Source organism: Cryptomeria japonica, chromosome 6, assembly GCF_030272615.1.
Source record: "Cryptomeria japonica chromosome 6, Sugi_1.0, whole genome shotgun sequence".
In the NCBI taxonomy this organism is placed as follows: Eukaryota; Viridiplantae; Streptophyta; class Pinopsida; order Cupressales; family Cupressaceae; genus Cryptomeria; species Cryptomeria japonica.
Window position 1 is genome coordinate 17,433,967 of NC_081410.1, and position 72,089 is coordinate 17,506,055.

General features: G+C 38.3%; 1 protein-coding gene across 5 annotated transcripts; it reads left to right on the forward strand.

The window, feature by feature from the left end:
* Positions 1-14,025: 14,025 nt before the first annotated feature.
* Positions 14,026-57,358, forward strand: LOC131048038 (DNA replication complex GINS protein PSF2). Of its 5 annotated transcripts, none has more exons than XM_057981870.2 (10): positions 14,026-14,182; positions 14,609-14,871; positions 47,417-47,493; positions 47,630-47,704; positions 47,859-47,973; positions 55,850-55,949; positions 56,100-56,130; positions 56,247-56,339; positions 56,448-56,591; positions 56,774-57,358. In XM_057981870.2, exons 3-10 carry the CDS (start codon positions 47,446-47,448, stop codon positions 56,792-56,794), a joined length of 627 nt encoding a protein of 208 aa, XP_057837853.1. In that variant the 5' UTR covers positions 14,026-14,182; positions 14,609-14,871; positions 47,417-47,445; the 3' UTR covers positions 56,795-57,358. The 5 variants fall into 5 exon arrangements, with proteins under 5 accessions (XP_057837853.1, XP_057837854.1, XP_057837856.1 ...); XM_057981871.2 differs by having other exon boundaries at positions 14,031-14,182; positions 14,639-14,871; XM_057981872.2 differs by having other exon boundaries at positions 14,032-14,182; positions 14,624-14,871.
* Positions 57,359-72,089: the final 14,731 nt, after the last annotated feature.

The following is a 72,089-nucleotide window of genomic DNA, read 5'->3' on the forward strand; positions in this document are numbered from 1 at the left end:
CCTCACCAAAATATGCCACGCTATTGAGTTATATAGTGTATCCCATTTTATGGTCCCCAGGGGGAAGATCATCTCATATGCCAAGATAGTCAATAAAAGCTTCATCATTTTGGAATGTGTCAAACCGTGCAGGTCCTTCATGATCCCAGTCAATGAGTTGGTGGTGGACAAGGGGAAGGCCTTTAATGTCTTCGAAGTTAGCGGGGCTAAGAGTGAAGATGCAGTTACATTCAGGTATGTCGAGGTATTTATCGAGGTCATCGTTGGCACTCTCCTCATTAGTCTCGATCGTGAACGAATCCAAATTATCATCACTAGTAGCGCATTCTGAGATAGTTGTTCTCATTCTATGTGATTTCGACCTAGAACCTAGAGACAAGGACTGTGTGGAATCCTCAAGGGTTGTTCCTTGACCAACTTGGAATTTTTCATAAAATTCCTCTTCTTCTGTGGGTTCATCTGGCTCTCTGAATGTCTCGGTGAGCTCATAGTCACTGGAGGATTTGTCTGAACCCCATTCCCATTCATTGGAGTTTGTGGAATAACGATTCTCTTATTGAATTTTGGCAGCTTTGATTTGTAAGGCTTCTTCTGTCCTTTGAGTGTGGACCTTGGAAGTCAGGAAACCAAGTCCCTTCGAGCGTTCCTTTTTGAAAGTCAATTCGGGTTGTAAAGGTTCAATGATGCCTTCCTTTCGTAACCCAAGAGGGCTTTTTCCATCATTTCCGAATTTTTGTAGGATCTTGAAACCTTTGCCATATTTCTCACATGGTAGACTGATGTGATCTTGTGTATCATCTTCAAGGTCTTTGTAAAGCATTTTGTATAAGTCTTCCTCTTCTAGTTTGCCTCATCTTTGAAAGGTAGTAGGGTCCCATTTGAGTACAATGATGGATACTTGCTTGTTAGGATGTGGTCGTCCATATTCTTTTGATGAATTCATGACTTGTTGTAGGTACGTGTCTGATTTAAAGTGTATTCCCCCATGCCCTTGTCTTGAAATTTGCCTTTAAGCTCACCTTGTTTTGATGTCGAAGGTTTTATTGACTCAGGATCAATGTATACCGAAGAAGGAATAGCTTCGCGATTACTAGGAATGATGGTCTCAGTTTTTGATCTTAGGTTATTGCAGTATATGAATGGATTAGGATCATCGTTAACTATTACCTCCACTCCATTGTGAGGAAACTTAATGCATTGGTGATATGTAGATGGAACTGCCCTCATTTCATGAATCTAAGGATGCCCTAGCAATACGTTGTAAGTGAGATCTAGATCTAGGACTTGACAAACCACATCCTTTGTAACTGGCCCAACTCTGAGAGGTAAGGTGACTGTGCCCTTGGATGAACGCTCTTCATCATCATATGCCTTGATGGTGATTTTGTTTGTAGAATTCATAGCTTTATCAGAATATCCCAATTGTTTAATTGTGCTCAATGTACAAATGTTTAGACCAGCTCCTCCATCTATTAGGACTCGTTTTATTCAATGTTTGTGTATGAAGGCTTCAATGTGTAGCGGTGCATTATGTGGTTGGCTCACGGAGGCGTCATTGGCTTCTGTGAAAGTAAGGGAGTGTGGAATGGAAAGGTATCCCACCATGGCTTGAAACTGGTCCACATTTAGATCAGTAGGAATGACAGTATCTCTCAAGATTTTGTCAACAATAGCTTTATGTGAGGGGGATATGCGTAAGAGCTCAAGGATGGAGATGAGCGCGGGTGTCTTCCCTAACTGTTCTACAAGGTTGTACTCAGGCTTGGTTGATGAAGAAGGGGTGTTTTTAGCTGGAGCACCTTGCAAAGTGAATTTACCTCGACGAGTTGTAACATGACATTCAAAGGTAGGTTCGGAAGAAGATCCAACACCTTTTAGGACAATCTTGGGTCTCCGGGTAGAATTCTCAGGGTTTTTGTCCTTGATGATAATGGTAGAGATGTAATTGTCCATCGAAATGTGATTGATAGTTGAATCATAGTTATAGGTTGCTCTGGTATGGTTGGTTTGGTCATCTATGGCTTTAGCTTTTCCCTTGTCATGTTTTGGGAATGGTTCCTTAAACATCTCATGTTCTTTATTGGATGAGTGTCCCTTAATCTCAATGTCACCTCTATCAATGAGATCTTGTATGATGTTCTTCAGTCGATGACAATTTCCTGTCTTATGACCCTTGCTCTTATGAAATTCACAATATTCATTATCATTCCACCAATTTGGTTTAACCTTTGGTTCATATGGAGGAAAATCTGGAATAGTGATTACCTTGTTTGCCACTAGCTTTTTGAAAACTAACTCAAGTGGTTCTCCCAATGGGGTGTACTTCCTTAGTTGATCTAGAAGTTATTTGAGTATTCACTTGATTGTTTGTAGAACTTGATCCTGAAAAAATGAATTTGCGTCGCACTATGTTGGCATCAACAACACCATCATTGACTGTGTTCTTGTTTTTATTCCAAAATCTTGGCTTGTCCTTTCCTTTAAAGTCATCTTTGTTTTCCTTGAATATCTTGATGACTCCTTGTTCAATTAGGACCTTCTCTGTTGCTAAGCCTTTTTCAATGACGTCCTTGAAGGTAGACAAACAAGCTTTTCTTAGATCATAGCCAATGTCTTTGTTAACATTTTGGGTGAACATTTCTACCATTTGTTTTTGTGGAATTTCACAAGACCATCTGCTAGCTAAATTCCTCCATCTTTGTAAAAATGACGCAAAAGACTCTCCCTCTTTTTGCTTAGTGTTGCACAAAGTAGTGATTGATATGTTCGTCTCTATGTTGTAGGAGAAATGTTGAATAAATGCCTCTACTAAGTCACCCCATGACTTAATACCAGGTGGAAGTTGGGAGAACCATTCCATAGCTTGATCACCTAAGCTTTGTGGGAATAATCTCATCAAATATGTCTCTTTTGCTGCTACCTCAATGCAAGCTGTGCAAAACTGTCTTATGTGTGCCTTAGGATCCCCTTTGCCTCTGTACTTATCAAACTTAGGCGTCACAAAGTGTGTAGGAAATGGAGGCATCGGAATGCTCTTGTCAAATGGATAAGGACATATGTCTCTCATTGTGTAAGTTGGCTTCGGTGTATTTATGTCCTCCATTTTCTTTGGTAAATCCTTGATTTGTTGCTCCAAAATGCTCTTAGGTGGAGATCGACTTCTTGGACCATACCCTATGCTTGAGGCACCAATTGGAGGAGGAGCATGTTGCATATATGGATGATATTGATCATACACATGTTCATATGGAGGAGGTCTATAGTGATGCTGCATATATGGACCACTTGGTATAGATTCATGTTGAGGAATGCCATATCTATTTTGTCCATGTATACCATATTCTACAGGCATGTCATGTTCTAATGTGTTACCCCCAAATTTGACACGCGGTTTCCTTGTGTCCAAATTTTGAGCATGCCTTTGAATATCCAATTGCTTTGGTGGTTGATCCTTAGCATTGGTATGTAATTGAGCATATCTTTTTGCATAAGACTTCCATAATGGTCTGCGAATGTGAGTATCATATGCTTGACCATGTGTATGTGGGACCTCTGGTTTTTGAAACAAAGATGATGGTGATTCAGGCACCATATGTGGTCCTGTGTTGCCTCCACTATTAGGTCTCCTTTGATCCATGTTGGAGTGAGTTTGTTGCAAAGGTCGATTTTCCATTATTTGAGACATGTCAAAATCTTGAGGTATCTTGGCTCCACTTTGTGCCATCATTTGTAAGAAGTATTATCTATCCCTCCTCATTATTTCCTCAATCAATCAATTGAAGCGGGGGTCCATAATGGATTCTTCCACATCTGCTGAATGTACAGAAAAGTTGTCCATATTGTCATTGTGTGTATCATTGTTGTTTGTAGTGTCCATGTTCTCAACATTTAGAATGTTTCTACAGGCATCCATGTCAGGTAATGTGTTATGATCAGTATTGAAAAAGACATCATTGTCATACTCATAGACACTCATGTTTGCGGACTCTTGAGCCTCTTTAGTTTCTCTCCTAGATTTTTGAAGACGAGTTTCAACCATGAACTAGGTATTGACCGAGATATGTGAGACTAGATGAAAATGGAAAAAGTATGGAAGACCAAGAGTTGGATGGAATGTAAATGAATCTGAGATGTACTTGCAATGTCCAAAGTGTAAGACCAAGTATGTATGTAGCAGAGTAGGTGTGACTTCCAAAGAGAGGATAGTTTCTCTTGATGAGGTAAGTTGACCTTGACTCTAAGTAAGACCAAATGAGACCCAAAGGTGATAGACCTTGACGAGGGACCACTTAGCAAAGTGTTGTTGTATGTAGTGTGTTGACAAAGTATGATGAGGACAAGCAAGTGACCTTTTGACTCAAGTTTAGACAAATGTGAATGTAATGTAAGGTGTAGAGCAATGATGGACTGTGTGAGACCCAAAGACAGGTTGAATGCTAAATGAAACCCTGGAGAAATGACCTAGGAAGCTCAAGAATTTCGAAACTGACTGTGTTTGTTTGCTGGATTGTAAAAGTTTTTCAATTCTGAACAAAGACACGCCTGTATACTGCACAGATGCAATTTCCTGACACAGACGTGGTTCTGTTTAACATAGACGCGTTTCTGAGATTTTTTTATAAATTGCAATGTTGATTCTAGAAACACAGACACGTTTCTGCCCTTCACAGACGCGGTTATACAACACAGACACTATTATGTCCAACACAGACGCGTTTCTGAGATTTTTTTGTAAATTGCAATGTTGGTTCTGGAAACACAGACGCGTTTTTGCCCTTCACAGATGCGGTTATACAACACAGACGCTATTATGTCCGACACAAATGCGTTTCTGCAAAATTTTGTGCAATTTTTCCAATCTGTGAAGTTGTTTTGTTGGGACCAAATCTGACTGTTTGACTGTTTTTCGTGACAAGAGGACATAGTGTTGATGAGGACTCAATGTTTGCAAGTGCCTAGACAAAATGACTCAAAGAAAGTGTGTTGTTTGATGTAAAAATTGTTTTGCATGCACTTGAAGACACAAAAGACATAATGTTTTGCTGTTTGGTCTTGAATGTTTTGAATGTTTAAAATAAGTCAAGCACAATTCTTTATGGCTGGCCAAGACAATAGTTGTTGATTCCACATGGGGTTTTACCTCCGAGGCTACGCTATTCAGAGCGGATAATTAGATGCTTGACCTCACTGGCTCCACCCTCGGCACTCACTTCTCGGGTCAGCCAAGCATCAGTCCCCACGAAAACTTCCCATGGTGAACTTTGTATCTCTACTAAGAACCGTATGTGTGTGGGCCGCTACCAGAGGTCCGACCTCCTGCCCCAACAACTAGAAGGATTTGGGCTTCTAAAACAAAAAAGGTGCTAGTAAGGGCATCCGCTTGTGTGGCCATACATGCAACACTTTCAGCTCTGTAAATACAGAAGGCTCCAAGCTGGTAGGGGTTATGCCCTACAACTGATCAAATAAATTTGATCAAACGGGTTTATGGGGAGACATAGTGTCGGTATGAACTAATCAGCACACGTTATTCATAGTTTTCACCATGAATACAATTATTTATAGTGGTTTGGAAGAAGATGGCTTTTCTTTTGCTACCACTTGGGTCATTCTCTTCTCACTAGTAGTCCTAATGACCACACGGGAAGACAGACCCTCTAAAGATTAAAAAAAAGAGCCTATTTCTCAAGACACAAAAGACAATGATTCAATTTTAGTGCACCAATTGAAGTGTTTGCTAGTCTATTGAAAACAAAGCACACAATAAAAATCCAAAAACCCTTGCCAAGGACGTGCACTAAAGAGTTGTTAGTAGTTTGGATTGTTTCAAATAATCACCCCTTCCTGCAAGCACACAAGTTAGGTAAATTTTAAATCAAAAGACTTTGTGAAAATAGGGGCCTTCAACCAAATGATTTTGCTTTCAAGACAAGCTGCACCAATTTCGTTAGCTAGATCTGAAAATGTTAGCTCAAAATAAACCGGATCTGAAACATTAAATGCAAGACCAAAAACTAAATCAATAAACTCCAAAAATGAAATCAATGTACACAGACGTGGTTACCCCAGACACAGACATGACTCTCTAACTCAGACGTGCTTATGTGAGACACAGACGCGGCTCCAGAACCCAGATGCGACTTCTGGACACAGACGCGTCTAAAAACACCTTAGACACGACTAAGGAACACATACACGGTTTTTGAAACCTACAAAATAAAATACTATCGAGGACATAGACGCGATTCCAGATGTCACAGATGTGACAGAAAATAAAAAACACGATCCGAAAGTACGCAAACGTGAAAATATCAAAATGCTATTGAAAATGTCAGATCTGCAACTTCAAAACACAAAATCTGCAACAAGGATGTTAAATGCAAAAGGGACAAGAGTCCCACCGGGCGTGCCAAAATGTATATGGTGAAAATGGATAACAATAATAACGATATTGAAAGGTTAAATGAATTCAACAACAAAACCCTTGCCTAACAACAACAAAGATCCACTGTAACATATGAAGATTACCTAAGACAATGCAAATCAAATGAAACCACAAAGATTATACCATCACATGTCCAATAGGGTTTGGATCTCCATTCTTCCTATCTCCATTGATCTTGCTTGATATATTTGCTCTCAGATTTTATGTGCACAAAAGCTCAACAAAGAACGAAATGTGGTTGCAAGTAGGATCGCCTATGTTCAAAAGTGTAGTGTAGTCAAGTAGTCAATGGGGGGGGGTTTTGACAATGAAGGAAGCATCTCCTTATATAGAAGACACTATATGAAATGGAGGGATAAGATTGAGAGGTGTAAAAGGAGGTCGGCTATGATTAGAGGGTAGGTAAAAGAAATAATAAAATAATGAAAGGGGTAGGTAGTGTATGAATTAAGAGATGAATGACATGTGTCATGGGTAGAAAAGGTTAATGAATTAATTAAATAAAGATTTATTTAATTAATAGTAGAAGTGGGATTAATTAAATAAATAAGATATATATTTAATTTAAGAAAATGATAATTTAAATAAATAAATGTATTTTTTAAATGAGAAATAAGGCTAGAAGAGGATAAATGAATTAATTAAATAAATAAAGATTTATTTAATTAATAGAAGAATTAAGCTTAGATAATTAAATAAATAAAATATTTATTTAATTAGACTGGACAATTTTGGGTGTCTACAGTAATATTGTGATTGTACCTCATTTTGTGGTTCCAATATGTAGTTTTTTGCAAAATCAACCATTGATATAATAGTGCTAATTGAGAAGGAGTCCTTACACATCCTGAATTGCTTATAACCCCTGAATGGAGTTATCAACAAAGTATTCTTAGGCGATCTTTCACACCTGCAAATATTGTCCTTCTCAAGGGATTTTATCCTAAAAAAGCCATAGAAATATGCCAACCAACAAAACTTCTCAATTTGTCTCAAAAATATCAAAACATGAATGCGAAATGAGCCCTTTTATAAATCTCCAAAGAAGCTTTTAGCAACTCATTTTAATTTTCCTCTCTTTTAAAACTATAATAATTACTTGCAATCGGGGAAATATAACAAAGTGACCATTTTAATTCTTTATCAACTTAAATTCACTTTAATAATCTTATAACTCCCTAAGTTGGTGCCCCCTTTATTGCTTTTAATAAATGACTTTATAATCATTAAAATAACTTATACAACTAATACTCCTTATATCCCCTTAATATAAAGTCATTGATTTAATTAATATTAATCATTAACTCCAATAAATACCAACATCGAAACATTTAATTAATTTTGTCAACTTCTCAGGTATAACCGTGGTGCCCTCTAGCAATCCAGCTGAATTTCTATAAATAGAAAGTATGAAACCTAGACGTCTAATTGAATTACTAAAAATAGCAAGTATGTACAAATTGAGCCCGAAGGACTTCTAGAAGGCAAACCACAAATATATTGATATTTTGAGATGGAGAGTATTGCGACAATCATCCAAAGGGTCCATTGAATAACCCTGAATCACCTCAAAGGGTCCCCTAACCATTGCATTAGCCTACGAGCATCAAAGTTATAAGCTAATCCACGATAGTGATACCAAAGAAGGCACAAAAATGGGGACACTATAATTAATATATTTGATTATATCATATTATATACATATTAGTAATATATATAAATATTTATATATTAAATAAAAATATATAGTGAATATTAATATTATATATTATATATATAAGAGATTATAATATTATACATTATAGACTAAGAAATTAGTTATCAAAATATATAGTTCAAATGTCAATATTTTTATAATAAATTACAAGCTAATAAAAATGAGTCAATAAGGGATCTGTTATTATCGGAAATCCAATATTAATGGATATCCATTTTTTTTGACAAAAACTTGCACCCATGCAATTTGCTTTAGGATTGCTTTGGGATTTGGCTTGGACGTGCCAAACCAGGAAAGTCAACACAAAAAACATGTTTAGAAGTTTTCCTTGGTTTTGTAGACTTTGCTTATGTGGCAGACGACTTTTTTTTTAACCCAAAATTGATGAAATGAAAAAGGGTTTTTTAAGGGAATTATCAACTTTTCACCAATTTAAATTTTGTCTTATTTTAAATTTATAAATAATTATTATTGATTTTTTGTATACATTATATCTAAGGTCCTGATTAATAGGTTGATTGAAAAACATCTATAACTTTCAAACGGTTAAACATTTTTTGAATCCAAAAAATGCACCACATTCGATGCTTCACATACTATATGATTAAAAAAATAAATTGAATTTTATTAAGTTTTGACCAAGATATGGTGGTTAGACATACAAGTTTTTATATTTTTTAAAATTCATAACTAATTATTTACTTAGCAAAAAATTACAAAAAACATGCATCATATTTGGGCATGCATCCCCTACTTATATTTAAAGTGACATATAAAACATTATGTTTTTCTTGTACTCAGGTTGGTCAAACATACACTTGCTTTTTATATTTTTCCTGAAAAATATAGTACTACTGCATTGAAATTTGAAAATTTCACCAAATACATTTAATTTTTTTCAAAAACAACTAGTAGTTTAGAAACTATAATCAAATTGCTACAAATTCTATTCTTACATATTTTTCAAATTATGTTCATAACCTATTCAAATTTTCTTGTCAAGTTGCCTAACTCTGGTTTTGTGAATTTTTATTGCCACTCAAGGGCCTAGTTTGACCTACCATGATCCTGCACATACCCTAAGGAGTTAGAGACATGGTTGATACTTCGTCATCATGACTTGGTATGGTGTTAAATAAGCTAGCAAACCTAACTTTAGTAGAACTACAGAAGAATGAGATACCTCCTACTAAGGAAATAAATTCTCTTGTGACAACCCCACCACTTACAACATTAACCCTTGGACTTTATTTGTGTCATGAAATGGTAAATATATATACGCACACACACATATGTGTGTGTATGTATATATATGCGTGTGTGTGTATGTGTATATGTATGTATATGGACACATACATACATACATACCCACACACATGTATTCACACACACACACACATGAGAGAGAGAGAGAGAGAGAGAGAGAGAGAGAGAGAGAGAGAGAGAGAGAGAGAGAGAGAGAGAGAGAGAGAGAGAGAGAGAGAGAGAGAGAGAGAGAGAGAGCATATAGTGCCATGAAATAAGATTTGCAAAATCGTAAATACATTTTTGAAACCAATTGAAATAGATATACAATGGAGGATGATTGTTTTCCCAAGGTTGAAAGACAACCTCACTTAGGGTTTTGAAGTGTTTTGCTTTCCTCCTAAGATGAAAGTATTGATAAAACATTCTAGAATACATAAAAAATCTATCACCACCAGTGGCTTAGAACCTCTCAGCAATCGGTCCTAAAGTGCACCACCACTATCCATTGACCATGGACACTATCATGTTCCTCTCTAAAGAGTGCATCGTCTTGTAGAGAACATTTAGGAACCCCTATTTGATGCAAATAGCACCAAAATGGTTGCAAAAAGGTCGACGATTGATAGTAATGGGGAAGTAAATGTGCATCTACTAGGCTTAAAGTTTGTAGAGAGTGGTGTGGCGGTAAACGTGTACCCAAATACCATGTGTCTAGTTTTGGTCGATGATACGTTTTGCCTCAAATAAAGGTGTTTTTGGAAAATATACGGTTTGACTTGGGAAAAGTGCATGAATTTGGTGCTAATTTAGTTTTTTGTATTGCCAATTGCACCCTCTATGATGTGACATTTTTAGTTTGGGTTGACGTGTCCTTTGCTAAGGTGGATCCCTCTCACAGCATAGACCTAACCACCATTGGGCACTCTCCCTTAGCATAAAAATCCAATTTAACTATTAAAAAGTTTAAAATTAAATTACCTTACTTTCACCAAATGGTACAATTTCTGCTATAAACCATTGCAAACATATGGTGGCCTATAGATGCATAACATGGTAGGAGGACGAGAGGGATGGAAGGCGATGAGATTTATATGGTTGGGTAGCTAGTGTCGTGATTCAAGGAGTTAAATCTTCAAATTGTTTGTTCTGGTACCAATCATCTTATCGTAGCCATTGATCCAAACCAAACCTAACCAAACACCTTCTATATAATTAACCCGACTCCACAAGTTCATTTTATGAAACACATTTGAAAGCAAAGCGGAAGAGATAAAACACAAGTGCTTTGTGTTTTTAATTGTCGATTAATCTTTATTTCAAATCTCATATTGGCACATCTACTATTTACTTTTCAAATTTTTTATTTGGCTATGACAATCTACTATGTAATTTTTACCTTTCTGAAGTTAAAATCTAACAAAGAAACCCTTGTTTCTTATTATACTTTAATTCCCTCAATACATATTAGATTTGAGGGTAAAACCCTAGTTGTTGTTGTGGGTTTATTGCTGCTTGTTGTTGAGATGGAAAAATTTCTAGTAAACTAATATTTCTATGGATATATAGGGTTTCAAATTTGTTAAAACCGTGTTTAAGTAACAAATGACACTCTTAGATTAGATATTATGAAATTTTGTATTTTCAATTCACTAAACGTATTTACTTGCATTTAAACCCCCCCCAAAAAAAATCGTCATGGATTTGGCTTGATAAATCTCTTTAGGCTTATTCTGAATCCTCATTGAGGTAGTCTCTTCTTAAATATACAGTAACATAAATTGATTGAATCAAGTATAACAAGACACTTTACTTTCATAACCATCTTATCGTAGTTCTCTTCGTGATGTAGCTATAGGTTTGCATCAAGAAACCGCAACCCATGGATTTGAGTCTATGAAAACTTCTTACATTGTGAGTTTTCACAACTCAAAATTTGTGCTCGAGCACTTCTCCATCTCTATCCTTTTTGTGCTTTGCATCTTTTCTTACAACACTAGCCTCTTCCTACAAGCTCCCGCTTTAAAAAATATTAGTACAAACATATTCTACTCAACACCTAGAATTTGAGGGGGAAAAGGTAAACAAAAACACTTCCTGAACTCAATTTCTAAGGAGATGTGTAAATTTAAATCTATTAACAATTGTGAATATAAAATATATAATGTACCATAACATAGTTGTACATGGGAAAAACCCTTTTGTGAGAAAAACCCTACACTCTAAAGTAGTATAATGTATTATTTAGTAAATGTCATAGTTACATTATGCTTGCAAAACAAGTTTCACAATAGTATCACCAACAAATATCTAGTGGAATTATGACATCATAACATCTACAAAACTATACACAAAACCTCCATCTCAAGCAACTCACACATAAGAGATATAATATATGAAATCATCAAATGGTAATTAAAAAACAATGTATAATCCCACATAAAAGTTGCACCCAAATATTTAACTTAGAAATCTAACACCTGAATCTCAAGATGAATCAACCAATTAAAAGTAACATATTTTTTCACTTGTTATAACCTTGTTACATTCTACTCACCACTTTAAGTGTTTCATTATCTGTAATATGATATGTCTTATAATGTTTCATAACACTCATCATAAGTTGGTCAACAAGTGTAACCCCCCCTTCTAACCATTTATGTATTTAAAATATTTTTACATTTCTTATGCACACTTTTTTAGATCATAATTTTTAATTCAAGAGGGTGATTTTGTTAGTCACACAAATATACTAAAGGGGGGAGGGGTGAATCAATATATGTCAATATCAACTTCAAATCCAATTTATCATTAAGATCGTTACTAGATCTTACAATAACATCAAAACAACTAAGCAAGAGATAAACACAATCACACATCAACACATGAGAACACCTGGTATGCATGAAAACCGAAAAGAGAAAAACCACAATGAGAATAGCTGCTTGGAGATCTACTACCCAAATCCAACCTCGCAAAGGTAGTAAATAACTTAGAATATTTTGTAGACACCAACACGTAGGAAATGCAACCTTAATGCGAGACATAATAGCTGCTTATCATAATTTTGTTGACTTCAAGAAGGCTTTCAACATGGTTCTCCAGAATAATTTATGACATAGAATGAAGGATTTTGTTATCCTAGAGCAATATAAAATGATTACTCATAGGATTTATGAAGATGTTTAAATAAAAAATAGAACTTAAGTGAGACTTTCAATTTTGCAGGACCAATAGTGGATTTAAGTAAACTTGCCCTTTATTCTCTACTCTTTTTGGCTTATATATCAATGAACTTGAAGAATGGCTAAGTTTGCAAGGTGGGAATTGTGTTCTTTTGTGAGAGAATATTGCGAGGCTTCTTTTGTATGTTGATGCTTTACTTTTTATTGTTAGGTCCACTTGAGAGATATAAGATCACATATATGTTCTAGAGCATGTATGCAAAGAAGTGGGTATGCAGGTCAACAACAACTTGACCAAGGTCATGGCCTTCTCCAATTGAAAGAAAAAAAATACGATGCCATTTATTTTGAAGGAGTATAGCAAGGTACAAATACTCTTGAATTGAATTTAATAAAAAACTCTATTGGGAAAGTTGCTTAAGGAATATAATTTTGGGAGGTTGGAGATCACTTTATGCTTTACAAAATAAAAGCAAAGAGGCATAGTTATGGGATTAGAAAACTATTCGATTCTATTAAGGTTATTGGTAATTGCCATGGTGCTCTATGGGTGCAATTTTAGGACAACAACATCCTACACTTAAAATGGTAGTAAAGAGAGAGAATCCAAAAATGGATCACAAACAAACTTAAACTAAAAGTATTAGTCCTCCATAAGATTCTTCTAGTTGAAACACACATATTTTTTTATTTAAATGATTGGTATGATGCATCTCTTAATATATCTAACTTTTTTTTGAATATATGGCCCAAGGTTGTCATCAATGAAGTATTGATTAAAAGAAAGAAGTCTTTGATGAAACAAATCTTAAATGTATGTTCTACTAATGGCAAATGAATAAGGGCTCTTGTTGCAAATAAATTTCACAAATCTATATGAAAAAAGATATTAATGATCTCAAAATAAGAAATATTACGTTACATAATCAACTCTATTTATGATCATCAACATAAGGCTTATCAAATGGACAAATATCTCTTGAAGAGCAAAGACTTTCACAACAATTCAATTTATTTTAGAGTGTGAAGCTTATAAAAACATGAGAATGAATTACTCAAACACTTTACACCAACTTCCTTAGAACATTTGTTAAAGAAGAAACAATTAAAAATATAAAAAACTCTCTAACAATTAAACAAACTAAAAGTAAACAAATTTTAAATTTTTAGTATCATATAAGAGTCTTTCATTGATTCATTAAACAATTTAATTGTTATTGGTTGTGTTAAATATTTTATTCTTATTGTCTTTTAACAAATGGATTCCTTCTATTGCTATCTCTCAAGCAAAAATATTAGGAATAAAGACAACAAATTTATTAGAAAACACTCATTCAAAATATTATATTTTCAAATGAATGCTAAGAGATTTCTACAATCCATCATATAACAAAAACATATGTGAAAAATATTGAACACAATGGAATCGGAGATGGCATTCGTTCTAAATTTAGATAAATTAAAATGAAAAAAATTGGCGCCAAAAAGGCTCTGTATGTAAGTCGATAAGATTCCAGATAGTTGCCATATCGTTTGTTTTCCCATGAAAGCCTTAAACTGCCTGATCTTCTCCAGACATTCAAGGGCTGGGTAATATTTTATTTCTAATTGTGCTCCGTTCGTTGCTATACTTTTCGTTTTAATTTTGAGTGAGAAGTTTTACGGTGGACTTTCTGCAAATTCACTTTCCATTTTTCTTTTTCGCTACTACTTAATTGAATTCAGAGATGGAAATATATGAGCTGTATTTTACGAATGGTTTTCATTTCGCTTTGCTGAAAAACATTTTGATATCTCTTATACAATTTGTGTGGAAAACGTCTGTAGGGTTTACGGTTTTAAGGTAATAGCGGACACAATTACAAGTGTACTACAAATATAGGGCACCACCTAGAGTGACCTAGGTTTAATGGCGTACATTGAGAATTTATCTTAAAAACGTGACAAAAACTTATTTCATACAAGAAGGTGCTTTAAGCTTACTCTGCATTACTTATTCTGAACTTGACAAAGCAGATCTCTGGCTAACAGTTCCTGACTGAGCAGGCGCCGGGCGCGTTGGAACTTGCTGGTGTTTGGGGCGCTAGTGGCAGAGATTTGGGGTGCTATAGCTGGCACAGTTCACGGACCGGTACAGCAGATTCGTGAGAGCCCAAGTGTTTCTGTTTTTGGCGGCCATGACAATGGAGCCAGACAAAAGATGAGCTCTTTCTAAGCAGGCAGTTGGGTTCGGCTGAAGCAAGCAGGGGGCTCAGAGGTGGGACCTCGGACAGTCACAGGTCAGTGTGTTGAAGAGTTTCATATTTAAAATAGGCGTTCTTTTTTTGTGTTGCAAAATCTCTGCACCTTTGTCACGGTCCCTACAATGGATAACATACAACAGTCATGCATGAAAACTGAAAATGCAACTGGTGGAGCTGGAGAAAGAAACCAATTTGGACAAATGAAAATTGCTCCTTAAGACTAAATTGGAAAATGGGTGTGGGTAAATGCAAAGCAATATAGGGGTATTCTAAAGCGTATAATGTCTCGTGTGAAATTGGAACATTAAAAAAGAAAACAGGTGCGAAAAGGAAAAACTGTAGTTCTCACACAAAGGCCAAAAACTCAGACATCAAAAAATATGACAAAAAAAAATAGATGGGCAAGATGGTAAGGACCTCGGAGAAGAAGAAGATTTATATAGACCCATCTCAGCTCCTCTTACTTGGTCTACACAGTTATATGTGTGAGAATTGTTCAATGTTAAAAGCAGGTTAGAACATTTGGAAATGAAGGAACTGGAAATTAAATGCAAGATCAGCAGGAACGTGGTGGCTAACCAACCTTATTGGATTGCTAAAAGAACAGGTGGCAGTGTTGTAAATGGATATAGAAACAGGGCAGCTTGAATGGCAGGCCATGAACCAAACAAGAAAAGAAAACTTGGACTTGGTAGGCTCAAAAATGGCAAATGATGGTGCTCAGTCCTTGCAGCAAGAAGATGCTTAGGATCTAGAGAAAAAAGAAAGTGGCAGGGAAAAAACTCAAAAGATATCAAATGATGGACTCAAGTAGTTAAAAGCTCAACCGGTGGGTTAGTGGGCGCAATGACTAAAGATAGCAAAGCACAAGCATGAGAGAACAGGGAAAGGAAGGAAAGAGCAAAAAATACATTTATTAAAAGGGTAAGAGATTATGGTATAAATGGGCGTACCTACAATAGTACAAGTGATTTTTTAAGGGACAAGTTGCATGGGAGGGATCAAATCTATCCAGCAAGAAGGGTTGGAAAATTAAGTGAAGAGAGCTTTAGGCCTAGCAAAGTTATCTCGAGGAGTTTAGAAGACAAATACCAGCTTCTAAGCCAAAAGAGGCTTTTGAAGGGCTCCTTCTTTTTAGATGAAGATCTAAACCCTTTGCAAGAGGAAGCTAGAAGAGGGAAATTGACCAAAGTAAGAACAGAAAGGAATGAATGTAAAAGGGTGTGGCTGCAAAATAGAAAAGCAATCATTATCAATTTTTTGTCACAAAACACCACAGTGCAATGAGAGAATAGTAAAGGGAAATAAAATATAACAATGGCACTAACATACGTGGCACAACAAGAATGGGTTAAAAAACTACAAATTCTGATTTGGGCCTTTGATACCAGGGAAAAAAGCAAGGTGAGCAGTTAAAGCAAGTGCGTTGTAATTCAGTAGAGGTTACCCATGGAGAAGGGGACTTGGGTTAGGGCCTATTGCTGTTAGTAGAGACATAATATGTATCATGGGAACTCATGAGCATGATGGGTGCAAGAGACCTACTTTTGAAGGCTATACGAAATTTGCAATTTGGAACGAGGCAGTTGGAAATGGCAAAGGGTATGATGGCACAATGGTTTAATGAAAGAAACAATGGGAATAATGAAAAAGTCCCATAAGCTATTTTTAGCCTTAAGCATATTAAAAACTATTCATTCATTCATTTATCCACAAAGATCTGCACTTGCATTTGAACACTCATGCTGCCTTCACATAGGATGTGATATTGCAGCCATGCCCTACAAATGCTTGCTAAGAAATGGCATTCCACAGATCGACAACTGTGAAGCTTCTTGCCCATGTGGGCTCAATTGACATCTAAGCGCACCACTCGTGACTATCTCTTCATTCACATAAGCTTTCAAATGGGCTTGACAACTCTCATTGCACAACAAATGTAAATCAGTTTTCAAAACATGCTAAAATAGGAAACAAAGCCAACCGATTGCAATCTGAAATTGGAAATCAATCTGTAGACTTTAACATGGTTGAATTTTAATGTCCCCTCCCCTTGTAATGTCCCCACTTTGAAATAAAATTTAATAATAAATAATAATAATAAAATTAAAATATTAAAAATTAAATTATAATATAAAGAATATAATTAAATATAATTAATTAAAATTTAATTAAGTTAATGAATGGTTAAAAGACATGGAAGGAAAAGTTGTGACTCCCTCAACAATAAGATATAAAAGGGAGAAGAGAACCTCATTTGGGAGGAAGATAACTTAGAAATCAGAAGTGCAGATCTGATTCAAATAAGAAGTGCAGGTTTGATTGTGAAAGGTTGTGTCCCTTTCAAAGGGTAGAAATAATGAAGAGTAGCACACTTTCAAAGGGTGTTAATGGTGAAAGGGTGTGTCTCTTGCCAAAGGGCATACATGATGAAGAGCTATGACCTCTCCCTCACATTGAGAGATATAAAGAAAAAGGAATCAAAGCATCCAGTAACATCACCATGGATCAGATCAGATCAGAACTGTTATTAAGTTACAAACAGTAACATCCTTGTTCTTGGTGGTATGCATGGGATGTGTTTAATAAGTATGCTTAATATATGAAGCCCAATAATGTTCTTATGCGGAATTGATAGTAATATTAATATGGACTGCAATATGTACGACAGTCATACGTAATTTCATATATATATTCATAATACATAAGAAATATTTATACTTATAGTCTAAATCATGTTATTACTGTCCGTATTTTAGAAGATGGGAATGAGATGTTCCAAAGAGGGGCAGTCTAAATCCAAGCAATAGGTTAAGTCTCAAGATAGGGTGGGGATCGGTGACCCATAAGCCTTGAGGGTATAGACCCAAGATAACTAAGGGCTTGGATAGGGGCAGTCTAAATCCAAGCAATAGGTTAAGTCCCGAGATAGGGTGGGGATCAGTGACCCACAAGCCTTGAGGGTATAGACCCAAGATAGGTAAGGGCTTGGATCTGTAAACTTTGAGGGAACCTATTCTAGTTGGTCTCTAAGCGCTTTGGTAACGTACGTAAAACCTTCTCCCTTAAAACTGAAGTAGTAGCAAGGTCTGATATCTATATTAAGAACTATGAATAATGAAATTAATCATCTAATGAGGAAAATAGATAAGCACTTGATAATAACTAATTGAAGAATATCAATCAATTTTAATATATTGAAATAGATCAGGTAGGGGACATTACACCCCTTCCTAATCTGCCCTAGAATCACAATTGCAACAAATTAGGGTTAGGGTTATATCCTACCAAATAAATATCTTTTAATAATGTGATCCTTGATCTTTTAAATCCTGCAAACGCAACATGAAAACATATGCACATATACATATAGCTATCTTAAATATTAAGGTTAGGTAATATTGCAAACGACGTTTGTGAATGAATCTATAGTTTAGAATGTGTGTGTGTATCTGTGGGTGTGTATGTCTGTATGTGTGTATGTCTCTATGTGTGTATGTATGTCTTTGTGTCTGTGTGTATGTATGTCTGTGTGTATGTATGTCTGTATGTATGTATGTGTATGTATGTATGTATGTCTGTCTGTGTGTATGTATGTGTGTGTGTATGCATGTATCCATGTATGTATGTATGTATATGTATATATAACATAGCAAATCTGATTTGTATGTGGATTTTAGTCATGGAAGATATATATATATATATAGCAAATCTGATTTGTATGTGTATGTGGATCTTAGTCATGGAAGATATGGAGTAAGAGGCAAGGAAGGGTGCCCTAAATCAGCTGTTCTCTCCCTTCATGCAATCCTCCTCCACACACCCATGGCTGAAGATCCTTAATATTCCATGTAGGGATTTGAAGGGGAATTGGCAAAAGGGTGCCCTTAGCCTTTCTCTCTCTTTCACAGTGCCATAGGGTGTCCTCATAGCCGTTCTCTCCCTACTGGTCACTGCAAGAGGGTGCCCTAAGCTGTTCTTCCTGATTGCTGATTTCTGCCTTCCTTATCCTACGTGAATGGATCATTGTAATCATATTTAAATGCAGAGTTATTTAGATCAGATAACTAGATTTGCATACACTTGATACAATCATACATTATATATTTATGTTCATATCTCTAAATATGGATAAATATTGTATTCAGTTCTGCCTACCACAGTAGATTGAAATATTAACACATTATACTAAGGCAAAGACATAACAAAGATAACAACATATAATATGCATATCGGCAGCAATTATCAGATGCAAGTCTAATGATTGTCATACAATTCGTTACACAACAAACATCATACCATCATACTTCCTCCTTCCCTCCTTCGATGCATTGCTTGGTGTGGCTCTTAATATCCTTTCATCGATGTGTAGGGTGGCAACCTTGCTCTTGGTAGCGACATTTGGGAAGAGAAGTGCCCTTTAATCAATTTACTTGCCTCTTCATGGCTAACTGCCTCCTTAAGATTTTGTTTGTTATCCTAACTAATTCCCAATCGCATGTCTTAAGGGAGATTGTATGTCTTAATTATATCGTGCCTGCAATTCATTCCGAGCCTGATGATAGCATGCCTTAGAATGAATGAAGTGGTAAAATCTTACGCAGATAAGATCATCTTTACCTTCAGATTAGTTGATCCTTCTATGTCAGATCGGGGTCATGACACATGCAAAGAGGCATCTTCACTTAAAATACTTCTTTTGTTTTTTACTAACTCATCGCTGAGTAATAATACTCGTTATTCCTTTTTTCCAAGTCTTTGCTCGATTTGCTCTCTTTAATTGCAGCATTACCCAATGTTTTCCGAATGGTTAGAGAATTGGCGAAGTCTTATGAATAAGACAAATTCTCTGATTGATGCTGGTTAAGGGATTATGGTGGGGGCATGACAGTCCGCCCTTCCTGAGATTGCTTGTCCTCAAGCAAAGTTAGTTTTCATTGAATCTTTTGTTACTACTATGATCCCACCTCAACCCTTGTATGGTGTGATTAGCTTCTGCTGTGCAACTCTGATATTATCTTAGTTGCAAGTGATTGTTGAATATTCAAAACAATATAATGGAGAATGTATTTGAATCTTTTTTATACTTATTTGAATGTCATAATACACTAAATATTGTGCAATCAAAATATTTTTTTGTGCTGCGTAGAGGTTGGAGTCTAGTTGATGAGAAATTTGCATTTAAAATTACATGGCAACAAAAAGATTTACAATTAAACATCTACTTGATAAGCATGAAAGAAAATCACAACACCACTAGCCAAAAAAATACAAAAAAATTTGAACGGGGCCTTTTAAAGAAATCAGCTAAGCAGCTGCATGGAACCCTGCTGTAACGTTGCTGAATAGAAAGAGGGTCATTTATTTCTGCCATTCATCTGTGCACTCAACTTGGCACGGGTCAAATTTTTTCAGAGATTTGCGTATGTTCAGCTCTCTTCTGAGCATTAAACAATTGCAATCTTGCAACAGGTAGCACTAAAACATTTAAAGTTTGTTTGTTGTTGTAATGATTTTTGAAAACTTCTTTTTCTTAATCACTCTTTTCTACGTTAATTCAGATTTCTTGTTACAATAGCTTGTTTACATCATTCCTAGTATATTATGTTCAATTCATTGCTATTGCTTCATGTTATCAGGATTTTCTAACTGTTCTACGAAATTTGAAACAGTTTCTTTTTGAGCTGGTATATACTCCAGTGACAGGTTTACCTTGATCTCATCCTATAATACATTAATGTAATGTCCCCTAATTATACTCTGCCAATTAACCAACAATATCTATGTTACTACCTTAATTAGGCATAATTAACCGCATCTTATAAGAGAACTTCTTAAAAAATTCATCCTCTAATTTCCTACTGTTCCATCCCTATTCCCAAAAGAGGGTTTGGCTGTCTAGGGCGCTTGAAACCAACTCTCAAGTTAGCCCAGATTACTGAACTCAGTCCATTCACCCTAGGGGCATGCAGCCCAGATTTCAGGAGTCTTTCACCCTTGGGGCATCCTATCGGATGGAATTACTCCGCCCCTCCCTAGCAGCCCCCATCTCCCTTGGGGTTGTGGAGAAATACGGAATTAGTTTGAAGATTAGATTAGTTTTAAGAATTTCTATTACAAGACTCCGTGGACTGATTTTTTTAGTCTTATCTCAGAATGTTATAGTTAATTATTGTAGTCACATTTCAGGTATTTAAATCCATTGTATTTATTAGATTGGTGAATCTTTAATTCTGTTTATTTGTTGTGCAGAACAGATCTCTAATTTATTTACATACACATATATTTGCTCAGATTTCCATTGTTCTTCCCAATATTCTTATATATATACATATATATATTATTATTGCTTTGTTTACATTGTTAATATTATTAATAAGAAAATCTTCACAAATAATAGAATCATATTTAATGAAAGTACTGGGTTAAGTTGCTGTTGAATACAGTCAGCAATTGAGGAAGGTATACTTACCAATAAGGTTGCTCCAAACTGTCACCCTTTGTGCCCAGTCCTGCGATCCTCTTCCCTTATTTTCTTCCTACCCTTTGGTTGGAAATTTGCCCATCTTAATATACCTGTCAGTGTTTGAAAAGTCACACCTTCCTTTTTGAATATGGGTGTGACTTCTTTTAGGAAAGAACGCATCTTAAAAATAGATACTAATGTGCCGTTTCGTGTATGACCAATATTAATATTTCTTTCTCTTTTTATTTTTCAATGTTATTTCTTAATATAAGGTTTATATATGTTGAATGATAATATTTTAATAACATTTCTTAGTCCAATGTAGATATGGTAATATTATTAATATTGTTAGTAAACATACATTAATGTTAATATTAAGATTAATAAATATTAATATTAGTATTGATATGAATACCTAATGTTATAATCATTTCATATACAATAATAGCAATAATTCATTTATAATTTATTGAATCATTAATACATATATTAAGTGCAAGGGGAAAGAAATGGTAATAATGGTATTATTAATGTAGGGATATTATAGTCTGCCCTTCCCTAAGATTGCTTGTCCTCAAGCAATTTAAGGTTAGGATGCTAAAAAATTTCTGCTCCTTCCCATGTTGCATCTTCTTCAGGGAGCCCCTTCCATTTGATCAAATATTCTGGAATTATCTTATTCCTCAATCTCTTTTCCCTCATGTTGAGGACCCTTTCTGGTTCTAATATGAGCTTACCCTCATCATCAAGTGGAGGCAATTCTTCACACGGTATAGTATGTTGTCCAAGAACTTTCTTAAGTCGTGAAACATGGAAGACATTGTGAATTCTATTGTTTCTCGGCAATTCCAGTTCATATGCTACTTCACCAATTCTCCTCAATATTTTATAGGGGCCATAGAATCGTGGTTTAAGTTTTTCTGCTCCTCTAGTTTTGATAGATGATTGCTTATATGGTTGCAGTCATAGGAAAACCGAATCTCTAATCTCAAATGTTCGTTCAGTTCGATTCCGGTCCGCATATAGCTTTTGTTGGTTCTGAGCATAATGTAAGTTATCTTTGAGAGCATTCATGATATCAATATTCTCTTGTGCAAAATCCTTAGCCCCTGGTACTCTTCTGTCTGGATGGATTAAACTCCCAAAAGAAGTAGGTTCAAACTATATAGTGCTTTGAAGGGGCTCATTCTAATGGATAGATGGTATGTAGTATTATAGCAATGTTCGCCAAGGTGTAGCCATTTTACCCATGCATTTTGTTGTCCCATAACATAATTCCTCAAATATCCTTGCATCCACTTATTAACAATTTCGGTTTGTCCATCGGTTTGAGGGTGATAACTTGTATTAGGTGTCAATTTGGTGCCCACTAGACGGAAGAGTTCTTGCTAGAACATGCTAAGAAATCTGCTATCCCTGTCACTGACAATGTTCTTAGGCAACCCATGTAGTCTAAACACTTCTTTGAAGAAGACTTCGGCAATTCTATATTCTGTAGATATGGCCATAAAATGTGCATATTTGGTCAGTCGATCCACTACTACGTATATGCAATCTTTCCCTTGAATTTTTGGGAGGCCTACTATGAAGTCCATGGAAATACTTTCCCATTTCTGATCTGGCACCGGCAAAGGCTGAAGTAGTCCTGCTGGATGAGTTTGCTCTGCCTTATTTTGTTGGCAAGTTATGCACTCTTGGACATGTTTCAACACATCCTTCTTAATACCTTTCCAAGAATATTTTTCCCTCACCTGTTTATATGTTTTATGATATCCTGGATGTCCTGCCATAGGGTTGTCATGGTATTCCCTAATAATTATTGCCTTCATTTTCGAACTTGGTGTAAGATATATTCTATTCTTATAGAGGACGAGTTCCTCTACCACTTTATAGCCTTCATGTTGTATGTTGCCTTCGATGATGTCATTTGCATGTGGATCTTTGGCATATTCGGCAATAATGGAGTGCTTCCAATCGGCCGTGATATCCGTTATAGTACATAGATAGGGTCTTCTGGATAATGCATCAGCTACCATGTTGTTTTTTCCCTTAACATATTCTATATCAAAATTGTAGGCTTGTAGTTTGCTTACCCATTTCTGCTGTCGATCATTAAGATCCCTTTGTTGTAGGAAGAACCGTAGGTTGTTATGATTTGTTTTAACCAAGAACTTCCCACAAACAAGGTATTGCCTGAATTTTGCCAAGGTATGCATAATAGCCAACATTTCCTTGTCATATATGGAGTAGAACCTCTCGGTCGTGGTGAGTTTCCTACTTTCAAAAGCAATTGGGTGCGTGTTTTGCATGAGGACTGCACCAATGCCTTCTCCTGATGCATCACATTGTAGTTCAAAAGGTAAGCCAAAGTCGGGGATGGCCAAAACAGGACATGTACTCATTGCTACTTTGAGGCTGTCAAAGGCTTGTTGGGCTTGTTCATTCCATCCAAAAGTTCCCTTTTTGGTTAGGTTCGTGAGAGGAGCTGCAATCTTGGAGAATTCTTTCACAAACCTCTGGTAATAACTACATAGCCCCACAAATGCTCTTAGTTGAGTTAAGGTTTTGTGTCTAGGCCATTCCTTAATAGCCTTGATTTTTTCTCTGTCAACACTTACACCTTGTTCGCTGATCTTGTGGCCTAGGTATAAGATTTCTTTTAATCCAAATTCACATTTTGAAGCTTTGGCATATAGTGATTCTTGCTTCAGTATTCCCAATACTTCATCAATATGCTTAAGATGGTCCTCCCATGTTTTACTATATATCAGGATATCATCAAAGAATATTAACAAAAACTTCCTAAGTTGTTTCCTGAAAGTATGGTTCATACAAGACTGAAATGTGGCTGGGGCATTGGTTAACCCGAAGGGAAGGACTAGGAATTCAAAGTGTCCATAGTGGCATCTGAATGCTGTCTTAGGAATATCTTCCTCCCTCATTCTGATTTGGTGGTATCCTGACCTTAGGTCGATCTTGGAGAAGTATTTGGCCCCATGGAGTTCATCTATAACCTCATCCACCCTTGGAATAGGATACCGATTTTTAATAGTTTTCTTATTCAATGCCCTGTAATCTATACACATTCTCATTGTTCCATCCTCCTTTTTGACAAGTACCACAGATGATGCAAAAGGGCTGGAACTAGGTTGAATGTGTTGTTTGCCCTCTCGGGTGAATACTTAAAGCATAAAGTACGTAATGCAGAATAATGCCATAGATATCAGACAAGTATCAGATATGTTATTCCATTCATAATTCGTTGTGTTGCAAGTTACATTTTGAAGTATATAAGGATACCGAGGGGGTGCGAGCGCCAATCATCGCACCGCAACTACCACCCCTCGGTTGCCAACTAACCAACACAATTACAACTTAATTAACTAGTTTTATTCCCGCGTACAATAATGCAGCTAACATCATCCCCCCCAAAAAGAAAAGTCGTCTCCAGGCGACTTACAACAAAATGGAGAATACATGGAGCTCGCAAAACCCAGAATAAAAAAACTAAGGAAGTGTAGAAGGCGTCCTTGATGAAGAAGGCGCTGTTGGTGGTGTAGCAGTGGACGCCAAGCGCCCACGGAGCTCATATACCTGCTCTGTCCTCCTCTTGAGATCCCGTTCTGCAACCATCTGCCGCTCCATAGCAGTCTTTACCATATAGGCTGCCTTGAGCACCTCCTTATCCTTCTTGTCCACACTTTCCAGTGCATTGACCAACCGAGTCTCCAACAGCACCCTTGAGGCCCTCTCCTCTTCCAACTGTATCAGCAAGGCAGACTTCTCTGCTACCAAAGTGTCCATCGCTGTCTGGTTCTGTGCCATGGTAGCCTCTAGCTCTCGAAACTTGGTAGCCAACTCCTCCCGAGCTGTTACTATTGCCACCCTCAAAGCCTCAATTTTGGTTGTCGTCTGTTGTGACCTCCGAAGCTCCAAATAACCTTCACGGAAGGCTTGCTCTACCTCTCTCACCAACAATTGCATCCGGGTCTCGCCAACCCCCTCAGTGAGGTGCCAAGCCTCCAGCATCACTAGGCTCTCCGTGTCCGGCCACCCGGCTCACTCAAAACACCTCTCAAACTTAGCTCGACATCCGATGCGGGCAAAGGTCAACAACCCCTCCACCCGCTCAACCATGGTCGCATCGGCCTGGAGCGTGGCAGATGACACAAGCCGTTGTGCTCCCAGAGTCATCTCGGTAATGAACTGCTCCAACTCTGCACCCTGTTGACTTCCCACAGGCACCCCCTCTGCTTTGTACGGACTGGTTACTACCACCGCAGGGGGTGAGGCAACCCTCTGAACCGCCCTGCTGCTCGGGGAACTCCCTTCCTCGAGATCAATGATGTCCAAGGAATACATGGTCCGCCCTGGGGATAGAGTGGCCTCTCTCGGTGCCACGGGTGCCATCTGGTAATGACTCAACCAGTTAGTGAGGTCATCATGAAGAGTGCCTGCTGCCGTCATTGCCTCCTGCATATATCCGAGCAGCCCTGGCACATCCTGTCCTGTCACATCTGGCACATCGTGCACCATGGAAGCCTCTGGCACATCGTGGGCCATGGAAGTCTCTGCACTCGCCAAGGTCTCCACTCGTGGTGGTGTCATCACTATCGTCACCCGAGGTTGCTCGAAGCTAGGAACTGGTACCTTGGTGACTACACTCATTGTCTCGAAGGACCGCGACATCGCCAACTGACAAGTCTCCGGTAAGCGGGTTGGTGTAAAGTGGACCTGCACCTGTGATGCTGAAGTAGACCCTACTATACCTGTCGACTGCACTACCCCCTCTTTAGGCAATTGGTCGCCTCTTCTCCCTGTCAGTTGGAAGCTTCCTCTGCTTACCTGGGAGGTGTCTGCGGATTCCTCCCTACCACTTTTTTCATCCTCAGCCTTTGACTCTTCTGTGTTGGACTCCGTATCGAACATGGCGGCCTTTCTTTTTGTGCCCAAACGTGCCTTCATGCCATGTGCCAAGACGTCCAAGTGTGACCAATAGAATATGGGCGGCTGGTCTGGTGCAACACGCCCGTGCGGCTCCAATGGCTATGAGCCCAGTGTGATCTGCGTGCGGACTGTGTCGAGGAATAATCTGATGGCGTGATGTGGCATGTAGAACTTTTTGTATTGCAGTGTCATGAACTTGTCCATCCTATCCGCCAATAGTGACGCCCAATTGTATACCACTCCATTGTGCAGCTCGTTCATCAACACTATCTGTGCAATGGCTATGTTTGACGCGCGACTGGCACCTGTGAGGCGACTCTTCACCACTGACAACAGGCATCACCATACTCCCTTGGCGAAAAATTGTTTCTTCACCCCCCGACTCTTGCTTGCACTCTTGAGGCTATCTCTTTCCCCCTGAGTAAGGTTATCGCGCAACATCAATTGTAGCAGTGTGGCACGATTTTTTGGGGATATTTTTTGTGAAGTGTCTATTTTTTCCCTTTCACCCCCGGTATGCCAAATACCCTAGTGAACTCGCCTGCCGTGAATGACACTGTTATCCTCTGGTGTTGATAATCAAATACCGACTGGTGGCGATGTCTGTCATAGCTGCCAATCATGGCACGCAAAACCACCTCAAAGTCCTTTATCGAAAAAACTGGCATCTGGACGGCCCAGTGTACCTATGCTTGGTGAAGGCTTTTCTTTATCAGATCATCCTGAGGTGTCTTTGCCCACCAGTTCCGACAGTCTATTCCATTCAAACCCTCGAACACAATATTATCTGCTGTTATTTCATCTTTGTCCTTTGTCGCCAAGGGTTTGGGACGATGCTTCTTGCTTTTTTGACTGGTGCTCATACCGAGGCTACATGCAATACACACCCCAGATGGCAAAATCCGTTTTCGTGTCTGCACTGGTTTCTTTTTCCCCTCCTTGCAACTTGTCTTCTAACGGTTGCAACCGTTTCCGCCAATCTGCCTTGTTCCTGTTTATGTCCATTAGTCCTAGATTACTTCTTCAATTTTGCTTTTATAACCTTTTTTAAAAACAAAACCCGTTTGCCGCTTTCCAAATAACCTTCCCCAGCGTACGGTGCTCCCTTGTGCCGCTGCTGCGGAATTGTGCGGGCTGTGCGTGTGTCTGTGCGGGCTTGTGTGGGCTGTGCGTGTGCGGGCTGCGCGTCGGTTTTTTATATTTTTTTTGCTGTGCGGGGGTTTTCTTTTTGTGCGGTGTGCAGTGACCACCGCACGGTGGCATCCACTGTCGGTGGCCCCATCGTCGGTGTGACCACCGCACGATGGTTCCATTGTTGGTGGTCCCATCGTCGGTGGTTCCATCGTACGGTGGCCCCACGTTTTTTTTAAAAATATATCTGTACGGTACGGTCATCGTACGACTCCTTTTTATTTTTTTAGATTTAGTCTATCAAGCATCTTGACTGGATGGTCTAGGCTCCCTTCGTTCGTGGTAAACTTTTAATTTCGACCTGTTGACGGCGTCTGGTATCTCTTCCCTGTCCAGCGTCCACAACTTAATTGCCCTGTTGGTATTGACCTCGTGTACCTTGAAGGGCCCTAGCCAACGCACTTTGAATTTCCTGGGTTTGATTTCGTTCCTTTTGTTGAATTTCAACATCAACTGCCCAGGAGTAAACTTCATTCGCCGGAGATGCTTGTCGTGCCAAACCTTCCGTCTTTGCTGGGCTGTCTCTGTCGCCCACTGAGCCATCATCCTTCGTTCATCCAATTTGTTCAAAGTGTACAGTCTCTCTCTCAGGCTCTCCATGTCGCCAAGTCGATTATTGATGGCGATCCGGAGACTCGGCACCATGAATTCAACTGGCACCACGACTTCTTGTCCATACATTAGTTGGAAGGGAGTCTGTCCAGTAGTTACCTTGTAAGTTGTTCGGTATGCCCAAAGTACTGACGGTAGGCGCTCCTCCCAGTCATCCTTCTCCACTCCGCAAGACTTATAAATCACCGACATGATTATTTTATTGGTCGCCTCGGCCTGCCCGTTCGCCCGCGGATAGTAGGGGCTTGATAAGGAGTGGAAAATTTTGAACTTCGTTGTTAGCAATTGGATTATGTGATTTACAAAATGTCCTCCTTTGTCACTCGTCAGTTGGATTGGAATCCCATACCACGTAATGATGTGTTCATAGATGAATTTTGCTGTATTGACCGCCGAATTGTCTGGTAAGGCTCGTGCCTCCACCGACTTGGTTAAGTATTCTGTTGCCACTACAATGTATTCGCATTGTCGGGCTCTACTTGGTTTTAATGGTCTGATGAAATCCAATCCCCATCTCTCAAACAATTCCTGGGCATTTGATGGGTTGAGGGGCATAAAATCCCTCTTTAATGGTCGTCCGGCCCGTTGGCATGTATCACAGCTCGTCACCCATTCTTTGGTGTCATTATGTAGTGTCGACCACCACAGTCCTGCCAACAGGACTTTCCTCGCTGTGGTGTCGGGCCCCATGTGTCCACCTGCGGGCCCTTCATGTGCTTCCCTTAGGACGCCTTGAATTTCCTCTTCTAGGACGCATCGCCGTAGGATCTGGTCGGGTCCCATTTTATACAAGAGGCCATTAGTGAGTTGGAATGTCCTGCTCCTCAGTACCAGTTTCCTTCTTTCTCCTGGTGGCATCTCCCTCAGAAACCATTATTTCGACAAGTATTCCCCCACGCTTGCGTACCAGGCGGGGAGAACCGCGATGCGAAATAAGTGAGCGTTTGGAAAATCTTCATTCACTCCTTTGGTTGGTTTTCCTGATTGGATTCTCGACAGCTGGTCAGCTATCACATGGCTTTTCCCAGGTCTTACGATAATGTTAAATGTAAATTCCTGCAGCAATAGCAGCCATCGGCTGATTCGTCCTTGGATAATTGGCTTGTCTACCAAGTACATTAATGCCTGGTGGTCCACAGAAAATGTGAATGGGGTGGCTAGCAAGTAATGTCGAAATTTCTGGACGGAGTACACCATCCCGAGGGCTTCCCTTTCTGTGGTGCTATAATTTTTCTCTGCCTTCGATAGGAGTCTGCTTGCAAAGTAGACCAGGTGATCTAGCCTGTGGTCGCCAACCTGCGCCAGTGTGGCCCCTATGGCAAAATTGGATGCCTCAACGTGTACGTGGAACTCTTTGTCCCAATTAGGATATGTTAGGATTGGCGCACCCACCAACCGTGACTTCAGTTCTTGGAAGGCCTCTTCCTGAGCCGTCCCCCATGTATACCGTTCACCTTTCCTTGTCAGCTTGTCCAGAGGGTAGGATACTTGAGCAAATTTTTTGATAAATCGCCTATAATACCCTATGTGTCCTAGGAAGGATTTGACTCCCGTGACATCCGTCGGTGCTTCCATTTCCACTATCACCCGAATCTTGTCTGGGTCAGTCTTGAGTCCAGCCTTACACACTATGTGTCCTAACAGCTTCCCTTGAGGCACCATGAATCTGCATTTTTTGGGGTTGAGTGCTAGGCGAGCTCGCCTGCATCTCTCCATGCTTTCGCCAAGTGCGGCCAGATGTGTATCTTGGTTACTGTAGATGGATCAGTTGTCAAGGAATGCCCTGAAGTTCCCTACTGACATCTTTTCAAATATGTGAAGGATTATCCGTTGAAATGTCGCTGGTGCGTTGCATAATCCGAACGGCATTTGATTATACGCGTACATGCCATCCTCCACTATGAAGGTAGTTTCTAATTTGTCTTCTTCGGCGATGGATATCTGGTTATACCCAGAAAATCCATCCATGAATGAATAAATTTCATGACCGGCCACTTCTTCCAAGATGCTATTCGTAAATGGTATTGGAAACGGGTCTTTTATGGTGACCACGTTAAGGCATCTGAAATCCACGCAGATTTGGATCTGGTTTGCCTCCTTTTTAAGGGATATCACTATGGGCGACACCCACTCGTTGGTCTGCACTTTAAAAATAATCCCGGCTTCGAGCATATGTTCAATTTCATCATTCACTCTCGCTGCATAGTTTTTATTCATTCTGTACGCCCTCTTCCGTACATGTATGGTCGCAGGTACGAGTGAAATTTGGTGTACGCACAGTTCTGGTGGCACCCCTTTGAGGTCCTTGTACGTCCAAGCGAATACATCCTTGTATTCCATGAATATTTTAAACGTGGCGGCTTTCAGGACTGGATTCCAGTCGTTGCCAACCAGGATGTTCCTTGGCTCTGCTTCTCTGTCGAGGTTTGTAGGTTTTACGGACTCTTCGTACCGGATTGGTTTCGTCATGTCAAACCTGTGCGCTGGTACTTCATTGACCTGGGCATCCCCTTCGGTGTATTCCCCGTACGCTGGCGGAAATTCATTCTCGTCCGGTTCCTCGTCAACTTGCAACATGTTGCACCCATACAGCAGCTCGTAGTCCTCCATTTGCCAGTGGAAGAGCCCATTAAGGGAATTGGTCTCGTCCTTGGAACATCCTTGGATTCCCAGGACGCCTTCCTCATTCGGTTCCCTTCCATACTTTCCTCCGTCAACTCCGCCCTCGCCGTCTGATTCTGATTCTGACGCGAGTTCTTCACTCACAAGTTGTGTTTTCAGGTCGATAATAAATTTTCTCTCGGCTTTCTCCATTGACAACATGTTACGCTTCCAGTTGTGATTCACTCTGGCTGCCACCAACCACCCTCTGCCCAGAATGGCGTCGTATCCTTTCTTGGCGAGTGGAATCACTATGAAGTCGAGGACAAATGGTTGTGTCCCGATGGTCACTTTTTGCGCCATGAGCGTTCCAAGGGGTTTGATACCATGTTGATCCGCTCCCAGTAAGTTGAAGGTTGACGGCCATAGTGTCGGCTTGCCAAGCTGCTTCCAGGTTTCTTCCGGAAGCACATTCACTCCCGACCCGCCGTCGATAATAGTGTCAGTCAAAATGGTGTCGAGTATTCCCATTTCTACCACCGCCGAGTGCCGGCCACTATATAGTGTCAGAACCAATGGGTCTGTAGGTGTTCTGCCGGAAACATCCGTATTCCGGGTTGCCTGACTGTGCAGAGTTACTTGGACCGTACGTAGGAGTGCCATACGTAATTGCGGCATCATTTCCAGGAGGTCCTTCATCTTCATAGGTACTTCAATCTGTAGCATTTGCTTCAGGATATTTTCCTCCGCCTCAAAGCGGGAAGTACTTACTGCTTCCTGGGTGCTCCCTTGTGCCAACATTTCCTTCGCCACTTCGGCCTTGGCCAGCGCCCGCTACTTCTTCGTGCGAGGGTCCGGGTATGTGGCCTTCTTTGCCTGTGACCATGTGATTGCCAATACTCGTTCCTTCGTCTTGTCAATGTTGAGCAGGTTCACTCCTGACTTTGGGCAAGTTCCATCATCGTGGTCTCCAGGCCCACACCATTTGCATAGTTTTTGTGGAGTTTCTTTTGAGGTGCATTACCTGGCAAAGTGGCCCCATTGATTGCAGGCTCGGCACTGGATCATTGGCCGTCCCTTTGCATCATATTGGATCCGGCTCCTATTATTATTATTGGTTTTCCCCCCTCTCCGGTTGTTTCGGTATTCGCCAGATGATGCACTATTGTTGGCGGTTTGTGAAGTTCCGACGGTCGGTTGTTCTTGCGTGAAGAGAACTTGTTGGCTCCTGGTTTTCATATTGTAGGGACATTCCTTCGTCAAATGTCCCGCAATCTGACAAATGTCACAGAAAGCCTTCTTGGGGCAGGACCCCTTGGTGTGTTCGTCACTCCTACAGTCGGTACACCACACGTCATTTTCTTTAGTCTTACTCGTACTCCCCTTCATGGCTTTGAATTCTTTCAGCATTCTTTCCATGTCCTTTTGGAGAGCGTGCACCTTTTTACTTGATTCGCTATTGCTGCTGCTTTCCTCGTCAGAATCTTCATCATCGTCAGATGAATATTTATAACTTTTCTTCTTCTTTGATGTTTTGTATTCACTCTCTAGGTCCATCGCCCTATTATAGGCGTCGTCATATGACGTTGGGGGTACAATTTTCATCTTTTTTCGTAGGGAGGATTTCAATCCTTCAACGAACCATCATTTCTTCAATCCCTCTGCTGGTTGGCTTTCCATTTTACCCAGCAATTCCTTCAGCCTCCTGCTGTATGCCCGTACTGTCTCCTTGGTACCTTGTTTGGTACTGTATATCTCCGTTACAATTTCATTGTCATCACGGAGCAATCGAAACTCCTCCATGAATTCCTTCTGTAGATTGGCCCACGTGGCCACTTTTTGCTTGTCCACATCGGAGTACCAGTCTATGGCAACTCCACGTAACGTGGCTGGGAACTGCTGTACCTAGTCATCCTGGTTTGTCACTCCGTTGGCGGACCAAATGGTTTCACATGTACGGCAGTGCCGTAAGGGGTCTTCTTGGGGGTGGTTGTGCCTGTGTTTGTGACCTTGCGCTGCTTCCTCTGGTGGTGCCGGTGGTGTGTCCTGCGTGGGCGACTGGAGGTATGGTGTTTTGCCTGTCGTGTGTGGCTCCTACACCCGTACGGTTGCCCTCCCCTTCGCTCTCACCTGCACCCACTCCTGGTTCTCGTTGGTGATCTTCACTCCGTGGTGTAAGGGATAAGTTTCTAAATTGATCCCGAGTCTCCTCGACTAGATTTCGTCGTAACTTTGTTTCTTCCAGAAACTCTTTGTGGCTGCGCGTCCTACGATGCTCTGGCGACACGTAGAAATTTCCGTTGGCTTTTCCACCCTCCATGACACCTCCTTGGTTCCCCTCGGGCCACCCTTCGGCAGGTCGTCCTTCGGCAAGTTGCCTCAGCCTCCGTCTACGTTCTACTTACTGCTCCAGAATCAAGGCCCTCTGTGTGGCCTCCCATTTGTCCGTTTCTACTTTTTTATTTCTATCTTTATTCAATAGGTTTGGCATTAATTGTCGCACATTTCCATAACTCACAATACATAAATCAAAACACGTCTTTATTAATTCATTTGCTCAAATACAACTCGTGTCAATGACACTTTTATTTGAATATAAAAAGTTTAAGGTTCAATTCCCTCCTGGCCTGGCGCCATCTTGTTCCGTTTCCCGTCGGCTGTTTTCTTCGTAGTGTCGAAGGGTCTGTTGGCGTCGCTCTTCCTAGGCAATCTCCTTCAGGTGGGCCTGTTGTGCCAGCGATGCCTGTGCAAGCAACTTGGGGAGGTGGTTCATCAACCGGTTTACTGCCGGGCTAACCTCCAGAGCTGTCCACACGGCACTTGGTGGGATTTCCGCCTCCGCTGCCTCTTGTCGAACGTAGGTCTGGATGGCTACCTGGAGTAGAATTGAAAATTCTCTCGTTGCCGTGTCTTCTCCTGTGTATAGTTCTGTTCGCGCGTCGTCGGCCTTTGGGTTTATTTCACCAACGGGTAGGCCCATCGTGTCCGTGCGCCATCCGTGTCTTCCGTTCCCGAGTACGTCTAGGCAACGGCGCCAAATGTTTGCCCTCTTGGGTGAATACTTAAAGCATAAAGTACATAATGCAGAATAATGCCATAGATATCAAACAAGTATCAGATATGTTATTCCATTCATAATTCATTGTGTTGCAAGTTACATTCTGAAGTATATAAGGATACGGAGGGGGTGCGAGCGCCAACTGTCGCACCGCAACTACCACCCCTCGGTTGCCAACTAACCAACACAATTACAACTTAATTAACTAGTTTTATTCCCGTGTACAATAATGCGGCTAACATGTGTCCCATCTCAAGTAATTCGTTTATAGCTTTCTCTATTTCCTCTTTAAACTTTTGGGGATGTCTATAAGGAGTGGTGATTACTGGTTGTGCTCCCTTCTCTAGTTCTATTATGTGTTCAAATCCTCTTTTGGGGGGTAATCCTGGAGGGATGTCATCAAAGACCTTTTTGTGCTTCTTGAGAATGGGTTTTATGTCAATGTGCACAGCTCTTCCTTGGGAAGTAGACTTGTCAAGGACCAAACATTGTGCTACCCATTGTCCTTGACCTTTCCTAAATATTTACAACAAAAATAAACTTGTAAGCTTGTTTACCAAGAAACAATAGTTGATTTTATTAATAATATTTGTGCCCCCAAACTTACCCAAAAATTCTTTCCATCTTTTTGCAAGAAACTAGCTTTGAGGTCCTGTTAGGTATATCCTGCAATGTAACTTCCTTTCCTTCATGCTGAAAGCAGATTGTTAGGTTGGGAAGATCCGTCATGTAACATCCCAAGGAGTATATCCATGGTGAACCTAGGATCATATCAGCATCTAAAGGTACGATGTAGAAATCTTCCTTGATGGGATGTTTGCCTAAGAGTACCTCCAGTTGTGGAACTATTTTGTTGCATTGGATCATGTCTCCGGTGGCTGTTGCTGCTGTAAACCCTCTAAAATTTTCAGTTTTGATCTTTCTTCTTGCCACTAATGCTTCACTAATGAAATTGTGGGACGCCCCACTATCCACTAGGACGATAACTCTTTGCCCTCTAAGTGTACTTCTGATGCGAAATAATTGATTTTTGCAAGTATGAGTGATGGTGGCTAAGGTTACGTGTTCATCTTCTTCGGCCCTAGCTCTTTTGTTATCGTTTTCCTCCATTTCATCCTCAAAGGTTGCTTCCATCATTTGGGCTCTACCCCTTTTGGTGCATCTGTGACCTGGTTCCCATTTTTCTTTACAGCTATAACATAGTTTTTCCTTCTTTTGGCAGGAATGTCCTCATTCCCAAGGCTCTTTACATGTGTAACATAAGTTCTTTTTCTTGAGTTCATTATGACCTTCCTTAGATTGGGAGGGTTTGTGTGCTTCATTCTTTTTGAAAAAGGGTTTGCCATGGTTGAAAGAGGGTTTGCTGCTTGCTGTTGTTACTTCTAGTTTTAATGCTTTCTCAATGGCATCTTCTAACGATAGTGGATTGAGTGCGCTCACTAACCCCTTGAGTGAGTCCTTTAAGCCTTCTACGAATAGGTAGGTAAGTCTGTCTTCTTCTATTCCTGAGACCCGGACTGAGATTTTCTGGAATTCTGTTATATGGTCCTCTATTGATCCTTGCTGTTTTAATTGTGTCAACCTTTTAAAATCTTCTTGAGGGTGTCTCCTTTCAAACCTCTTGATGAGTTTTTGTGAGAATTCTTCATACGAGGTTATATTTTGATGCCCTTGGGTGAGGAGTCCATGATGCCACCAATTGTGGGCCAAACCTTCCAAGTGTAGGGCAGCAAATTGGAGTGCATCTTCTTCTGTCATTGGGCTGAGTGTGAGATAGGTGTTTAGTTTTTGTAACCAAGCGTGAGCTGTGATTTTATCTGTCCCATCAAAGCTAGGGAGTGTTACCTTATTCACCTTATGTCTCAATTCCTTATTTGGTTGTTTTTTCCTTTTCCTAGGTACCTCTTGTCTCTTAGCTTCACAAAACTCCCTAAATGTTATGAGTTCCCTAACCTCAGGGTCCAAGTCTCTATATGCTCTAGCATTTTCTTCCGTGCTATTGGAAGGAGGGTCAATTTCATCTTCTTCCCTTGGAGTATCTTCCCTGGGTAGGAACGATGGTTGGGGTACTCTAGGTATAGATGATCCGTTATTATTTCTTGATTGATTTGAACTGACATCTCTCTCATTGGAGGGATTGTTTTTGTAGGTTGTATTCCCTATATTCTGTAGGGCCTGAAGTAGTGCTCGGTTTGTTTTTTCATTTTTTGCAATCTGATCTATGAATGTTTGATTTGTTTTCTCCATAAAGGCTCTTATTTCATTGATCATTTGTTCATTCATGGTGGATGTAGCCCTCCTAGTACGTAACATAAATTATTTTGTTCCTCAGGCTGGCAAGAACTTGGCTCTGATACCAATTGTAATGTCCCCTAATTATACTCTGCCAATTAACCAACAATATCTATGTTACTACCTTAATTAGGCATAATTAACCGCATCTTATAAGAGAACTTCTTAAAAAAATCATCCTCTAATTTCCTACTATTCCGTCCCTATTCCCAAAAGAGGGTTTGGCTGTCTAGGGCGCTTGAAACCAACTCTCAAGTTAGCCCAGATTACTGAACTCAGTCCATTCACCCTAGGGGCATGCAGCCCAGATTTCAGGAGGAGTCTTTCACCCTTGGGGCATCCTATCGGATGGAATTACTCCGCCCCTCCCTATCAGCCCCCATCTCCCTTGGGGTTGTGGAGAAATACGGAATTAGTTTGAAGATTAGATTAGTTTTAAGAATTTCTATTACAAGACTCCGTGGACTGATTTTTTTAGTCTTATCTCAGAATGTTATAGTTAATTATTGTAGTCACATTTCAGGTATTTAAATCCATTGTATTTATTAGATTGGTGAATCTTTAATTCTGTTTATTTGTTGTGCAGAACAGATCTCTAATTTATTTACATACACATATATTTGCTCAGATTTCCATTGTTCTTCCCAATATTCTTATATATATACATATATATATTATTATTGCTTTGTTTACATTGTTAATATTATTAATAAGAAAATCTTCACAAATAATAGAATCATATTTAATGAAAGTACTGGGTTAAGTTGCTGTTGAATACAGTCAGCAATTGAGGAAGGTATACTTACCAATAAGGTTGCTCCAAACTGTCACCCTTTGTGCCCAGTCCTGCGATCCTCTTCCCTTATTTTCTTCCTACCCTTTGGTTGGAAATTTGCCCATCTTAATATACCTGTCAGTGTTTGAAAAGTCACACCTTCCTTTTTGAATATGGGTGTGACTTCTTTTAGGAAAGAACACATCTTAAAAATAGATACTAATGTGCCGTTTCGTGTATGACCATTATTAATATTTCTTTCTCTTTTTATTTTTCTATGTTATTTCTTAATATAAGGTTTATATATGTTGAATGATAATATTTTAATAACATTTCTTAGTCCAATGTAGATATGGTAATATTATTAATATTGTTAGTTCACATACATTAATGTTAATATTAAGATTAATAAATATTAATATTAGTATTGATATGAATACCTAATGTTATAATCATTTCATATACAATAATAGTAATAATTCATTTATAATTTATTGAATCATTAATACATATATTAAGTGCAAGGGGAAAGAAATGGTAATAATGGTATTATTAATGTAGGGATATTACAATTAATTTGAAGTCTGATCACTTAATTATAGAGCTTGAGTCTGTGAATTTCAAGTATACAATGCAGAGTAGCCGGATTCTCCTTTGTCCCTTCCTAGGCATGTATCCGTTTATCTAAAACGAATAGTATTTGATATGGCTTGGATACACATCGGATATTGTACACATGCATGACCAAGAAACCTTGATTTTCCAATCGTGCCAAATACTATGTGATTTGATTTTTTTAAAATTTGATGTAAATCTTCCTAAATATAATTAAAAAGAACTTCATTCATTTATTCTAAAAAAAATTGGTATAAACAAAACCTATACCAAATGAGAAAGATAAATGATAAGTTTTTCAATTTCAGCGACCCATTTTTTTGGGTAATCTTTCAATGCAACTCTACTATTTGTGCATATTGTAAATTGTTAAATCAACTTATAATTATTTATGTAGCAATTATGTGTCATATTGCTTGTGAAGTAATGAAAATCTCCTCTAATAATGTAGAAAATTGTGTTAAATATATGTTTATGTGTTTTTTATGAATGTCATATCCAGCCATATCCATATTGGGGGGGGGGGGTCTTAGAAAATGGCCATATCCGTATTTGTATCTATGCCATATCCCTGCCCAAGTTTAGGGCTTGTCATAAGAGAACAAAACACATTAAGTAAAAGTAGCAGGTTGCAACTTAGATAATAAAACCCTAGGCAAGGATGACCTTTAATAAGTAATAAATATTGGCCATAATTATTTAAGGCAGGCTGACCCAATTAAGAACAGCGATTTCTGTACAGAAGAGCCAACCTATAAGAGATAGCGCCCACCTTGACAAAAATATATAAATCATTTTGATATGGGCCGACCTGTTTGGATAAATCGCAACTGCCAATGAAGGGGCATGTGAAAGGTTTTTAAATTGTTTTCAAAATATTAATTAACATATTGGCTGACCCTACTTGCTTCAAACTTCCATCTTGGGCAAGGAAATTAAGAAATAAAAACGTTTATTGTTGCTGGGCTGACCTCCTTGAAAGGATATGACCTTTGGGGGAAGAGTCATTGTGATGTGCCCTTTTTGTTGACATCAGTTCTTTAGTGAGGATTAGCCTATTACCCTGACCCTCGTAGGCTAATGGGATTGGTTAGAGGGTCTTTTGAGGATTGGTATCATCCCTAGTGTTCAGAGTGCTTCAGTTTGGTCTTCGTTTGGCATCATTCGGACATCATTTGTTCTACTTACTATTTTTAGTAAGTCTTGGGATGTTAGAGATGGACCCTTGCTATTTTTAGTAAAGGGGGCATGGTCATATGTAGTCTCCTCATGTTAGCTCCCAGTTCAAACGACGTTCAAAAATATAGAGTATTCATGGAGATATTAATGTTTAATTGGCTCAATTAAATATTAATCATTTGGAGATTATATTATTAAGTTATAAAATGACTTTATATTATAAAGCACTTAAATGAGGGTCTATTTATCATGAGAAGGGGGCCAAGTTTATTAATAATTTATGAGCACATAACCCAAGGTTTAATTACATTATTGGTGCCAATGAAATATTATAACATTTTAATGTTAATTAAGAGCTTTTTGAAGAAGTTCGAACTTCTTGACGAAATATAAGTGTGCTAAAGGAATCAAACTTCATTATGTGATTGGAGTTTTTGATTGAAGTTTCTCTAGAGCATTGAAGTGTAGAATACCACGGGTTTCTGCAGGATTCAAGGTTCATGGCATTGGAGAGCGTGGCTTCTTCATTGTAACAGTATATAGAGGGTGTGCGATATCATTTGATTATGCTTGTGAGAGTTGGCTTCATTCAAGAGTCAATATTGAGCTGATTGGAATGTTTATTTCAGAGTTTGTTTGCAGATTGAAAGGGATTATATTCAGAGATTTATTTGCTGCCACAGTGCCTGTGAACAGTAAATCGCTACAGTACCCATGAATAGTAAATGCTACAGTACTAATGCATTTTAGAAGAGTTAATCTACATAAATTCAAAGGGGTTTGAAGAGCGATTTCAGATTGTTGGAGGCTACATTAATTGATGTTAGTACCACTCATGGGCACGTGGGAATTACATGTATGTATGACAAGTGTTTGTGTTAATGACAATCTGCTGTAAGTGCATTTTGGTCTCTTAGAATGCATGCCAAATGTTCGTAGAAATGTCTAACAGCTGTAGATGCATATTTCATATGATTTCAGTCACACATTGTCATTGAAAGGTTAGTGGTAGGTGTTACATTGCATTCTCATTTAGTACTTTGATATATGTCCTTTTGAGTTCAATGAATGCATATTATCATCTCTTAAATCAGAATATCAAAAAGAAACCACAATCAGCAAGTACAAAAGTTTCATGACAAGTGTTTGACAATATTCCTTGAGCATTTAAATCAGAAATTTTCAATCAGATTTGGCAAGGGATATTACAGTCATCTATGGTGTATAAATAAGAGTTTTAGGAGGTCATTTGAAAGGATTCATTCATGGAATATCTATCCAACTAATAGCAGAAATAAAGAGCATAGAAAGAGCAGACCTGCATATCAGCAGATTTATGAGGTGAATTTGTTCTCATCTAGAGGGGGGCTATGAAGAAGCAGATCCAGTGCAGAATAAGGTCATAGAATAAATTAAGAAATCTGAGTTTAAATTCAAAGACATCCATAATGGATCAGCAAACAAAAAGGAGCCCTTGGTCTATAACCAGAAAATCAGAGCTGACAAATATATTATTGCAGCAGATATAAATACATCGTTACAGCAGACATGAATATATCCTTACAGCAGACATAGATATATTGTTGTAAACTTGTAACAGACATAATAATCTTATTGAGCAGATCTGAAAGGTAGGATATGTAAATCGAAGGAGAGAAAAAAGGTAATTGATCAAGGAAGAAACAATCAGCTTCAGAATTAATAAGAATAGTCAGCAGGCTTATATATTTTCAAGTATTTGGGTCTAAATCAAGATTTAAAGTTGCTAAAATAAGTTTTGCAAGGCAAACTTAAATATTTTTTTAATGGTGCTGGCTTTTTGATTTTGTTAGAGGCCCTACCTAGCATTTCCTTGTGCCAAAAGTAATGAATCACCATCTACATTCTCACAAAAGCCTAAGCCCTAAGGATTGCCTTTGGGCCCTTGTTTGTATTCAATTTAGCTAAGACATTGTGGGTTTATACGTTAGAAGGGCTTTAAAACCTTGTTTTGGGAATGGAATATTTGAACAAGTTGTTATCACATGGAAAGTAATTAGCATTCTATCTATAGGAAAAGTAGTTGGAAAATGGGTGTTGCATTGGAGCTTTTTAACTTGTCTAGAAGGTTGCTTATGAAGTATTAGGTCGATTTTCAAGTTCTCAATTCAGCTATTATTGAATAATATGCATGATGTGCAAGTTGACCTAAACTTATTTCTAGCACAAAGCACTAACATCCAAGTTGGCTTTCTCAAGGTCAATTCCATTGCTAGGAATTTTCTACATAAATCTCTTTTATAGCATATGTAACTTAAAATTTGTTAAGAGATCTTTCATATGTAAGTACTCCTTTTCATTTTTAACTGTGTTTACTTTGATGAGCTCCAAATTGCACAAATCAGATTTTTAGCAAGGAGCGCATTTCCAAATTCTTAGCTTCTTTCATTTCCTCCATCCCTCTCATCCCTACCGTGAGAAAAGGGAGGGGTGGTTGGCCAATAAAAAACTCTCAACCCCCTTTTGGTTCCATTTCGAGTTTGGGAGCCGATGATAACAACTCTTTCAAATTGATATCTTGCTACAATATCCCTGGTGGGTTGAGGGCATAGGCCATATGCCATAGTGGCAATGGAAAATCGAGAACTCATCAATCTACTCATTTACTTTGAATCGGCACCAATTTAATTTGCATTAACAATTAAGTCAGAAGCAGATATGGAGCTTCATAGGTGAGAATCTTTTATTAGTAAGTAATCCTTGCCATTTTTTATTGTGTTTACTTTGATAGCTTCAAAATTACGTAAATCAAATTCTTAGTGCGGACTCTGGAGTATATTTCCAAATTCTTCATTTGTTCAATTCCTTTATTTCTCTTTAGAATTTTCAGCATTTTAGATAGCTTCTATATGTGAGCTAAATTCCACCTGTACTATACAACTGGTGTTGTATCATTGCAAGTGATAGACATACTCTTTAAAACATAGTATTAAGATTGTTGTGCAACACGTCATTACCTCTAGTTCCCTGTCATTGCACACATTCTATAAGGTTTCAAATTCACTCTTTATACTGTCAATCACATTTGTGACGATTTGTCTTTTAGTGTGCATGTTTTTAACGCTCTCTCCATGTAACTAACATGTGCTCTTTGTGATACTTTTCAGTCAATTTAGTGATATTTTTGGTTGGTAAGGACTAAGGACACACACATATTTATGGAAAAGTGGCTTGGGTTTCAACTTAGCAGTGATTTGGACCCTAGGTTGATATATGTTGTCTGATTATGTTAACTAGTTCATTCCCTCTATTCCTCCTTTGGATTCGTTTGGGCAACACAAAGTAAGGTTCCCCACTATCATCTTCTATGAGTTAATATAAAACTCCAAATTTCCAAAGTAGATTCAGTATAATATGAAATGTTTTGAATTATATATTTTATGAATCAAGCTCTACAAGGCTTTTTGATGATATGGTTAAGATATAACTCTTATTATTTATCATAATATTTCTAGTGGCTGTTGATTTGTTGTTAAGGTGGGTGGCATTTCAATTCATTCACTAGACATCCAATCTCGACTGTTTATTTCTTTGTCGGCGCTCTATGGATGGGGTATATACAGTTTCTTATAATGCTTCTTGGCTGAATACAAGTGCCAACCTTGCAAACGTTTGCCTTTTCAGGATATATGACTATTAGTATTGTGGTTCAGCTTGCAATGTTAGACCATTGGAAATTATTCACAGCAAACAAAATTCTTTCATAACAATTACAGAAAAAGCAAAAACCATTATAATGTATCATTGTTGCATTCAACCTGAGTGCATATATTTTGATGGTTATTGTTTACATAGTTATTTGATAAGGGTACCTAGAATTAGGGGAACTTAGCCTCGGAAAAATTGTTGGTGAGATGCCAACTTTGAGTTGGTGTTAACTAATGTAACCTGGAAATAAAAATATGAAAGAAATTTAAAAAATCGAAGTTAAGTATCTGCTATTCTACCTAGAGAGAAATACTCATTCTTCAGCTCCAAGAATATTCCAACTGCTAGAAACTTAGCAAAAACAAAATCTAACGGCTTTTATCATTTAGCCATCAGAGTCCTTCTGTTAGCATTCTCCTTATTTTGATTCAACAATGAAAAGGCACTACCAAGTGCACATAAAGACATTTTTTTTACAAGAGTCTTTTCTCATTTTTGTTCCCGAGTTTTAATTTTGGTAGTTTTTTTGAGTTCTTTATCGCTTAAGAAGGAAAAGGATGATTACAAACCATCTTGCCTGAATTTTCTTTCTACCAAGGATAAGATCTATCACTATATTGTGAAACACACAGGCAATACTGAGAGGGGGGGGGGAGTGAATCGGTATTGCAGAAATTTAATCCTTTCAAATAAATACACACAAAAACACAACAAGAATTATCCTCATAGACAGATACACCAGATGTCACGTGGAAAACCCTTTTGGGTAAAAACTACGGTATAAACTTATTCTTTCATAAAACCAGCAACAATACAGAAAGTGAGCACCAACTCACAGTGGGCACCAACCCAGCACTTAAACAGTGAGCACCAACTCACAAACAAACTGCTCTAAGTACCGAATCCTCCTGGAATGAGGCACCGACCTCAATTTGTGAAAGAATAAATGTATTTCAAAAAGAAATAAGTCACCGTATTATTCAGCACCCTCACTTTATTCATCACAAGAATCTATCTATATATTCAAAACTGCTATCCCATTCAAACACAGACGTCTCTACTGAACCTTTTCATGCACAATATGTTGACCAGAGCGTATCTCTATTTAATTCATCCTCAGTAAGCTCAGCACAACTTAAAAAGAATATCATTCGATCAATTCACCACTGCCTCTTCTCATGTGTAATACCCACGACCACATTTTTAATAAAAATTCCACTCAGAAATAAATTCGAAGATTTCATCATTCACCGTAAATGATTCACATACCCAAAAATAGATGGAACGTAAGCAATACATGCTGCCGTAATTCATTTGGAATCTCAATTTTTAATTGCTAATATAAAAAAAATCGACTCAATAAGAGTCGGGTCCCACAAAGACAAATTGATTTGGCATAAGGAATATTCAACCCATGACATGGCAAAACATCTGATTTGGCTGCTGACAGGAGACCGGCAAACACACAGCTCAAGCTGACAGGCACACAAACACCTCAAGCAGGTAGGCAACCAGGTAGTAGAACCAAGCTAGCAAGTAGGCAGCTGAAGCACACAACCAACCAGCTCAACCAAGCACTCAAGTAGCTCAAGCTGCTCAACCAGGCACGCAGAAAGACAACTCAACTAACATTCAGAAACAAACTCAATTTAGCCTTGACATCAATGACAAATAATCCAACATATATTTCTTGTTCTCTTGGTATGAGATCCGAAGATTCTCTATTTCAATCTTGATTTCTTGAATAATATTGTTTATTTGCCAGTTATCACACTCACTTTTTTACTGCTTTAGTAATTAGCATTGAGTTGCCTTTTGGCATTAGATTGTCATTGATGTCAATAGTTGAGCAAATTGGTCTAACTCAACAGAGTTGCAGAAATGATAAGTGCCACAGAGAACAAGTGCAACTTGACAAAAAATGTGCAGAGTGATAGCTTCACACCCACTGCACAGAGATGCAAAGACACTAGGTTGGACAAAGATGTTGGATGATAAGTGTTCCAGATTTTGGAATGTTGGATGATGAAGTGTCCTAGAGGAAGATCAGATTGATAGAGATGGTGTTGTCCCAGATTGACAGAGTTGAGAAAGATTTATGTGTATGTGTGTAAGCTGAACAATCATGAGTTTGTGTTTAGTCGAAGGCCATAGAGAAGACAAAGAATACAATTGGGAGTTTGCTTGGTCTTGCAATTGGAGAAAGAGGACATAGGCCATTGAGTTGGTAAAGCATTGAGCAAACTGGTTTGACTTAGAAAAGGTGCAGTCGCAATAATGTAATAACACGTCATGTTAGTCACACACTGTTATAGGGATAGCATAACACATTGTGTTATCGCTATTGCTACTTCGCAGTCAACTCTCTGCGTTGACCAAAGGCAACTGCGAAACTGCAATAGGAGCGCATAACACACTGTGTTATTGCTATCACTATTTCGTGGTCAACTCTATATGTTGACCAAAGGTAGCTGCGAAACTGCAACAGGAGACAAGAGAAGCACATAGCACGCAGGTTATCGCTATTGCTATTTCACAGCTCAACATTTTGCGCTGACCAAGGGAGCTGCAATACAATGATAAGCGCATAACACAGTTTTGCTGTTTTGTGGGTCAATAGATTGCGTTGACCAAGGGTGTTGCGAAACAACGAAAGGGTATAACACACGTGTTAGTTGGTCTACGGAACATAACAGCTCAGCGCCACTTGTGAATTCAACGTAGATTTCTTCTACACATGGACCTTTTGTGAGCAAAAGGATATGTTGATGGGTCCCACCATCCGCCATGTGGTTGAGTAACATGTGAATGTTAGGTGGACAAATTTTTTTTGACAAATCTATGTAACTGAAAAAAGAATGCGTGTCAAAGGAGATCTTTTAGTTTGTACAACAAACAAGAAGAAGAGTAAATGTTGAACAGAGTTGCAGTTGAAAACATATTTTTCGAAATGGGGGTTGAGTGTAAAGTAAAACCAGATTGCAGAGATTACTAGGTAAATAATGAAGGTAGTATTAATGTGGTATGCGGCTAAACTGGCTCCAAAAAGTGGTTATAAACTTCGTGTCATTGACTTTTTCGAAAAATCAACGTCGCAACTTGTTTTGCTGATCTCGATCAAGGATGTGTGATTTTCGGAAAAATCAATCACACAAAGTTTATAACCACTTTTTGGACCCAGTTCAGCCGCGACCTTTAATGTGGACTATTGCCAATCTGAAGAAGAGACAAGGAAGATCATTTAGGGGTTCAAGAAGATTATTTTTTTAATTTCTTTTTGGCGGGAAGATTTGTGTGTGCTTGAGACATAAGGTAGTCAAAAGGAAGGCAGAGATTGCTGAAAGAGATAGGAAGGTGGCATTTAATTTGGACGACTGCAGACTGAGGAGAAGAGACAACAAATATTATTTTAATGGCTGTAACTATTTTTGATAATATTTGTTTTGGAAGGAAAATCTCAGTTGTACGTAGATTACCATAAAGTAAAGCTAGTGGAGGTGAGTGAAAAATATGAAGGTGGAGGAGAAGTGTGAGTAGTTGCATGTAGGTGAAGAAACTTTGCAAAAACATAGGTTACAAAACATAGAATAAAAAGGAAGAGGGTGCAAAGAAGCAATTTCCGCAAGTGTGTATAACATAATGCCAGAGACTGCATGTAGAATGATCAGACGTGAAGAGGAGATTAGAGGGAGTTGAAAGCCAAAGCAAAGAGAAGGAAAGAGAGGACTAAGAAGGTAGAGCAAAGAAGGTAAGAAAGGTACAACCAAGAGGTGAAGAAGATAAGTAAAACAAAGGATACAAAAGTAGAGCACAAAAAAAGAGCACACAGAAGCAATCCAAATCCAAATCATCTGCATTACACAGTGGCAAGCAGTGAAAAATGTGTAGAGTGTGTGTTTGTGTTGAATAGAGAAGAGTAGAGAAAAAGCAGAAACAAGAAACATAGAGGTGAAAAGGCTCCATAGAGGGTGTGAAGAACGTTAAAGAAATATACAAGGGTAAAGAACTCAGAAGAAAACACACACCTACTGTAGTAGAGAAAAAGGACAAATGACTAAATTTTCAGAGCAGAGAATTGAGACTTGAGAGCAGAGAGAGAAGAGAACAGAGGTGGAGAGCCGAGGCAGATAACACAGTAGATTATTCACACAGAGGGGCGGAAAAAGAGGACTGAACCAAGTAGAGATCAGAGAGCTGTGTGGAGAGATAATAAGAGGACAGAGATTGACAGCAGAGATTAGAGAGCAGATGAGAGTTAAGTCAATCTCAAGTGTAGATAACACAGTGAGTTACAAAACATCATTTGTAAGAAGGTATTTAATTGTAATTGAATTTTTACTTATTGTAATTGTCTAAGTTGGTGCTCCTTTGGGTTGGTGCCCATAAATGTGTAATCAAAATATTTTCATTGTGAGGTTGGATTAGAGCAGTAGACTCTAGCAACATTTCTCACCGAGGTTTTTTCCATCGTGGGTTTTCCTCGTATATCTTGTGTTATATGTTTGCTTTGTGTGTGTGCGTGCAAATGTGTTTAATATCTCTACTCATAGTTTCTTGACTTTTGTTATTAAAGCTTTGATTATAAAGTAAGTTCAGGTTTTTTAATTACCACTGATTCACCCCCCCTCCCAGTGGTCCATTTGTGTTCCTTCAACCTTCCACCTAAATTTTTGCCAGCCCACTTTTTTAGTTGGTCATATTCCTTGTAAGACAGTCATTGCTTCTTCCTATTATTTATATTAAGTTCCAAGGGAACTGAAAGCATCGACAAAAGTCGTCCGTCATCATCTTTAAAATGCTCCTCATGCTGATTATAGATTTTCTTTTTTGGCTTTATCCAAATTTGAGCTCAATGCAATTTTTAGATGTTTCTTATGCACATCATTAGGCTTTATCAGCCAATTCCCATCAAACTCATTATAGGGTAGATGGTTATTTTTTATGAATGCTTTATTATTCTGTAAAAAATTGTCAATTATTTTTTCTGTGGCTGTTGAATTAATAGTTTTAATGTGAGAGTGCTTTTTATTTCTTTTTATAAATGTTGTAATGTTAGCTACAACTGGTTTTTTAATCTTTTCAAATGAAACAATTTTAAATGCTTATAGCCTGTTCCAAATACATTAAAAATTGTAATTGTTCATTTGGAATTTTACAGGAGATCTATGAAAATTGTTAGATACAGCAATGGCAGGCCAGTCTGATCCTCAACTGTCACTTTTCTCCGCAGGAGAGGCAAGCTCTTGACTTTACGTGTAGAAATCTCCCATTTTATTTTTTTCTCTTAAAATATTTTAACTAGTTATATGTAGTCTTTACAAGCACATTTAAAAAATAAATAAATGAGGGTTTTGTTGGTGATTGAGTGCAGGTTGAATTTCTTGCAGAGGATGAGATGACAAATATTATTCCTAATGTTCGGATGGATGCTTTGAATATGATTTGTGTATCTTCATTGCCCTTTGGTTCTAATTACTTAAAATGACTGGAAATTAGTTTATATCATTCTTCTTCGGATTTCTTATTGTATTTTCCTTGATTGAATAATTCAACTTTCAGCTATACGAGCAGCATTTTATATTGACAAAATGCATGTGCAGGGAGATTTTGGTCCTTTTCGCCCTCAAATACCTGTCAAAGTTCCACTATGGCTGGCCATTGCACTAAAGAAACGTGGCAAGTGTAGAATACAGCCACCAGATTGGATGTGTGTTGGTAAGCCTAGCCAACCTTACTCTTGTTAGAGAAAAGATATATTTTACTAATGTACAGCACAAATATGAAATTCAATTTTGTCTGTACTTGCTTGAAAATATTTTAGTTTGTTAATTGTTTGACAACAAAATGCCTACAATCAATTATTTATAAATTAATGGTCTACTTGATTATTGTCAATATGCAACCCTTATGTGTGGAGGCTACAATATTTAAGTTCCATATAGTTATTATAAACAACATAAATGGATGAAAAAATAATTTTTGAATTTCCTATAACATTTTTGAATAATTCTTGGGCAAAGATAGGGCTCTAGGTGGCAATTAACCGTTGATTTATGCAGTAGATATAAATGGGTAGGAGATGAGTGATTTTTAAAGTAGGAATCTTTAATTATTTGGTCCCATAAGAAAGTGGACCAATAAAAACCAATTCTAGGCTTCATATCAGTTTAAGACAGTATGCAAATTCATTGGTGTCTAGAAATGAGTTCCAACTTCTATATAATGCAAAGTCTCTTTGATCAGCGTGATGATAATTTTCAGACCATGTGAGATATTGGAGCTTGAGGATAACATGGGATCAATTATTTAATATATAAATGCATGAATTTTGTAGAGAAAAACATAGGCAGGAGAAAGGGAAGTTCAATATGATCCAGGTATTCCTGATGAGCTAATGAGTCTGTCTTTATGCATGCTGAGATTAGTGGTGCCTGAAGGAAATAAGCTAACATAAACTGAGTGCTTGAAGAGGAAAAACAACCGTCAAAATCTGCAGTTTGAGAATGTGTATACCTTTATAAGAGTGCATTTGTATACTGACATAAGTACCAAGAAAACTGGCAACACCGCAACAGCCTAAAAGAAAGTACTTCATTTGGCAAACGTCAAATTACTGTCAAGTTATAAAATTCAAGACATATTAAATTGATAATGTGAAATTGTTTAACATTCATCAAATCTTCAGAAAGGGCAGATGGAACTGGCTTATGTACTCAGAATAAGCTTTAACCTCTGCAAGAAAGGAAGATTGAAAAGATTTTTTTTAACTGGAATGACAACACATGCTAAGTTATTTGGCTAAGTTTTCTGTTTGGTTTTGGATTCAGCAGTTCACACTGATTTGAAAGAATGATACATGTATGGTGGGATGGTTGCAGGGCATGGCATCCTTGTCCACAAACAGCAAAATTTTACAGTTCACATGGAAAAATGGATGCCTCTACTCTTTTCTCTAGTCTCAGAAATTGTTACTAGAAACTTGTCAAGTCTCTCAGAAATTGTTACTAGAAACTTGTCAAGTCTCTCAGAAATGAAGTGATACTCTACTCTTCTCTCAGGCCATCTATATTTTCCTTTAGTGGGTTTTATATCTTGGAGTTCACGCAGAGACATAACATCCTCAATGTGCTCATTGCAAGGGTCTCTTATTCTAGAACAATTTCTTTTTTTTTAGAAGGGAAAAAGAAAAAGAATGCAATCTATTGCTAAGATCATATTGGATAGTTTGTTTTCCTCAATGAAGCATAAGAGCCAACATTGTTTTCTGGCCACAAGAGAGTTTGGGCCATAGACATTTAAATAGGTGAATGTAAGCCCTCCAGCATCAAAGGTTGGTGAGAGTCGTTGCTCACTTTGATCACCTTCAATCTTGGTGAGAATGTGTCCCAAGCAATTAGAAGACCTGAGAAGCCCACCAGAGCCTCCCCTGGCATTGATGACTTCAATTTCAGATTTGTTACAAATAGATCTCCTAGTATTAGTAGCACCCTTTTGATTTAACATAGTCTCGTGAATTCCTATTATGTAAGGGGTTTGATTTTTTATTAGATACCTGGGGTAGTTTCTTTTAAAGGCACCTCCAGGCCCCAGCAATTCCATGAGAGCAATATCAATTTTGGAGGATTTCTTACTTTTGGAGAAACCCTCTAGACTTGATTGTCTTGGCTACTACATATTTCTTTGCTTCTTCAAATTTGATTGTTTGGTTTGTTTTCCTGCCTGATTTACAGGATGATCTGGTTCAAAAAGGACCAGGGTTTGTCCCAAGATTAAAGATGTTTTCAACCAGTTCAAACTGACTCATTCTGTCAGTTTCATCATATAGTTATTCAAGATGACCTTCTTGTAGAGTCTGATTGACCAGCTCAACTCCTTAAGAGGCTTGATCATGGCTTTCCTATTCAGGTTCAGATTTGGGTTGGATATCTTTATCTTGGTCAGGAGCAGCAAATCTGTTTGAGTCCTTAGAAGGTTTCGGGTTTACAGACCTGGATTTTCTGCTCCTGGACCTCTTATTCCTCTTCTTGTTTTGGACTTCTTTGAAATCCATCATTTTCAGGCCAAACCATCCTAGTTTAGGTTTCTTGATTGAGAGGGCAATCTTTGGAAAAGTGACTACATTCATATTAGAATAATATTAGATTATTTACCTTATAATGGTCATTTATGTCTTTTAGGAATCTTTAGCTTATTAGGAAGTTCCTATTTTCTACGTTAGTCAGTTTATTTAGAATGTTTTTGTTTTGTCTTTCGTTGTCTTCTCTATATAAGGAGAGTACGTCTCCATTTGTAATTATGTACTCGATCAATATTCTAATATGTTATCAAAGCAAAATGTTCCTTTGACGAAGTTTTAAAATTCGTGCTCTTTACCAGGAATTTTTTCCAATAGTTTTTTAGTTTTTTAATGAAAAAATCATTGTTTTTTTGTTACTTGAATTTTTCAGAAGGTTTTTACAATTTTTTGTTAAAAATAAAAAATTTTGTGGGCAACTTTTGCAGTTTGAGGGTTTGTCGCATTACTTTTTTGGGCGGCAGCGGGATTGTTTTGGCCCGTGTTTTTTTTGAGCAACGGGTTCTCAGGCGGCAGTCTTCATTTCTGCCCGCGATTTGTCCTTGGTCGCTGTTTTTATCTGTCTGCGATGGGTTTTTGATGCCGTTTTTTTCTTCCGACGCGAGGAAGGGTTTTTGTTCGGCACGAGGGCCGTGTTTTGTTTTCTGCCTTGTTTCTTCTTTGCCTGTGTTTTTGTTTCTCTGCTCGGGTTTTATTTGCGCGGGAGATTTCCGGCAGGATCCTGTTCGTGAGTGATTTTTTGTTCTTTTCTGCGACGTGGGCGCTTTTTTGCAGATTACGTCACCACTTTTCTGTTCGCGAAAAGGGTTTTCTGTGTCGTTTTGGCTTGCGATTTCTGAGTTTTCTCTGCAAAATTCGTGGTTCTATGTGCTACGCTGCGATGGAAGTATTTTTGGTGCCTGTTTTAGACACGACGGCTCTGCAGATCTGTGTTTTTTCGTTTTTTGCAGCCGTGCGGCCCACGCAAAGGTTCCGCGACTGTCTCTCTTTATTGTTTTTCAATCTGTTTTGAACAGACTCGAAGATTTTTACAGCCGCGAAGATATTATTTTTGGACACGTGGGTTTTCAAAATTTTTGCAGGGTTTGTTTTCTATGTTCAAGGGTTTTTTGAAGGCCGAGATGGATTCCTTTTGTGGGTTTCTACATTTGTGCTAGGGTTCCAAAACCTTTTTTTCTTTCCCAGTATAGCTTTTTTTCAGTTTTTGGATAAAAACTGAAGAATATAATTTGTTTTGTACAAGGGTTTTACCGTTTTTCCTTAAAAACAAAGTTTTGTATTCTATGCAAATTTGTCTTGGGATTTGTGCCAGCCTCTTGCTGAAGGTTTTTTATTTATTTTTGACAGAAAAATCAGATTTATTTAAGTTTGTGTTTGACCTTTTTTTTTGTGCATAACAAAACGGTAGGGATGGTGTCGACCAACATCATATTGGAAGCCAATCAGCGGTTCAACGACAGGAACTACAATTTTTGAGTACCGGTGTCTCGATCAGATTGTTCTGGGTAAGTCTACTCATCCCACAGTGGTGGGCAAAGACCAGGACAAGTTTGATGAATGTAACAAAGAAGCAGTTATGTTGCTGAAACTATTAGTCACTGACGAAACGCTTCTAGAGGTGCCATCTGGCAAGATAGCTGTGGAGATATGGACACATTTGAAAGATCTCCATGAGACGTTAGACAAGAGCCAAGCGTTCTTTATGAAGAACATGCTGTTTTCAATGATGATGGATGAGAAGATGTCTCTGTAGGAGCATCTTATGAAGATCAAGGATATACGCGATCAACTAGTGGCCATTGGTCGCAAGATGGAAGAGGAGGACATGGTAGTGATTACGCTGAAGAGTCTACCATGCTCCTACAAACACTTTATTGAGACACTCAACATCACCTTGACTAATGTTGACCTGAAGTTTGAAGAGTTGTGCACTAAGCTATTGCAACAAGCTCGGTGGAGACAATAGTTTGGTAGCAACAGTGACATGGTCAGTACGGAACAGGCGTTTACTGCCAAGGATAAAGGCAAAGGCGAGTCTACTCAGCAGAAAGGACAACACACATCCGAGAACGGTTCCAAGAAGAATTTCACTTGTCACTATTGTGGGAAGCTTGGTCATATCTAGAGGTTCTGCAGAAAGTGGCTGGGTGATCAAAAAACCAACCAGGGAGAGTCTCAGCAACAGGCTCAGAGCATTTTGTAGAGGAGTCAACCTTCTTTGCATTTTAAAGATTTTGTCCTGTAGGGTGGTAAGTTATTATGTGAGGGCATTAGAATAATATTAGATTATTTAATATTTACCTTATAATGGTCATTTATGTCTTTTAGGAATCTTTAGCTTATTAGGAAGTTTCAATTTTCTACATTAGTCAGTTTATTTAGAATGTTTTTGTTTTGTCTTTTGTTGTCTTCTCTATATAAGGATACTATGTCTCCATTTGTAATTATGTACTCGATCAATATTTTAATAATTCAAACAGGATATATATTTAAAAGGCAAGTGCTCATAATTCAAGACTTGGGTGTGGATACAATCCAAAACCTTTATGCTAATAGCTTCAGGTAAACCCTTTTTGAGGTTCCCTTGTAGTCAAATGCAAGCATAGGCAGCATTGAGAGATTTAGAAGGAATCCAATCAAGAAATTTTCCAATTTTATTCCAATAAGTTCTATAGAAGTTTTATTCTTGAGATGTAAGGGAAGCCTTACCTAGACCAGCACTTTAATGGGCACAGCCATTTGTGGTTTAAAATGGGCAGACCCAAAATTCATGTATTGGGTGTTTGAGCCCATGAACCATGGACCACCTTGGAAGATGGCATCACACTCCTCTTTGGACTTGAAAATCACTAGGAGATACCTGCGTCCTAAGTCATAGGGTTCAACAAATTTCATCAATGAAATTCAAAATTCAGCGAACTTCAAATAAATCTTAAAAACTGGTTTTAGTTCGCCCTAACATTCATAGGAATAAGGACTTACCATTTATAATAAGAGGAATCCGATGTTCTTTGAGAGTATTATTGTATTTTCATCTCTCTTTTGGGGAGGAAGTTTTGTCCAACTGGGTTTTCTCCTTTCTCCATTGGTGAGAGATTGCATTGTATTTTTACATGCGTACCTAACATAGCATAGTAGTTGGGACCCATCTTGCATTGGTTGCATTTATGTACATTCTCCCTAAGTTGCACTTAAGGGGTGGTGTTGGTGTGAATACGATGTTGTGCCTAGTAAGTTCATCGCCTAGGTATCATAGAGACCACATATGATAAGTCTTTTTGTTTCATGTCATGTATTCCTCCCTTATCATTGTTGTGCATGCATTGAGAGGGTCCAGACAATTATGATCCAAAATATAATCAGTTGCAGAGGGACAACCCCTCCATGTATTGTCCAGCTTCAGTTTGTTGCTCAGCCCCTTAAGCTCGAGTACTTTCAAGCTCACTTTTAGCTTCACAGACTTATATATATGGGTGATTCAGCCTCAGCCCCTTAAGCTCGAGTACTTTCAAGCTCACTTTTATCTTCACAGACTTATATATATGGGTGATTCAGCCTCAGCCCATGAGAGATACCCTTCTTTAGAACTTTTCTACCTCATTGAGCCCCACCATGCATTGCCATGGTTGGAATTAATATGAAAGTTTACAACTTCAATCTAATGGTATCTCTATTGATCAACTTCCTCCTTTCATATACTCTACGGATGCCCCTCAACTTTTCGGACTAACGATGTGACCAATGAATCTGTTTGTAAGGACATATGTTGATGATATATTATTCTTACGTACACAACTACACTATAACCTCTAAATGTCAAGCTAGACGCTACTTATGGATTGTTGATGGCATCTCATCATCTACCTTACCCATCCGCAACATCGTTGGTCACATGAATTGTCAATACCTCTTGGTAAATTAAAGAGTTATACCCATTAGCCACGACTTGAGACGAATCAATATATCCCTCGTGGCAAAAAGACTTTGTTGACATTGGTTCTCTATATGTGGAAAATGATGAGGCTTTTATTTTCATATCACATTCATTATAAAATCTGAGGATCGTGTCATTGCTTATACAAAGATTATCAATGCCCTTCTTTCTTCTATATCATAACTAATGATATCTATTTCTTTACCTCTAGGAGGTTGTCATTCTTGAACATTGAGCACTTCAAAGGTCCTCTAATGCTAATAGGTTGATCACTTCCCTTTTCAAAAATATTAAGTGTGTTAGGACTGTTAAGTTTCCATTCAATGGAATAGGGTTTGTCCAACCAAGCCCTCTTGGTCCTAGGCCTTCCACTATGAGCATTATTAGATGTGCTTCATTCCTTTCACAAGTGATAAGATGACGATGTTATAATTCTTTCTACTCCACATCCCAGCCCTCTACTTTAAAAATTTATTCTAAAGTTTGATCGAGGGGATCTCTAAACCAGGCCTCAACCTAGGTTTGCATATAGTCTTTTAAGGAAATGCCATTTTCATAATGCAAAATGGTATGAATCATGCTCCGCACAAACAACTCATAAAACAATCCCATCTATGAGTATCCTAGCTAACGTCAAACTGATACGTAACCAGTCATCTTTTTACTTGATTGTGCCTTTTTGTTAATGAGTTTGACATCAAAACATGCTGTCTTGAAGGCTTCAGGAAAACTTTAATAATAAATCCCTTATAATTCATGCTTGTTTGTATATATAAAGAACATCATAATTCCGATCCAATCACCCATGCTCACAAAGTTTTTGTTTTGTCTATGATGAATGCTTTATCAAATTTATCACGAGTATTAGAAACTTGAATCTCCTGATACTTCAAAAATATCCTTTTTTTTAATAACTGTCCCTTGCCCTCCCCTAAAAAATGGCCAAAAAAAATCCCTGTACGGAAACTCCCACCCCATCCCCTGCCATCCCCGTCCTAGAAACTTGGGGGAGCATAAGTTTTCAGTTAATATTTCAGTCCATGTGCAACTGATTGTTTTGGTGCATGGTCATGAAAATGTCTGATTGAGGTAGCAGATGGTTTTACTGACCTCTGGACTTATTTCCCTGGCTGGTAATTTTAATTCTATTTACTTAAAGCTATAGGTTAGTGCTAACTGGTACTATTTTTACCTTTCAAATCCTTAGTTTGTTGTACGTAGTAATGTTATATATGATAATGGTTAGTCCTATTGCAAGTGTCGAATATTTTTAATTACTTGGGAAATTCCTTTCGGGTCAGGTCATATTTTAATACATTTTTTATAGCTTACTCTTATCTATTTTTATATGCGAGCTTGAAATATCGAGGGGTGCTTCTATGGTTAGTCCTCTTGCAAGTGTCGAATATTTTTAATTTCTTGGGAAATTCCTTTTCGGGTCAGGTCATATTTTAATACAATTTTTATAGCTTACTCTTATCTATTTTTATATGCGAGCTTGAAATATCGAGGGGTGCTTCTATTGTAAATTATGTCGAAGTGTTTAAATATTGGAGTAACTTACTGATTTATTGCTTGTATAGAGAGGTTGACGCAAGTTCTAGATTCTGAGCGTGAAGCCCCCAGAGAATTTGAACCATTGCCATTCCATTACGTGGAAATATCAAGACTGCTTTTTGACTAGTATGTATTACGAGTAAGACCCATCATGCAATCTTTTAGCTCCCTAGTCTCTTGTTTTAACTCAAGAAATTATGTGTGGACACTCGTCTATTCAATTTCTTTTGCTATTGTCCTCGTTTACTAAACAATTTACTTACATATTGGTTCTAGTGCACGCGATGACATACCAGATATCTACCTAGTAAGTCCTTTGACCTTAATTTTTACATCATCTTTTAAACAAAATAGACTGTATCAAATTACAAATTTCAGATGGAGTTTTCAATGCAACTGTTTGGAATCTCTACATGGTTGCAGGTCAGGTCATTAATAGAGGATATTAGGGATGTGAGATTTCACAAGGTCGAGACTGGTTTAGTGTTAATTAATTCAAGAAATCATGGAATGAAGGTAATGCATTCAATTTCTATGCGCTTGAAACATTTCAACTGAGAAAATTAGAATAAATGCTTTCCATTTCATTACACTATTAAATTCAAACATTGGAAACATTGGCAGTTAAAAAACCTTTCTGCAATGGAGGTAAATCTAGTACGCCCGTTTATGGTGAGAGCTTTCCAAGCTTTCGATAAACATGATTCTGGAGATCAACAAGCCTTAGATGGAAACAGCCAACCTACATCTATAGACCGGGGCAAAAGAGTAAGTATACTTGTGCATATGTATTGGACGAGGTGGACAGAGAATAGCATTTTTGGTTTTGAAGTACTCATTTTGAGATTTAGAATTAAGATTAAGTGGTTAAACTCTTAATTGAATATTAAATATTTTTTGTTCTGTAAACAACTATTTCTGTATCTAAAATTTTGATGTGGCTTGTACAGCGTACGCTTCGACCTCGCTAAACATTCCAGATGTTACTGCTAACCCACATTTTCTCTCAGGTAGAAAATTCAAGAATGACTACAGTTTGTACCATGGAATATGCTAATGTTGCTCACACAACATACGTAATTTTAAAATCTTAGAAGGCCTAATATTTCGCATTTCGAGCAGGCAAATCTAACAGTATTGTCTCGGTAAAAGTTACCTTGTATAAGTTACCTTGTATGCTATGGAAGCTAACAGTTTGGTAGTGCGCCTTTTTTGATAGTGGTTTGTTTTTAAAATTTCGAACTTATGGCTTTAAGTACTTTTCCATATTACATGGCCGTCTTCAAACAGTTTAGTTAGCTCTGCATGTTCAACCTGTTTTTAGAATGCCATTTAAAGAAGAAGGTGACAATCTTAACGTCCACGAAGTTAAACATAGCCTCTGGAACAAGACTAATAAGTGTATTGACTGTACATTTATAAATGTTGAAAGAGCTCAAGACTAAGTGATTAGTCTATTGACTGTACATGTTGAAAGAGCTCAAGACTAAGTGTATTGGCTGTACATTTATAAATGTTAAAAGAGCTACTTTGAATTGTGATGCTTGAAGAATTGAAAATGATTTCTTATGTTTTTGGTATTGGGCCATTAGAAAATTGATGATTTATTGTATTCAGGAAAAAAATATCGAGATGTTTATCTTCCCATAACAAACAATTGTATTATATATTTTGTCGCTGCATTTCAGTCCACAATGGAGGAGATGTGGATTAACCATAAAAGCAATATGGTTCGTTTCTACTCCAAAGAACTTAGAGATTTGTTTTATTTTGGTTAGTTTAAATTTTGACTTGTTTTCAAAAGGTTTATAATAGCCGGTTTATCATTTCTGAACCTTTCTTTGATTCAACTTTACAAGAGCATGTTTTTTAAAATCATATTTAAGTTTTTAAACTAGTTAGGAGAAGAGCACCAGTAGTTGAGCACCCTAATTTCGCGCTTCTCAAAATCCTACGTGGAAATTTCAAATCACTCCCAATTTTTTACAGTAGCTTACTTGGCAAGTCCCTTGCTTATAACTAAGCTTTCAGCACCACATCATCAAGTATGGTGCCACATCAGCATGCTTTTTGTCAAGGTGTCCAAAACAGCCCAAAAAAAAAGTGAGACTAATAGGCGTGCAAAAGAGGCCCCAATAGTTGTGCAGCTGATATGGCATCACCTGATTGGTTACTTTTTACAATATTAGTACATTTCCTAACAACTATTGGTACATTTCCTAACAAAAATTGATATTTTATGTTTCAAACAATAGGTTTTATTTGTTTAGTTTTTGGAACAAAAGGTATCAACAACCCTCACAACAATTGATACATGCTCAACTACTGGTGCTCTTCCCCTATGTAATTGCCAGTGTTTGCTTTTGTCATCAAGCGAAGTTTCCATGTGTTGAGTCGATTTTATATAATACTTGTCATTCCTTAGAAGATAGATGGTGGTGGGTGTTTGCTTGTAAGTGTGTCACCATTTTATCGAAACATGGGTGCAATTAAGGTTATGTAACAATTGCATGTCACTAATATGGATTGATTTTTGAGGGCTTATAGGATGTTTTGTTTTATAGATTATTTTATTTATTTAGATGAATTAAATAAAATGCTTGTAATTTAGCATAAATAAATTTAGATTAATAAATTATTGTTAAGAAAGTAGATATTTTTTATATAGAAGTTGGATTTGATTGTTGGTAGCTTGAAAGAGGATGTTTTTCTTTTTGTATTGAAATTTAATGTTTAGTCTTTGTTCTTTGTCTATTGTAATTTTTTCTTTATGCACAAATTTAATCTTACTTAATGTGTACCTTTGATTTGTTGTTCATTTGATTGATATTTGTTTTCTTTGCTCCTTTTGCTCTTTGAAGTTGGCCAAAGTATTATGTGATAAGAGGACAAGTCCACTAAAGTCAACCTTCGTAAATATTTGTTAAAGATTGACAAATATCAATGAAGCACCCTAGAATGATATATGCAAATTTGTTACTCATTTTAATGCTTCAAGTTTGAAGTGTTTTGTTAGTATTTGCTCCTTGAATGTTTCTAAGATGAGAAGATGTTAAATGATTGCAAATGAATGTTTTTATATACAAGCATAAATTGGACAAACATGTGCATAACCATGGCAAAATTGAATTTAAAATTTAAGGGCCAATTTTTTGACCTTGAAAATGACCTTGTTGGGTGAATGGCCACAACTATGAGGGATGAATATTTGGGTGTGTATGGAGTCATAACTATGATAAATTAGAAATGGTGAAGGTGTGGGGATAAGCGAAGGCTAGCAAAATGAATCCAACATTGCACAAGATTGTGCCATTTGTTGACATGTACATGCATTAAGATGTTCTCTCCAAATGAGCATATAGATCTAATTTAGAAATGGAATGGGTATGTGAACTTCATCACATTTTGCTTCCACTTTAAGGTGCATGTGAATCCTAAAATGCACATGTAACTCAAAGTATGGAGCACTCAAAAACATGCATGTAAAGTAAATATTTAGACATCAAAAGATATCACGGGGGTCCATTAGGTTCATTCTTTAGTATGCCTTGTTTGTAAGAACTTGCAAAACAAAGGAAAAAAAAAAGAGTAGATTTTGTTTTGCATGAAAAAAATCAAGTGTAAAATATGATCTTGTTTAGAAAATAGAAAATGAGTATAATTAGGGACCATTGAATGACAAAGTGCATGGGGCACTACTATGTCATGTAATGATGATTCATATGGTCATGGTGATGAGTTTGTGTAGCACTTTTTTACTACTTGAAAACTCAACATAAGAAGGGTGTGATAATATATGCCAATTGGTTCTATTTGTGGGAGGCAAATAATTGAAGAGGGAAAATAGTGCATGTCACAAATGTAATTTTAATTAAGCTTAAAGGCATATGAATAATTGTAGAGGCCATAATTGATATTAGAGAAAGGGCTCTTCGGAAAAAGGTCATCAAAGAATTTTTGGTCAAATGGAAGAACTTTCCAATATAGGATGCCACATGGGAGAACAAACAAATTTTGCAACATCCAAAATTGAGATTGTTTGACTGTAATGTCCCCTTCCTAAGCTAGTTCAACATTGTTGGCATGGTGGAGTTGTTGGCATTATGTTGTCATTGATGTCAATCGGTATGGGATGACTATTGGTAGAAGATGTTTGTGCAACATTGTCATGAAGGAGTACAAAATGAGATATCTTTGATATCACCTTGTGTTGCCGAACATTGGTAAGGTAAAGACGAGAATGTCATTCAAAGCAATGATCGCTGGTGTCACCGGTACACAAGTTAGTGCCTGACTTGTGCGAATGAAAGGGCAAGGTTATCGGTATAGTGTATCACTGGTAAGGAAAGGATGTCAACAGGTAAGTGATGTGTTGACATGGAGAAGACAAATCAACCCAAGTGAGTGGTTGTCAACCGACAAGATTATGACCAGTGAACAAGTAGGATGAGCAAGATGCTTGGATGTCGTTTGTGATGAAGACGCAGAATGTTACCTAAATCACATCAACACCGGAGGAGAATAATGGACAGGTCATCGATATGCTGTAAGGTTGCAGAACAATAGGACTTCCACTGGATGAAGATGCAGTCACCATGTGAAGAGATGATTGACAGTGAATGTGCCCACATCGGATCAATGTGCCTGTTTGAAGATATGCTGCACAAACAGGGAAGTCACATGAGTGCATTGCAGGATACAAATGACAAGGTATCACTTCATCGGTAAGTGGAGCTTATCTCCTATTATGCATAATGTGCATGATTGTTCTGTGAGATAAGAAAGAAGAGGTAAAGGCAAGTGCTTGAAGGCTCACACCGTATCTACCGGTGAAACAAAGGAATGCATTGGGTGCATGAAATTAGGGTTATGCATTGGAACGGAAGAAGGCATGTTGGGATGCTGGTGTAGATGAAGAGTGATGGGTTTGTTAGTTTGACAATCCAGTTGAGATACAGTCTGAGCTGATCAGGAAGAAGGCAAGGATGAGCATATGCAGACATAGAAAAATGGTCGGATTGAAGATGGAGTCTGTTGAAGGTTGATGACATGGTGTCATCAAGAGTGTTTACTGGTATGTAAGTCCACCGGTAGTATGGACAAGGTGCAGATGCAAAAAACTTCCCACCTAATGAGAATGAGCAAGCCATGGATGGACATGTTTGGCGACCGGTTAAGGTGTACCACCGATAGTTCAGCAAGAACAAACATGAAGAGCTAACTGGTAGAATGTAAGATACCGGCAGGGGTACCCAGTAGTGGAGTTAGTCGATGATCCAATTAATATCGACACAAATGACCTTGCTGAGGTGGATGCCACGAAGAGATGATGTGGCAAGCATGCAGAGGTCGTTAGAGTGTAGTGTAGCGATAGGTGTTTCTAAAAGTGTGCATTTAATATGGATTCCGTGATTTGTGGATTGGATCAGAGGAGTGCGGCTCGAGGAAGAATGAACGACAGAGAAAAATCGGGGAGTTGTTGGCGCTTGGACCGAAGCAAGAAAAACATTTTGTGAGAAGACCTCGAGAAGGAAATAACAGAGGTATTAATGGTGTTTTGATAGATGCAGGTCAAGATACAAGGCCGTGTTTTCTATATTTGGAAAACGTGTATTGGAAGGCATGACAATGGCAGTGATGAGAAACAAATGTCTGGGCGATCAGATCGGATAAGATCTGATTGGATTTGGTTTGCCTCGAGGTTGATGAGGAAACCTTAACCGCCCATGTTTTTGAATTGGCCAAAATCATTGAAGGTTGCTGCTGGATAGAGTTGCTGCGAAGTGTTTTAGTGCTGCATGAGAGAGCTAGATCAGTCAGAGAGAAAATAGCTAAGGATAGCAGTGGCTGAGGGAGTGAAAGTTAAACCGATAATAGGGTTTAATAGAGGGTTAACAGGTATGGTTTGAGCAATCGGTATAGCAATTAGAGTGCATCTGAGGAGATAAGCGGTAGGAACTTGTACCCACAGGAAGACAATTGAGAGAACTGAAGAGCAGAGCAGTGAGGAGGAGATCCAACATAGTAGAGGAAGAGTAGAGGTGAACCGATAGAGTTTACCGACAGTGCAGTAGCAGATGAGAGCAATAGAAGAGCAAGTCGGTGCAATAGAGAAGGTGTCTCATCGACAGAGTGAGTTATATGAAATGGTTACAAGATTCACTTGTAACAATGTGACTAATTTTGTATGAGAAACTATTTCTGTGATTACTGAGTTGTAGCTCCTTTGGGTTGGTGCCAATAAACTAGCAGGGGTTGTAGCCCATAAATCAAATAGGGGTTGGTGCTCCTTGGGTTGGTGCCCTAAATCAGTGGTTGTAGCTCCTTGGGTTGGTGCCCTAAACATTGTAATAGAGTTTTCATTGTGAGGTTGGATTGGAGCAGTAGACTCCAACAACATTGCTCACCGAAGTTTTTCCCATTTTGGGTTTTCCTCGTACATACTGGTGTTATGTGATGTCCCTTTGTGTGAATGCATTTGTGATTAGTTTCCCCACTAACCAGTAAGTCTGCATTGTGTTAGATCCCATAACCGGTATACTCACATAAGTCAGTTAAAGGGAAAAAGTTTGAGAACCACTGGTTCACCCCCTCTTAGTGGTGCATTGTGTCTAACAGGAGTTGTTAGCCTATTCAATCAATTTTCATTGGCTATTATCAGGGTTAGGGAATCTTGGAGATAGTATCATATATGATTTCATATTCTAACAATTGGATTAGTATCATATATTTTCCACTCACCATTTTGAGTAAGTTAGTTATGAGCACTGACAGAGTCAATTGGCATGCTTGATATTTTTTGTTTTGTCAATGGTATTAGTTTTGATGATCATCTCGACTTTTGATATTATAGTCCCAAGACCTTCATATCCCAAGACCAAAAGAACACATATTAATTAAAATGTACACAAGAATCTATTTAAATCTTACCACTCATACATGAATTTTCTTTTCAATCAATAACACAAATAACAAATAAAAAAAGCCAAAAGAACTCCTTAAATGTCTTCCTTTATGTCTATTTTCTTTAGGTTCATTTTTTTCCTCTAGAAGTTCCATCTTTATTGAATGTTCTTTATGACATCTAAAATGAAGGATCCATTCTCCTCTATTATAAACACTCTTACCATGTTTGGTATATATTTACTATTGAGGTCCCCACTTTTATAGCTTATGATAATGATTCATTCATATACACTCTTAAGCTATTTAAGAAGTGTAATATTGTGTTATCCCATTTTGCCATCCACGATAACTTCTCTTCTAAATTTTACTAGACTATTTTAGATTATCTATCTTTTGATGCCTTTGGCATGTCCTCCTAAAGTAAAGATGAGGCCCATGTTACATATGATGAATATTTCATCATGGACCTTCTTTACCCTTTAATAATTTTCATACCATTGCCTTATTTATAACCATTTCTTGAAATCCCTAGTTTTTTTATTTAAGTTAATCCTAATCATACTATTGATAGAGATGACATTGTAAACCACCTCCTAGACATAACATCATATAAAGTAGAACATGATCACAATGATTTCAACATAGTTGCTTTTCATCATGACTATTCTATGCAAGAGAATTCTTCCCCCTAAACCATTATTTGTTTGTTTATCACGTTTCACAGACTCCTCTCATAAAAATGAATCTAACTCCATATATCTCATCTATCACACGTGTTTCTTTTCATGTGTCACATACTCCTCTCATAAACATGAATCTAGCTTCTTTCTATATCTCATCCACTTGTTTCTCCTTAGGTGCCATATGCCCCTCGCATAAACATGAATTTGCCTCCTCCCAATATCTCATCCACATGCTCTTGTCTATCCCTTTCAACGTCTTTCGTTAAACATATTACCTCCTCTTCATCTTTACGTTCTCAAAGCATGCCTTGTTGGGCAAACTATTTCCTACGCAACCCCATGAAGTAAAATCACATATACAAGCTTAAAAAAAAACAATGAAAATATAAAAAACATGACATAAGATTGACAAGATATGCCATATGAAAACCGTAACCCCCAAAATCATATACTCTATTGTTCAATAGTGAAACATTATGATACTCTCATAGAGTATCCATAAATACTTCTAAAACATCAAGTTTGTCCAATGCATCATCTATGTCCAAACATGTAACCACAAATTGCATGTCATGCTTGATATAACATTCAATGAAACAGTTCAATATAATGACAACCAAGCCAAATAACCAACTAGCCAACTAGCCAAACCAACCACTAAACATGCATTTTCTTATATACGTTCAAGCTCACACAAAAAAAATTAACTGGAAAAAGTAAAACCATGGTGTGCAAAACCATTGACTTCAACATTTAATTTTTGGTACTAAGTTTCTCTCTATTAAATATTTTTCCCATGTACAACTAACACATAGAATACCTAACCGATGTCACATACCACTTGCTCCCAAATAAAAATTAAATATGGTTAAACACATCTAATAAGATGAATCAAATATAAATACTTATTACATAAAATTATTTTATTGCGTGAGGTGTGTAATACACTTTTCCCAATATTCTCCCATTTGTTATATACATTGCATAAGGGTTGATTGATGAAATGCATCATCATAGCTATCCATGAAACCACATGAATCTTAAGCATGCTCTCATGTTTCTTCAAGATATTTGCAATAACATGTGACCACCATCTCAAGCAAGTTCTCATCCTCTAACATGCTACCTATAGAAGAAATGAACAAGTCAAGGTGAAAACGCACCAATCCAAAGAACACAAACATCAAATCCAAGTGACAACAAAAGGATCCAAGCTATTATCAAATGGTGTTGGTGTAAATAATTATTCATCATGGATATTATTACACCTTACTTAAGTTTACTTAGGAAATGCATTTCATAGTAGTTTGGGTATGAGACACTTGGGTGTTTGTGCCACATTGGGATAGTGCGTGGAGGAGAAATTCCACCTTTTATGGTATGATCTTGTTGTTACACTCCACATTCTGTGGGTGATCCACCTCATGTGGAATATTATATTATTTCTCCTACCTACCCACACCTATTTCCTACCTACCCTTGTTTCTTATTGAGCCACATGTCATGTTTGTGTACTCACATATCCATATAGCCTTGCCTATATAAGCAGGCTCATATTCATTGTATGAAACGAACGATTGATGATCCAGTTGATCAGTATTTTCTCTTGATAGAATACAGTTTATTTTTATCATATATTTTGTCCCTCTTATTTGTGCTTTCCATTGCCTCTTGATCTTGGCAAAATCTCACATGGTATCAGAGCCATTAGAGTGTCATTGGTTTGCTAATTGAGAGAAATTCGATGCTATTTGAGGTTGTGTATTTTGGAGTTTTCTATTGTAGGTTATTATTGAAGCTTGATGGGTCAAATCTGAGGTTACCATTGGATTTAGGAGGTCCAAGAAAGTCAGTTTTGTCTTTTGTTTCATCAAAATCTGACTTCGGAGGCCAAATCTAGAGGCATTTGAAGTTTGACGCTACGGCGGAAATTTTTCCAGAAATTATAATTTTGCAGGCAATTTTCAAATAGTGATATCTCACTCATCCAAACTCCTTTTTTCAAGCAATTTTTTTTGTTTTGGGGTAGAATTGCGTGATTTGTATATTGGTGCAGGAGGTTTCTGATTTTTGGATACAAGTTTTTTGGAAATCGTGAAATCCCGATTTTTACAACTTTGGAGGCTTAATTTGGGCTCACATGGACTCCTTTTCAGGTGCCGTTTTTTTTGAAAGTGCATATTTTTTCATCTGCTTTCATAATCTGCCATCTGTTTGCAGTGATTTTAAGTAGAAATTGTACTTTCAGTATTTGGCCATTTTTGGCATATTTGGTACTTGCATTTTACTTAGATCTCAGTTTAGATCACTAGTAGTATTTGTTGAAGTCTCTTAGATCTCATTTTGAGAAGTTGTAAATTGAAATCAGAAGTCCACTTTGCCTTGTTTTGCAAGTGGCCAATTGTATACGCACTAAGTATAAAGTGCCAAAATCACCATTTTGGGGGGATTTCTTGATTGAGTATTTTGGGGGGGTGTCTTGTGTGATTGTGCCTCTCTCTATCTTGTATTTTTTTCATTTTGGTGCTATGGGTTCTCCTGAATTTCCACTTTTAACTCCTCATAATTATGCATTATGTTAAATTAAGACATGTATTAAACTAATGGAAAAAGGACTCGTTCATTATGTAAATGAAACTATTACATCACCCCCTGATCCTAAGGCTGATCCTAATGCTCAAATTGAATGGCTTAATAAGAATGCTATGACACTTGGAACTCTTAGAAAGTATGTATCAGATGACCTCATTTTTCACATTGATAAATGTACAACAATTAAAGAGGCTTGGGATATTTTTAAGAAATTGTATGGTCATGTTGACGAGATTAAGGGCTACAAGCTTGATAGTGAACTCACAATTTTAGATCCCAAGGATTTTGATACAATTCAATATTATGTCACAAAAGCAACTGAGCTAAGAGCAAAGCTAAAAGATTGTGGAATTGACAAAAAAGATGCTCAATTGATTTATAACTTGTTGGACAAGCTTCCTTCAGAGTATGTAGCCTTTGTATCTAGCTTTCACACCCATAGGTTAGCTCAAGGTTCCTCATACACTTCTCCCTCATTTGATTCATTCACGGAGATGTTGATACTTGAGCAATCTAAGTTGACCATGATGGGGATTGTCAAATCTTCAAAGTCACAAGCTTTGGTGGCTAACAAAGGGAATCAAAGTAATCAAGGAAAAGGCAAGAATCAAAAGCAACCTAAGTCTAAACCACAACAAGATGGAGCACAATCTTCATCTCCACAACAAGGTGATTCACCATCTCACCTAAGAGGAAATCATATCAGTACAATCTTTTTTGTGGATATTGCAAGAAGTCAGGACATGATGAACATCATTGTTATAAGAAGGATATTGATGAGTTGAAGAATCTTCTTGAGAAGAATAGAATCAACCTACCTTCTAGAATGTCTACATCAACTTCTTCTTTCAAGGATAAAGGAAAGGATCACTCTTTTGGGACAGATAAAGGAAAGGGACAAGCTCTTTGTGCTACTACAAGTCATGATTCAGAGATATGGCTTCTAGATTCAGGGGCTTCTCATCATATGGCATCTTCGCAGTCTATGTTTTCTACATTTGAGCCTTGCCACATGCCGCTGATTTTGATGGGCAATCATACATACATGGATGTGATTGGGAAAGGATCTATTGCCATTGGGGATAACTCCTTCAATGATGTGTTGTGTGTACCCCACTTGACAAATAATCTTCTTTCCATCTATCAAATCACACATGGGGCAACTAGGAAAACTATGGAGTTCACATATGATTCAGTTACCATTAGAGACTTGGAGAGTGGAGCTATCATTGCGACTGGGGTGGTTGATCATGCATCTTGGTTGTACTTTTTTTCAAATTTTGGTCCTATTGATAAGGTTGGTTCTTCCTATGTTGATGATTCGGATTTTGAGGAGAACTTTGGGCATTTAAACTTGGGGATTCTCACATGTGACCCCATTCTTGAGCCTTGCATTGCATCTCCTTTTATTGATATCACACCACCTATTGCACCTGATGATGCAGCTAGTGCGATAATTTTGCCTTCTTATGATTCAGTGCAGCAGGATATTTCATGTCTTCCAGCTTTAGTTGATTAGGATGCCTACTTGACTGACATTGCAGGTTTGTTTGTGGACTCCTACATTGCAGATTTGGGAGACACCGTTCATGAAATTCATCTTCTCTTTGATGAAGATGATCCTTCTTTGATTGTTGCGAGGGATAACTCTGACCCTCTTGTGCATTCTCTACATGATCAATCTTTAGAGGTTGACATTGATGCCCTCCTAAATGGCACAAGGTTAGTCTATGATCAAAGAACACAAAACACACAAAAACATTAGTGTTAGTCAATCAAAAACTAATCTAAAAAGGCATACCAAAAGAGAGACTACAAGCATGCAAGCATATTTAACTATCAAAGCAAACATGATGAGGCATCTCCAAATACCTCCTAACATACTCTTAGTTCCTTCTCCCTTGTTCCTCTCCTCTCCAAGTTCCAAAATAGTGTAGCTCTCAGCAGCTTTTTGCATTATGGATGCTTATGGAGGATTGAGATTGTAGTATTGTGCTTTAAATATGAAATGAAAAGCTAATACTATGCTAGTGATGCTAAAATGATATATTTTAACCAAAATGATAAGATGTTAGATTGCTTATGCTAAAATGCTCTCTAAAAATGTCTATAGCCTAAATGCATACAAGTTTTCAGGATCTGGTTTATGAAGGAATGAGCTCTATTTATAGGAAAAATGGAGCAATGGATGGTTGAGATTGAGCAATCTCAACAAGGGTCAGGATTGAATGATTTCAAATCCATGTGAGGGCTTTCAACCCAATCCCAGGATGACAAGTGTCAATGTGAGATAGGTTGAGAGGAGAGGGAATAAGCATTAAATGTCTGATATGACTTTGGGATTTTGAGTCAAGGTTGGTTGAATGAATAAAATCTTTATTCAAAGAATAAAGCTTTTATCCAATGGATAAACTCTTGTGCAAATGTGAAATGGATGAATATGGTCAAAACAATAAATGTTTGGGGAGACAAGTTTGAAATAACCATAAATGGTCATGTAAGAGCCATAAATGGTCATGTAAGAGCCATTAGTGGTCTTGGAAGACTTTGGGGGTTAATTTGTTGAACACACAAAGCTTTAAATGCTTTTCAAAGACTTTGGAGTCTTTGAGAAGTGACTCCATTTTGCTTAGGAATGTGACAATAATTAGGGGATGGATTAGGCTAATTAGGAAGGGGTTAGAAGAATCTAGAAGGGGATTAGATTTTGCAAGTGGATTTGGTGGGTGAAGGAAAATAGGATTTTATTAAAATAAAAATTCATTTATTTTAATAAATGTGTGCAAGTTGCATTTGTAAGAAAATGCAAGTGGGGGGGATAATGATTTAAATAAATATTTTATTTAATTTATTTAAAAGAGGAAAAGGGGATTTTAATTAAATAAATAGATTTTATTTATTTAATTGATTGAAATTTGATTTAATGAATGAATTAAAATAAATTGAATAATTTATTTAATTAATAGAAGAATGTTTGGGGATGAATTAATTAAATATTAATTTAATTAATTGATGGCTAGTGGATTTTTAATCAAATAAATACGAAATATTCATTTAATTAAAATGGACAGATTTATGTGACTACATTTGCCCCTCTTTGAGACGGTGTGGTTTTATCGCATCGTTTCAAAGAAAGAAAAATAGGTGTGAAGAAATGCCCCATAAAATGTAAATTTAATGGGTGGTATGCCCCCTCGAGAAATGGGCCGAATTTTTTTGAAAAATCGAGCGATCTCTCGAAAAAGAACAAAAATTGGCAGGGTGGTAGAAGAGAAGAAGTTAGCCATATGGGTGAAAAATAGAAGAAAACGGGGGAAACATGGAGAAATGGGGGGCTCGGGAAGTTCACGGGGACCACAGCCATGAGCGGGGCGAAGTTACGGTGACGGCGGGGGGTATAAATGGGGTGAAAGGGGTGAAAATAGGATCATTTGTGACCGTGACCAGTTGAAAACGAGAGCTCTGATAGTGACATTTGGAGGAGCAAGGAGGAGCTACTATGCCGATTCCCATCATCGAGCACAGATTCGAGTGAGTCCGATGGTTCCAGCGGCCAGATGACTACGGACCAGCGGTACGCAAATTCGAAAACTTACTTTTTATGCATTTTTGATAGGTTTTTAGCTGAGTCCAAGTCAAGTCGGAGCAAGAGCGCTGGAACTCTGGTTTTGGCGCTTCTGCTCCATAAACTAGCGCTATTGTGCCGCAATGGCGCTATTGTGTTGTTGTTTGAGCGCTTTTGCCATGCATTAGCGCTATTGTATGAAAGTTTTAGCGCTTTGAACTAAGTAGCGCTATTGCAGGGTGAATTGAGCGCTATTGATGTTAAATAGCGCTATTGTATAGCTGGTTTAGCGCGTTTGTAGTTGTAGCGCTTTTGTATAGCTTTTTGAGCGCTGTTGATAGGGTTGTAGCGCTATTGTGTAAAATAGCGTTGTTGTAGGTAAAATAGCGCTTTTGCTTAGGATAAAGAGATGCCCCAGCGTTGGACAAAACAAAGCTCCTGATGCCAATGATTGATGGATGGCGAGGTGAAGTGGGAGTTGTTTTGAACCATAGCAGCCCGATGAGACTTAAGTCATTTGTTAGGATAAATGTCTGTTGAAGTCTAGGTGGCCATGATTGCTTACCTGTTGAGACCCGAAGATACTTGATCAAAGTATCTGATGATAGTCTAGGTTTAAACTTAAGAAAGTTTGAAAACAAAACAACTGATGGTGATTTGATGAATGTCTATGTGCAGGAGGATCTGCGCGTGTTGCAGTTACGCGAGCGGCATCCTGCGACATAGGGGTTGCGGGACCGATTGACGCAGACATAGATTGATTGTATAGCAGCGACTGGTCTCTACGAGGTGATGCACATGCCCGTGATTCAGATGAATCACGACCTGATTACAACATTGGCAGAGCGGTGGCACAGTGAGACGTGTACGTTTCATTTAGCCCAGGGAGAGATGACTGTGACCTTGGAGGACGTGTGGCGTATCCTTCAGATTCTGATTCGGGGGGAGCTGGTTACATACGATAGATCTTGGGGGACTGTGTCATGTCAGAGGATTTTTGATGATGATGTATATATTGACGATGGCTCGATCGCATGGAAGGATATAGCGGCACTATATGAGCCCCTTCCAGCAGTGTTGTCAGGGATTGTGGGAGGACTGTTGTGTCCAGACAGGCGGTCACATGGATTGGTAGTGGGATGGGGACAGGTGATAGAGATGATGATGACCGAGGGGACCCGATTTGCATGGGGGTCGTGCGTGCTAGCGCACATGTATCAGGAGCTCCACGAGGTAGTGTACTGAGGGAGGGGTTCTCTAGCAGTGGGCATGACGCTGCTACATGTTTGGGCATGGGAGCACCTACCAGTGACTCGACCAGTGAGTCTCAGATTCCGAGCCGTGGACCAGCCATACATGTTTATGTACAGTGGCATGATGAGTCAGCCCCACTTGGGGAAGTTAGAGTGGTGGCGGCGGGCATTGGATGTCTTAGATGCAGTGATATGGCAGCCATACTTGGAGTGTGAGCCATGGGATGATGATGCAGAGGCACTACCATATGTGTTCATGACCCGATTCCTCATTGGGAGGACCTCCTATCATGTAGAGAGACAGGTGCCGGGACGAGTGATGAGGTAGTTCGGACGGCAGCAAGGACTGCCTAGCGGATCAGGGGAGTATGCACAGGTGATTCGGGAGCGGTATGCATGGGGTCCAGTGCTACCGTATGATCAGGCACTGGCAGAGTTTCAGACACTGCAGGCGAGGCCATGGGACCTATGACCGAGGGTCGTTGATGCAAGGGTGACAGCGGAGTATACACAGTACCGAGCGACACACCCGATCCGACGGATATCAGACCCGGCAGAGCCGATCCCATCTTTTGAGGATGAGAGAGGACGGGGATGAGGACGGAGAGCAGGAGGTCGAGAAGGAGGAGGAGATGGAGGAGGAGGTGGGGATGGAGGAGGAGGAGATGGAGGTGGTGGAGGAGGAGGTGGCGGAGGAGGAGGTGGGGGAGGAGAGGGTGGGCTGGGGATGCCGAGGCAGCGGAGAGGGAGAGGTGGACTACCTCTCCAGATATCACAGGGACCTTTGATGCAGGGAGGAGTGCAACTGAGTGGGAAGGGGATGGAGAGAGAGATCCCAATGGATAGAGGAGAGGGGATTGCTGGAGAGGGGGGTGCAGGGGAGGGACCTATTGGAGAGGGTGATACAGGTGAGGCAGCCATGGACACGGGAGAGGGAGCTACTGGGGATCTGCGGGATCATATGATAGGTTATTTGCAGACCCGGATAGAGAGATTAGAGGAGGAGGTAGCAGTTAGGGATGTGCAGTTATTTGCACGTGAGTCAGAGCTGACGGTGGTGCTGCGGGAGAGAGATACTGCGGTGGAGAGATTGGCGGAACTGCAGGAGAGGGTTCAGATTGGAGTAGGAGCACAGGGTCCTACAGGGGAGGTGATGAGGGAGATGCGGCGAGCGCAGGCAGAGATAGAGTACTGGCGGGGCTTATATGAGCAGGTTGTACCAGTTAGCCAGCGAGCTCTCAGCTATTCACAGATGCGGCAAGCCAGA

What these genes read in the sequence shown, in the direction of transcription:
- LOC131048038 (XM_057981870.2), top strand. Translation starts at nt 47,446, where the DNA reads ATGGCAGGCCAGTCTGATCCTCAACTGTCACTTTTCTCCGCAGGAGAG. An exon ending in ACCAGATTGGATGTGTGTTG is followed by an intron (nt 47,974 to 55,849) that starts GTAAGCCTAGCC and finishes TTGCTTGTATAG; the next exon opens with AGAGGTTGACGCAAGTTCTA. An exon ending in CAAGAAATCATGGAATGAAG is followed by an intron (nt 56,340 to 56,447) that starts GTAATGCATTCA and finishes AAACATTGGCAG; the next exon opens with TTAAAAAACCTTTCTGCAAT.